The sequence below is a fragment of the Mesoplodon mirus genome (genome assembly GCF_964341445.2).
Source record: "Mesoplodon mirus genome assembly, chromosome: X".
Taxonomy (NCBI): domain Eukaryota; kingdom Metazoa; phylum Chordata; class Mammalia; order Artiodactyla; family Ziphiidae; genus Mesoplodon; species Mesoplodon mirus.
Window position 1 is genome coordinate 14,516,145 of NC_138981.1, and position 72,089 is coordinate 14,588,233.

The 72,089-nt window shown below is 42.4% G+C and overlaps 3 protein-coding genes across 3 annotated transcripts in view; 1 reads left to right on the forward strand and 2 right to left on the reverse strand.

Annotated features, from left to right (window-relative positions):
* Window positions 1–2,546, reverse strand: part of PIR (pirin) — a 104,567-nt gene extending 102,021 nt beyond the window's left edge. The window contains 2 exon segments of the mRNA XM_082610378.1: window positions 757–885; window positions 2,223–2,546. Of these exon segments, the coding sequence (XP_082466504.1) occupies window positions 757–852 (96 nt within the window). The 5' untranslated portion in view covers window positions 853–885; window positions 2,223–2,546.
* A 6,321-nt stretch (window positions 2,547–8,867) lies between these two features.
* BMX (BMX non-receptor tyrosine kinase) lies at window positions 8,868–56,977 on the forward strand. Its single transcript, XM_082610127.1, has 19 exons — window positions 8,868–8,987; window positions 16,967–17,113; window positions 18,175–18,279; window positions 20,235–20,316; window positions 22,886–23,005; window positions 26,015–26,079; window positions 28,609–28,784; window positions 30,257–30,328; window positions 30,982–31,035; window positions 32,720–32,774; window positions 34,081–34,160; window positions 36,940–37,067; window positions 40,769–40,843; window positions 41,431–41,602; window positions 46,258–46,474; window positions 47,361–47,425; window positions 50,205–50,323; window positions 52,976–53,133; window positions 56,791–56,977. The coding sequence occupies exons 1-19, from the start codon at window positions 8,985–8,987 to the stop codon at window positions 56,863–56,865; spliced, it is 1,968 nt and encodes a 655-aa protein (XP_082466253.1). The 5' UTR covers window positions 8,868–8,984; the 3' UTR covers window positions 56,866–56,977.
* Window positions 56,978–60,950: 3,973 nt separating this feature from the next.
* The window catches only part of ACE2 (angiotensin converting enzyme 2), a 46,037-nt gene continuing 34,898 nt past the window's right edge, over window positions 60,951–72,089 (reverse strand). The window contains exons 12-18 of the mRNA XM_082609382.1: window positions 72,065–72,089; window positions 71,481–71,653; window positions 70,212–70,270; window positions 67,042–67,142; window positions 65,506–65,622; window positions 63,439–63,633; window positions 60,951–61,128 (exon numbers count right to left, since the gene is read on the reverse strand). The exon at window positions 72,065–72,089 is cut by the window's right edge and continues 98 nt beyond it. Coding sequence (XP_082465508.1) covers window positions 61,020–61,128; window positions 63,439–63,633; window positions 65,506–65,622; window positions 67,042–67,142; window positions 70,212–70,270; window positions 71,481–71,653; window positions 72,065–72,089 — 779 coding nt within the window. The 3' untranslated portion in view covers window positions 60,951–61,019. The remainder of the gene's footprint in view (window positions 61,129–63,438; window positions 63,634–65,505; window positions 65,623–67,041; window positions 67,143–70,211; window positions 70,271–71,480; window positions 71,654–72,064) is intronic.

Sequence of the window (72,089 nt, forward strand, 5' to 3'; positions counted from 1 at the left end):
CATTGTGTTGTACACCTGAAACTAATGCTATATGTCGATTATACCTCAATAAAAAGAAATCTGTTTTTGGAATCTGGTGCTGGGCACTGTATTCCTTGGACTATAACCACCATTTGATGACCTTTCTACACGTATAAGATTTTCTTTCCCACCAAGTCCCATGTCTCCCATAATTTTCAAATAAAACTGCTCTCTAATGTGGAAAGATGTCTGCCTCACCTACAATCACCTTCTCTGAGGGAAGCCCCCACTTACCTCCCACCAAGAGGTCCATAAAGTTGGGTCTCAGGGGTCTCTCTAAGAATTCAGAGCCCTGGCAATGGCTGACTGGTCCAGGGTAGAGACCTGACCCAAGCCGAGCCAGTCGGATTCTCTCTTTTGGGAATTTGGGATGGGGCCCCAGTGTCTCTCCTTGGTGCTTTGACCTGTGGGCATGTAAACCCGGGGGTATCAGGTGGGTGTGTCTGGTGATGTGCACACAGAGGCTGACAGATAAACCCAGGATGGGACATGGGTGTGCAGAGAGGGGCACAGATGTTTCAGCTCAGGACCACTGGATCCATATTACAGAAACACCCTTGGGACTGGGGCTGCTCCGGGGAGGACCCCAATTGCTAAGTTTAGAGTTGGTTCCTAAGGCACCCCACAGGGCTGCTCGTGATTGTCTCATGCCCTCTCTTCCCAAGTTTATCCTCAGGATCCCACCAGTCCTTTCTGCAAAAAAGCAGGAAACAGCCACCCAACCAGCCAGCGTACCTCAGGTCTGCCGATGCTTCTGCGGACCCGCGCTCCAACCCCTTCCGACAGCTCGTGGCTGAGCAGTGAGAGGGTAACCTTTTTGGACCACGCCATGCCCAAGGCTAAAAAGAGTGTTCTGAGGCTGAGCTGTAGACGACGGAGGGCAAGAGGAGGAACAACAAAACACAGAAATCATCAAGGAGGGACCACTCAAGGACTATAAAATATAGGATACGAAATTCACACCTGCCCCAAGTATTAACAGCTACAATTTTTAAATTGCTTACTCTGCACAAGACCTGGGCTAGGTGCTTTAAAACAACCATAATGATGGTGAACGCGTGGGAGTACTAACTAGGTTCCCAGCACCCTACTAATGATTTACAATGTTTATCGGGTGTAGTCCTACGACCACCTTTGACGAGGGTTAGTGATAACAGCTCCCTTGGGCATTTACTAAGGACCTCTAATGCGCATTTTATCTGCTTTACATGATTGAAATCCCTCGACCTCCCCCCTACCCCGCGCTGCCCCATGACGGAGGTGCCACCTTGAGCTGAGAGAGATCTGTGTGGCGACACAGGGAACACGGAGAAAAACCAAGAGGTCTGGGACTCTCACCTGAACATGCCAAAGACCCTGACATTGAAAGGGATCTTTGAGGGTCATCAAATTCAAAGACCCATCTATCCCTGAAGCTCAGGGTCAACTTAAGTAGCAAGAAATCTTGGAGCTTTCATGTGAAGGAGAGCACAGGAAACTCATGGAGGAGGTACCCTTGACAGTGCTATCGGTATTTCGGCACCCAACCACAGCCCCAATCCAAAAGTGTTTCCTCTTTGTGGGTCGAAAGCCTACTCAACGGGCATATCACAAAACAAGTATAATCAATCCCCTTTCCACTTCAAATGCTTGCATACAATACCCGCAATTCCTAACGCTCTTCTTCAAACTACGTATACTCCTTTCCTTCAAAGATTCCCACTCAAACCAAGAGAGATGCTTCAGCAAGAAGCGTACTCTGGAGCCACACAGCCTGGGTCTGCATCCCAAGTTCACCAACGTACCAGCTGTGTGACCTGAGGCCAACTGCTAAGCCTCTCTGTTCCTCAGTTTTTCCACCTGCGAAATAGGAGTAATAAGACTGCCTACCGCAAAGGAGTGTAGTCAGCGCTCTAAGAACGTGAGCTGCTGCTACTCAGAGCACTGTGCGGGGCAAAGCCCTCCAGGCAGTCAAGCAAGGCTCACCCTAAATGTGCCCTCTCCGAGGCAGGCAATCAATAAATATTTATTGGGTGCTGGGCTGTGGGGCACCTAAAATGAGCTCAATCTTCCACGCCGTACAGAACTGTCATCATCTACCTACAAGCATCTTTAAAGTATTCATATTTTACGCCCCGCCCCCTCAATTTGGACTATTTCTGGGTCTTTCCAGACTCCTACAATTAAATTCTATGCACGTGAACCACTGATGAGGTACTTACCAGATCGCGGTGGTCTGTAGAAAGAAAAGTTGTCTGCCACTTGCACCCAATTGCAGAGGACTATTTAAGCATCTCTGGCCGTCTCCCTAGGAGATTCCCCTGGGAGTCTGAGACGGGCCGGAGAAGGCGGGGTCCTGCTAACTGATAGCCGGCACCCGCCCGGCCCCGCGGGCGCTCTGTAGTCCCGCCCGGTGAGGGCGGCTGCTGCAGCCCGTGCGGCGGGAGAGGCGTGGGGAAGGTGGGCTCTGAGGGCGCCGCGCAGCTGCCGCACCGTGACTCACCACTTCGCGGCCGGCGGCCACAGGGAGGCGGCAGGCGGCAGGCGGGAGGCGGGAGGCGGGAGGCGGGAAGCGGGAAGCGGGAAGCGGGAGTGTGTGGGTCTCTGGGGCCCAGGGCCGGGGAGGCGTGGGGAAGGTGGGCTCTGAGGGCGCCGCGCAGCTGCCTCACCGTGACTCAGCACTTCTCTGCCGGCGGCCGCAGGGAGGCGGCAGGCGGGAGGCGGGAAGCGGGAGCGTGTGGGTCTCTGGGGTCCTGGGCGGGGGCGATACTCCTTGATTGACAGTCCGCCGCCGCGCGGATCCTCTCGCTCCGCCCCCCGCCGCTCCCCCGCCCACGCCTGACCTCAACGCCCCTCCCGCCCCCGCCTGACCTCGACGTCTCTCCCGCCCCCGCCTGACCTCGACGCCCCTCCCGCCCCCTAGGGAGCGGGGGTTGGACCTGGCAGGTGTTCTGTTCAGGGCGAAGGTCCCAAATGGACCTTCTAGGACACCTGTCTCTACCTGGAGTCCGCTGGTCACGCAATCCGAGGAGCTCGGCGGCATGGGTTTCAATCCTGCCTCCACCACTTCTAGCTGTGTGACCCTGGGCAGGTGGCTCAGCCTCTCTGTGCCTCCGGTTCCTCCACTGTAAAATGGACATGGTGATAATACAACCTGATGGGGTTGTGATGAGAATGAAATAAGCTGGGCAGGTGCTAAGCATTGCACAACTGTTGGCTACATAAATAAGTTGCTTGCTGCTCTCTCCTTGCAAGGGGGTGAGGGAATTGGAGGGTGCCCAGGGGAGTGCGGAGTTGCAGAAGCCTCCGCGGGTTTCTGTTCTGTAAACACCAGAAAGCTCACTGCCTGGTTTTGAAAAAGGAAAGAAAGTGCTGGATAGTAAATGTTTTCGATTTTGCACGTGTTCTCTGTGGCTACCAAGCCAGTTGGCCTTTGTAGCAACAAAACAGCCAGAGACAACAGGTAAATGGGCATGGCTGTGTTTCAATAAAACTTTAATTATGGCTACTGACATTTGAATTTCATGTAATTTTCATTTGTCATGAAGTGTTATTCTCCTTTCGGTTCTTTAGTTCAAGTACTTACAAGTGTAAAAACCACTGTTAGCTCGCAGGCTCTAAAAAAACGGGGTAGTGGGCCAGACTTGGCTGCAGGCCTAGTTTGCAGACCCCTGCTTTAAGACAACAGTCCATAGAGGAAGAAGGACTTTCCCCCTGATGCCTTATATGTCAGTGGGGCTCAAGTCCCCCCTTCCCACTTTACTCCGATGAGTGAAAGCTAAATGAGAGGGGCCCCCGGGGCCCCCTGGTGGTGCAGTGGTTAAGAATCCGCCCGCCAATGCAGGGGACATGGGTTCGAGCCCTGGTCCAGGAAAATCCCACATGCCGCGGAGCAGCTAAGCCCGTGCACCACAACTGCTGAGCCTGCGCTCTAGGGCCCGCGAGCCACAACTACTGAAGCCCACGCACCTAGAGCCTGAGCTCCGCAACAAGGGAAGCCACCGCAATGAGAAGCCTGTGCACCACAGTGAAGAGTAGCCCCCACTCGCCGCAACTAGAGAAAGCCCACGCGCAGCAATAAAGACCCAATGCAGCCAAAAATAAATAAATAGTTTTTAAAAAGCTAATGAGATAATAATACACGTGAACATTAAAAGTGCCATGAAATAATATTGTTGCTCATCATCATTCTACTTAACGTCTGCAGCTGTCTCCAAAGAAAATAGAAGCATGGGCTCTCTGTCTGGCACTTGGCAGACCTTGGTAAATACTTCTGCCTTCCCTACCAAAAAGTTCAATGTTTAGCCAATTGCCTGAGCCTGAAACTCAAGCTATTACTCTTCCACCTTGAAATCTTGTAGATTCTGCTCCTATTTCTCTTAAGTAGCAATATATCCAGTGCTTCCCATTTTGACTGCCACCATCCATCTTCTCTGATAGCCAAGCCATTCTCCACGTCGCAGGGAAATGGAATAACTGCCTAAAACCTTCATTGCCCTCAAGAGAAAGTCCTGTGATGTCTTTAACCCAGCCTCACCCTCAGCATGCTGACACTTGCTCAAGGATGGACACATACACACACACAGCAGCAGCCCCTCTTTCCATTATGCTCAACTTTTTTAGGTTCTCAAATGTGCATTCACTCTCGTCAGCTTGCTGTGCCTCTGCCTGGAAATTTCTTTCTCCTTGATCTGGCCTATTGCCATTCATCTTTCAGCTCTCAGTTTCCACATCACTCCCTCTAGGAAGTGTTGCCTGTCTGTCCCCTCAAGTCTGGGTGAGAAGTTTGACTTGGCAGTCATCATGACTGCACAATGTTGACCAGAGTCATCGTTTCTCCCCCTTTGGAAGATTCTATTTTCCTAAGATGGCTCCAACAGTATCTCCCATATACACTTGTCTTCTTCTTCAATGTGACCTTGACACTCCCCCCATCACAAGTGGAGTTTACTTCTCTTCCTCTTACGTCTAGGCAGGGCCTTTGGCTGCTCTGACCAATGGAATATGGTGGAAGGGGCAGTGTGCCACTTCTGGGCATGGCTCTGAAATGGCCTGCCAGCTTCTGCTTCCTGCCTTTGGGAAGCCAGCTGCCATGTAGGAAGAGTGAGGACTCTGAGACCAGCTTTCTGGGAGAAGCCCACGCCATGTGGAGGAGAGGTCCTGGAGGAAGAAATGCCATGTGAGGAAGGAGACAGAGGCCAAGGACACTGTGGCGCCAGACATATAGACAAACAAGCCATCTGGAAAGTGGCTCCTCCAGGCCCAGCTGCCCCAGCTGATGCCACGTGGCTAAGACATAAACACCCAACTGTGTGCTTCCCAACTTCCAGACCCACAGACTTGTGAGCAGATAAACATGGTTGTCTCAAGCCACTCAGTTTCCAGGTCATTTGTTTCATGATAACTGGAAAATATGCTTTTATGCAAGATAACAGATGAGGTGGATTTTCAAAGCTCTCTGGGCTAAAAAAAAAAAAAAAAAAAAACCTCTTACAAATATTTACTCTTTCACTTTGAGAAGATAAACAGAATTGATAAACCATTAGCCAGACTCATCAAGAAAAAAAGGGAGAAGACTCAAATCAATAGAATTAGAAATGAAAAAGGAGAAGTAACAACTGACACTGCAGAAATACAAAGGATTATGAGAGATTACTACAAGCAACTATATGCCAATAAAATGGACAACCTGGAAGAAATGGACAAATTCTTAGAAAACCACAATCTTCCGAGACTGAACCAGGAAGAAATAGAAAATATAAACAGACCAATCACAAGCACTGAAATTGAGACTGTGATTAGAACTCTTCCAACAAACAAAAGCCCAGGACCAGATGGCTTCACAGGCGAATTCTATCAAACATTTAGAGAAGAGCTAACACCTATCCTTCTCAAACTCTTCCAAAATATAGCAGAGGGAGGAACACTCCCAAACTCATTCTAGGAGGCCACCATCACCCTGATACCAATACCAGACAGAGATACTACAAAAAAAGAGAAAATTACAGACCAATATCACTGATGAACATAGATGCAAAAATCATGAAGAAAATACTAGCAAACAGAATCCAACAACACATTAAAAGGATGTTTAAAAGGAACTGTGCTAAAATCTCTAAATATATTATTAATCCTCTAAGCCTATTCAGTGTATTTAACACACAGCCAGTTATGCATGAATCTCCTATGAATGGCTGATTTTGTTTTATTAAAGGGAAAAGTCATTTTTTGATTAAGAAGCAGTTCCTTTTTTTTAATGAAAATTCTTTTGGTTCTGCTATACAGAAATAAATCACCAAAGCTTTCTCAGTAACGGCCGCAAATATTTTGTACTTGTGCACTTCAATAAAAGTTGAAGTCATTTTTTTTTATTTTGTTTTTTTGCGGTACGCGGGCCTCTCACTGTTGTGGCCTCTCCCGTTGCTGAGCACAGTCTCCGGACGCGCAGCTCAGCGGCCATGGCTCACGGGCCCAGCCGCTCCGTGGCATGTGGGATCTTCCCGGACCGGGGCACGAACCCGCGTCCCCTGCATCGGCAGGCGGACTCTCAACCACTGCGCCACCAGGGAAGCCCTGAATTTTTTAAAGTAAGAGAAAAATAGACGTCACTCGAAGCCAGAAGAAACACGGACACATTCTCCCTCCCTCTCCCTCTCCTTCTGTCTCTCTCCCTCTCCTTCTCTCTCTCTCTCTCTCTCTCTCTCTCTCACACACACACACACACAATGGATCCTATCAGGTTCTTTCTTGTTCTAAAAATGTAAGCACTACTGCTCCCAACTGAACAAGCTTGTTTACACTGTGAAGCCAAATCACCCCATGCTGCAGCCCTACACAAACTTGTTGTGTGCTAAAAGCTCACGCAGAGAAGCTCAGAGAAAATTCCTATGGGTCTCCCTGGGTAGAGGTGACAACGCAGACTATAATTCGAGCAAATTAAATCACATAATGGAAACAGTAGGTTGCCACAACAAGTTAGAATTGGACTGAAGACATGGAAAATACAAAGCCCAAGAAAAGTTCTGGAGAAGTGGCAGAGGAAGTGAATGAATAGAATACATACATAAATCTGGGAAATTTTGACTCAGAGGAAACCACTCCTCCCAGCCGCCCTTGAGTGTTTCAAGCCCCAAGAAGGGATGAGAATCCCCGGAGATCGTGCCGAGGTGTTTTCAGCGTCCTGCCACATCCTCCTCTCCTCCCCTCAACTGACTTTTGATTCTAGAATTGATCTTCAGCCATGCTACCATGTCTAAACAGCAGAGTAAATACAAATCGCCATGTGGGAAAGGTAGTGAATTAGCAGAGTGTAGAACTAATTTATTTGGCCAAGTTGTTTTGCCACTGTCACTCCGCTTCACCATCAATTTCTCGAATGACTGCCTACTTGATTCCTAGAGGATGGAGACCTATGTGGAATCCATCAGTGACTTGTTTGCTATCAGGGTGTAATTTCTCCTCTTTTGAAATGTTCTGAAGGACTCTGTCGTTCCCCAAATTCCAGTTTCAAATAGAAGTATTTATTTTTCAGACGCTCTACTGTAATTAAATCTTTACTTGTAGTCCTTCCTCCACTGGACATGAGCCTCCTGAAGATGTGCGCTGCCGCTGTTCTGTTTACTGCTGTGTCTCTAGACCTAACAGAATGCTTGGTAGATGGTAGGTTCTCAATAAGACTGAATGAATGAATAGAAATGATGCTCACCCTGTGTCCACTCAAAAGAATACCTCTTTGAAAGTCAGTGGCTTCACCATCCTCTGCCCACCCAAGATTTCATCACAACACAGACGTTTACAAATAAGTTAAAGTAGCCAACAATTTATAAGCTAATATAGTGTGTCAATGCATGCCAAAAGGATGATTAATTTTCTCAGCCATCCATAGCTGAGCCTAAAATAAGTCATTAGACTTATTACAGATTACACACAGTCAGTGTGCACTGGAGAAGATGGTAGAATGAATAAAGCCATGAGATTGTGACTCACAGACATAGAAAACAAACTTATGGTTACCCTAGGGGAAAGGGGGGAGGGATAAATTAGGAGTTTGGGATGAACAGATACACACGACTATATATAAAATAGATAAACAACAAGGACCTACTGTAGAGCACAGGGAACTATATTCAATATCCTGTAATAAACCATAATGGGAAAGAATTGGAAAAAGTATATATATATATGTATGTATAACTGAATCACTTTGTTGTACACCTGAAACTAACACATTGTAAATCAAGTATACTTCAATAAAAAAATTTTTAATAAAAAATAAAATTTAAAAGTTGTGATGTCATAAATCATTAGAGTGATCATCATAAATCAGTCAAGGGATAATCACCTTCTTTCCCTGCACGCTCGGTGCACAGTACGTGAGCCAGAGCCATCTCTCTTCCATTTCTGGATTCCCTAAGTTAAGCTGTGGAAATGTGCTCCTTTCCCATCATTTGATCGTCCTTCCCTCTCATATCCTCTCTGACCTCCCTGCGTCCAGTGTTGCGTTGAAGTTTTCATTGCTTATTCTCTGCACACTTTGGCGTTACCTCATGGTTTCCTGACTCGCATGAGAGAAGTCAGCATCACAAGCGGGCTTTTGCCGAGATGTTTTCTCATCCTTTCCAGCGCAGAACTCTCCAAACAAAGACAGGTTATCACATGTACCCGAGAGCTGCCTGGGAAAAGCAGGAGCTGTAGTTATCAAAGTTGGAAGCTTTATGAAATATGCTTTTGTCTCCGTTTTTGTTGCGCTCAATCAGGTCAACAAGTATTGGCTAAGTGTTGAGCGCGGTTTCCTGTGGGATTGTGTAAGACCTTGCAGGACAATAAGTGTTTGGGGGGCACTGAGTAATGCAACCATTTCTGACCCAGCAGCCGGGAAAATGTGAGGCAATTTGCGGCTGCTGGAAGGAGGACAGCTGCGGCTGTGTCCCTACAAGAGCAGAGCGACCTCACCGCCGTGGACCCGGGCAGCAGAGCCAGGCAAAATGGTGCGTGGAAGGGCAGGTGGCTCTACAGTGTCATGTCCTACAGGAAAATAGGTTCTGATCTGGGTGTTGTAGAGCCTGAAGTTCACAGACTTGGGGGGAGGGGGCTGCTTTAAGAAAAATACTGCAAAATTATGAAGGTGAAATTGCTGGGGCTCCTCTGGGGGCTTTGGATGGGACCATGTCATTCGGGGGCCTGCTATAGAAGAGTCGCTGGAAATTCCCTCCTAGCTCAAGATCTCGTTCAGGGAACCTGTCAGGTTGTGTGTCCATCACCATCAGCTTGATCTAGCTTTGTGTCTATTCCTCTGCTGATTTTCTCCATACTATTCTTAAGCCATTGCCCTTCGAGGACTTTTATTTCCCCTTTATTTACTTTTTAAATTGAAGTGTAGTCGATTTAGAGTGTTGTGTTAGTTTCAGGTGTACAGTAAAGTGATTCAGTCATACATATATATATACACATATTTATAAAAATCTATCTTTTTTCAGATTATTTTCCATTATAGGTCCTTCTGTGACTTTTCATATTGGCTTTGTAATTGCTCCCAAAAAGACAAAAAAAATGTTAGTCATGCCTTCTTTCATTTATCTGTGCTTTATGGTGGGGTTTTTTTTGCTACGAATATTTATTCTTAGCTTCCTGAAGTCTCCCTAAGTCAGGGGCCTGCGGGTATTCTAGATGGAGGTAGAAAGATGGGAGGGAGGTGAACCACACAGTTGCAGCCACATACATGGAATTTTGAAAGTTCTCGCAGACCGTGATGGTTTCATTGGATTTAAAAAGTAGTACAACTGTAATGTGGTCTAGGTCATTGCTTTTCAAACTCTCATGTGCACATAAGTCACCTGGGTATCTCACTAAAATGCAGATCCTGCTGCACTAGGGCTGGGGTGAGATCTGAGAGTATGAATTTCAAACAAGCTCCCAGGGTATGCTGATACCGCCTGTCCATGGGCCACACTTGGAGTAACATCCACGTACTTATTTGTTAGAAATCGGTGGCACAAATACACAGTCAAACTGATTTTAAGGTAACCAGTCCCAGGATTGAAAGGCTGTTAACAGAGCCACGGAGCAGGTACTTGTTGACTGGAGAAGGCGTGAGGAGTCTTCCCCTCCCAATATCTCCTATCCCCAGGGGGCTGGGGGAAGGAGGGTGAGGACTAAACTTTTATGTTGAGGTCATCTCGTTGTCTCCAGTTTTTAAACTTTGCTATGGTCTTTTTAAAAACTTTGCCTACAGAGTGATGGGGGGAAGGGGTACAGGTTTCTGGAACATCTACTAGGGTGCTAGGCCATAGCACAGAGACAGGGAAGGGATGTGAACCCACCAAAGCTTGGCGCTTTTGTCCACACCAACCTGTATCCTTAGCAGTGTTACATGTTAAACTAATTCAGCATGATGTATTAGGACGTGAATTGATCACTTTTTGCTTTTCTTCTAAGGAAGGTGCCCAGAGGGGAGCGCTGGGCAGAGGGGAGGAAGCAGAAGGAACGAGGGTGCTGAAAAGAAGGAAAGGGCTTAGCAAAGCTCTGTGAGGCACTGAAGATGAGTTTCACACCAAAAGCAAATTTTAGCTCTAACAGGAAAGGCATTGGTATTCTCTGTGCAAAAATGGCTTCCTAAAGTGTGTGCTTTCCACAAATTCATTTTGGAGCAACCAAGGTATGGTGTTTCAAAATGCTGGATTCAAGTGTCAATGTTAAAGGATTTCTATCCGAATCATGCCGAGATCAACGGTACCTTTCTCTCGCCTGCAAAATGTCCTATGAAACGGGGATTTGTCAGGTTCTGTGCAGCTGGTATTTGTCTTTGGCCAGCATCTTAAGAGTTATATTTTTGAACCACTTTACCTGATTCTGAGTTAAGCCTTCTATTCCTGTTTATCTTACCATCATATTTTGTTCCGTTATTTAGCAGGAAGATAAGCAGGCCTGGCCTTGGGCAAGTATCTGAAGGTCAAGTTTGCCACAGGTCCACCATTTTGGCTTTCGGAGCCCCCCATCCCAGTCCGCACTTGGAGCGTCTTCCCTTTCCTTCCCGCCCTCCACCCTCCACTGCCCTCCCACCACATGTATTATTTTAATATCTTGACACCTATCAAAATCTTAGGTAAATGATATGTAAAGTAAGGGAGGATAACCAAATCAAATAAAGGGATAAGGAATTGCTACCCTCATCTCTCAATTCTAAAAAATAAAGCTTTAGGGCTTCCCTGGTGGCGCAGTGGTTGAGAGTCCGCCTGCCGATGCAGGGGACACGGGTTCGTGCCCCGGTCCGGGAGGATCCCACATGCCGCAGAGCGGCTGGGCCCGTGAGCCATGGCCGCTGAGCCTGCGCGTCCGGAGCCTGTGCTCCGCAACGGGAGAGGCCATAACAGTGAGAGGCCCGCGTACCGCAAAAAATAAAAATAAAAATAAAATAAAATAAAGCTTTAAAGGCACCATCCTGAGCCAGCCAGGGAATATACATTTTAATTGAGGGAGCTATCCAGTGGCCCCAATTAACTATACATACCTTTCTCCCTTCCTTTCCTGACTCCTGCGCCCCTTCTGCACCACTTAGAATTTATTCCAACTTCTGAGGTTGTATGTTCTTACCGACTTTCAAAACGTGGGCTAGGATTTTGCTATTTAACACTGCCTTAGAGGTTCCTGCTGAAAGGTTATTTATAGGTCACGTCTTTCTGATATTTCCAATAAAAGCTCCCTTGCGTGTATCTGGTAAGGCTCAAATTTATGCCTAGTTCTACCAGACCACAGGCTTTAGCAAGGCTATCATACATTTAGCTGAACACATAGATCTCTTTTAGTGTATTTACTGCCATGATGGTGTGGGCAAGTGTCCCAGGCAGGACACCAGTAATCTGGCTCCCTGGGCTGTGTCTCTCTAGTCACAGTGTCGCGATTCTGGCTAAGTCACCTAGGCTGCCAGGGCTCAGTGTTGCATCTATAAAATGACTTCTAGGGTTCCTACCACCTTTGGTACCCTGTGGCTGCCTTGCTACATTTAGGTTAGAGCCTCCTCTGACTAGGAGCGTTACACAGCTGGCATATCCTTCTCTAACATCTGCGTTGTGGTCAAGAATATGGGCTGGGCACAGACATAGGAAACAAACTGATGGTTACCAAAGGGGAAAGGGCAGGGAGGGATACACTAGGAGTTTGGGATTAACATATACACACTACTCTATATAAAATAGATAAACAACGAGGACCTACTGTATAGCACAGGGAACTCTACTCAATATTCTGTAATAACCTATATGGGAAAAGAATCTGAAAAAGAATATATATATATATATATATATATATATATATATATCTGAATCACTGTGCTCTACATCTGAAACTAACACAATATTGTAAATCAACTATACTTCAATAAAAAAGAATGGATAAGCAACAAGGATATATTGTACAGCACAGGGAAACAGAGCCATCGTTTTGTAGTAACTTTAAAAGGAATATAATCTAAAAATATTGAATCAGTATGTACACCTGAAACTAATATAATATTGTAAATCAACTATACTTCAATTAAAAATTTTTTTAAATTTCTCCAACATAAACTAAAATGAATATGGGCTATGGAGGTAGACTGCCTGGATTCAGACCCCAGCTCCTGCGCACTTGCAGTACGGCCTGGGCGGTTTACTTTTCTGTGACAGCGTCATCAGCTATAAGCAGGGAATGATGTTGCAACCTACCCCGTAGGGGGGCTTTGTTACAACTTACCCCACAGGATGGGGCTGTTTATGGCCTACCCCATAGGGCGGTTGTGACCAGTAAACAGATGCATCTTTTTAAGGTTCTTTAAAGAGCACCTGGCACTTCGTGAGCCCTCCTTAAATGTTAGCCAGGATTATCATCACCGCGATCACTCACGTCCTTCAAGGTCCAATTTGAATGCCCTCCCTTCCATAATATCTTTCTCAATTATCTTAAGAAAAGTAATAATTTTTCCTTCTTCGGGCCTTTTGTAGCAAAGAGTAAGGACTTCTCTCTAACTTGAGTTGTTTCTCTCCACCTCTTTCTCTTTTAATCATAAATAACTTATGGGTACCCACAGCGTGCCCAGTATTTTCACATAAAGTTCCTCATTTAAGTCACATAAAGTGAAAGAGCTGTTACCCGTTTCATTTTACAGGTGAGAAAACTAACATTTACAGCATGGAAGGGGCTTGGTCAGGGTGACACAGTGCACGAGTGACAGTCCTGTCACCTCTTCGAAGGCTTCTGAGTCTACCAGCCCACAGCAAGCTTGCATATCCCTGAGCTACTGAAACTATCTCTCAAACCCGTTCATTGTCACTCAAGCACAGTGTAGGCTCAACATCAAGTGTGCTGCATAGATGTGCAGGCTTGAACTCCTTACTCTCATGACATCATTTCCTTATAAATGTTAAGTAACCATAGTGATTCCAAGTCTGGTTAATTCAGCATGCACCTTTTATGTTTAAAACTTACACAATGGTTGCTGACTTCCTTATAGAAAATACTGTACTGATTTCTGACAGGTTTTTTTTTTTTTTGGCCTCCCCTGCACTTTAATCTTTCTAGTTTCATGTATTTATGGAAATAGGCAGCCTGAGCTATTTGGTAAGCAAATTGATGCGTCTATTCTATGTAGGTAGTGATATATGAGTGTCCAGGCAAATCGCACCAGCTTCTCTAAGGAAATAGATTTCTGGTTTCTAGCTTTAGGATCAAATTTTATTTTGTTTAGTTTTTTTTTTTTTTTTTTAAAAAAAAAAACCTTCCCAACTGAATTTCCCTTAAATGTGGGTAGGCAGAGCCAAGTTTGCTAGTCGCTGGACAGGCGGTTGAGTGAACAGCGGCCCTGGAGCCCTGTTGACTTATTGTCCTAATACAAGGCGAGAGACGTTCCATTTCTAAAACTTAGTCCTCACCATAGAAATGCCTTCAGTTTAGAATCTAGGCTGCTCTAGGAGAAGAGGGAAGTACAAGGAAGGAACAGAATCAAATAGCAGGAGAAAGGCAGGTCCACACTGGATCAGGAACCAAGTATTGTCCCAGAAGAAACTGATCGGGAGGTGACAAAAGTGTGAGTCATCAAAACAGGGTTCTTTAACTTTGTTGAGATGCTCTGGAATCCAGCTTAGGGAGTGGAACTTTGAAGGACTTCAGAGGCAGGTGGCTCCAGGTGTTTGTGACATGAGAACCATAGATTACAGACACGCATGCACAGCATGTGAACTCATTTTTGTGAAAATAAACACCTACATGTGTAATTTGAAAAAAATCTAAAGGGATGTTCACCAAAAAGTTAACAGTTTTCTTTTGCTTGTCTGTAGTTCTTGCTTTTGTCGAATAAACATGTATCACGTATGATTTTAAAAATGAAAGCCAAAAAATTCACAAAGGGCGGGATTTGGAATAAACATTTTTGTTAAAATTTGACAAATTATATTTCATTAGATGCAAGGACGTGTATATACTCTTGGAGATTTATTAGAAAATGTTCTTGAGGACTCGGTACCTTCCTTTCTACTCAATGTCCTCCTTCCCTTCAATATACAGAAGCGACTTTGTGAATTTCATTTGTCAGTGGTTTCTGTGGCTCATCATATTCATTTTTTAGATAAAATTCCCCAAGAAACCATTCTTCATGTGATGAATGTGCAAGTTCTATAAACAGAGAAGCATGTGTATCATCATGTAGTACAGAGAAGGGCTGTGCTCTACCTTGGACATTGGGATTTGCATTTTTAAAACAGTGCTCTTAATGTTACAAATTGATTCAGCGTCTGAAGATAAATGTTGAAAAGTTAACTTTGTATTCAACTAACCAGGTCTATTTAACTACCACTCTGCTTTGAGGAGGAATGTTTTAGCTGTGGATGTAAAAGACATTTGACAAGAGTTTTCACAGTGTTCTCTTTCTGCTTTGTTAGTTAATTTTTTTCATGGAGAAATTTAAAAGGCAAAAAGTTCCCTACACCTCTGCCCAGTGTGATATGGCTCCTCCAAAGGGGACTTTAACTCACAAAAAGTAGACCTTCCAGAGTTTCAATAAGTCTTCAAGCAAATTCTCTTCTGGCCATAGACTATGGGTGTAGAAAATAATCTTATCTGAACAGGCTTGTGCGTAGGGGTCACCACGGAGGCAAAGGTGAAGGGAGGCGTGCTCCCTGCCTTCCCAGGCCCGGCTGGGTTGACTGTGCCCTGATCTCTGCCTCATCTCTGAGTCCAGGACAAAGAAACCAGTGGCCACGGAGAATAGCATTCATTGGGCTCAAAAGGAAACCCATTCTACTTTCACAAAAGAATTATACTTTTTCTTCCAGATAAAACAATATTCAAAGCAAAAAGTGGCCAAGACTTTATTATATTTAATGGCTAAGATTTCTACTACTTCTGCCTAGGAAACGAACAATGCCCTTGGAGAACATGTGAGGTTTTAATAAATAATTGCCTGATCTATGTAGATAAATAATAAAAGCTGATTTGCTTGATTCCCGTTTTTAGAGTGGTGTGGCCTATGTCAGGAGGGAAGCTGGCTGGGCCTGACCATGGTTTATTCAATGCCAAGCAGAGTTTCTTAGTCTCCCTTTCTTCCACTCCTACCATAGTGGGCCCATCATACTCTGGGGCCAAGCCTGTTAGTGCCTGTGTGGCTGCTTCCTGATCAAGTGATAGATAGGATGCAAATATCTTCTTTTTAATGCGTGACCCTGGCATAGCCAGAGGGAAACTGAGTGGGGTGTCTCAGAGCAGTGACTTTTTGCCTAGAGCTTGAGAGTTAAAGATGTACAAGCACACTTCTTCAGCTCTGTCGAAATTAAGGTGAGTAAAGTTAATTACTTTCAGATTATCAATAAACAAAGAAAGATAGTAATGATTGGGCATCTGACTGCTAATAAGCATGTGATTTCACAAAGCAAAGAAGAACATAAGGAACTTGGTCTCCTGTGGCCGACTGCTTAGCATTCCTTTTTATTACTAGACCTGATATCAGACAGACGGTTGAAGCAACAGTCTTAGTAGAACCAGAAAATGAATGCATTTATTTTCCAGAAATATCTTAACTTTTAATGTTTTATGCAGTTTTGGAAGAAAAAGCAAGAGTGTTTTTAGTTTATGAAGCACCAATTCTTTCAGTTCTTTTAAATCTCTTTTGATAGCTTTTGAAAATATTTTATGCTCAGAAATAGTGAAAATTATACCCAAGTCCTTTATGCTAAAGATCTGATCATGTTCAGGGACCGTGGTGTCATTTACAACAATATCAGAGTCTCACAGTGGTTTGGATAATTTGGTCCAACAATTGGCCACATTAGTGGAGAGAAATTTCAGTTGATCAGTTACTTCAGACATGATGAACTGTCTGGAGTTCAGATTGTTTAAAGTTGGATGATATTCAATTCAATTCAACAAATGTCCATAGAATGTTTAAGGAAAAAGGAGAATTCTGACATGGTGGTCTGGAAGGTAGTGTGAATATGGTGAATTTATGATCCAAAGTGGGAGATGAGTACAATGCATAAAATGCTATAAAAATATCAACGTATTTAAACATGTCAAAGCCAAGGCAGTAGGAAAAAAGTGCAGGAATGTGTGTGTTTAAGAGCCTGCTTCAGGGGCTTCCCTGGTGGCGCAAGTGGTTGAGAGTCCACCTGCCGATGCAGGGAACGCAGGTTCGTGCCCCGGTCCGGGAGGATCCCACATGCCGCGGAGCGGCTAGGCCCGTGAGCCATGGCCGCTGAGCCTGTGTGTCCGGAGCCTGTGCTCCCCAACGGGAGAGGCCACAACAGTGAGAAGCCCGCGTACTGCAAAAAAAAAAAAAAAAAAAGAGCCTGCTTCATTGCATTTTCCTCTATACTGTTAAATCTAATGTTAAAAAACTATTTATATTATCCGTTAATGAGAAATAGTTGAATAAAAATTATGAAAGCTAAAAGACAACTTAGCTAGATGCTGCCAACATTCATTCTAATCATTTTATTTTATTTAGGACGACAATATGGACACAGAATCCATTCTAGAAGAACTTCTTCTCAAAAGGTCACAGCAAAAGAAGAAAATGTCACCCAATAATTATAAAGAGCGGCTTTTTGTTTTGACCAAAACAAACCTCTCCTACTATGAATATGACAAAATGGTGAGACCCTATTTATTTCATTGTGGTTTTTTTTTTTTGGTTTTTTTGTGGTACGCGGGCCTCTCACTGCTGTGGCCTCTCCCGTTGCGGAGCACAGACTCCGGACGCGCAGGCCCAGCAGCCATGGCTCACAGGACCAGCCGCCCCGTGGCATGTGGGATCTTCCCGGACCGGGGCACAAACCCGCGTCCCCTGCATCGGCAGGCGGACTCTCAACCACTGCGCCACCAGGGAAGCCCATATTTCATTGTTTTTAATGCTACTTATTTTTCTCGAGTCCCCACAAAGTGCTTAATATAAGGAAACATCAGGTTTCTTGGCGAACACAGTAAAAATCAACTTGCACTCACTTATCACATTGTCTTTTCTTAGCCAAGTTATAATTAATTCAAGATAAAGCATTTTCAAACACTGCTTAACTTTACTAAGGCAAATTGTAACTTTAGAACAGTGGTTCTCAACTGAGGGTGATTTTGCCCTCCAAAGGATACCTGGCAATGGCTGGGGACATTTTTGGTTGTCATCACTGGGGGAGGGGGGCAGTTTGCTACTGGCATCGAGTGGGTGGAGGCCAGGGATGCAGCTCAACATCCTACAGTGCACAGGCTGGCTCCACCACAAAGAATTTATCTGGCCCCGAACAGTGCTGAAGATGAGAAACCCTGTCTTGACAAATGCTGGAAATAAGACTATTTCCGTGCAGCTGAGAATTCTATCACAGTAGAAATACTGAAATACTGTCATAAAATTGAAACAAGATGAAGATGCTTAATTTTCCTGAATAGATTAACCATATGGCAGGTGATCTGAAATGTGTTTCAAGATTATCAAAACAAAATTAAGTGCTGCTTGAAGACTTGCTCTTGGAGGAGTTTATGTCCACACTCGAAAAATATATTCTCTCATCATTGGATTTTGACCGTTACGGAATTAACTGGAATGATTCTCACGTGCCCATCTCACCTCCCAATCTCCCTCCTAAGTGTAACGTTGACTTGATTCTGTTCTTTGTGCACCACTGTATATCACGTGAGGCATCTTATAGTTTCCTTTTAATTCAGAAAAGAGGCAGCAAAAAAGGATCAATTGAGATTAAGAAAATCAGATGTGTGGAGAAAGTAAATCTTGAGGAGCAGACGCCCGTGGAGAGACGGTACCCATTTCAGGTAAGGGGAGGGATAACATTCCATTGGATGGATGGCTCTTCTTTTAATATTTTCTATTATGAACTCAGTATTGGGGGGATAAATAAAGATGTTGCTAAATGATTCATTAAGACCATGGCAGGTGCTTATATTTGTGCAACCACAGAGAGCATGCTCAACCTCTCTGTGAATTTCGAACATCCCCAGATGGGATGGGGGCAGTTTGCTAAAATTCTATCCGCCAAGCTACCTTCCCTAGTGGGAGAGAAAGATAGATGAGTGTGTAGGCCTTAGTGGTCTGACTTGCCTTGGGGTCTGAAGATGTCTTTCATCAAACATTGTGGAGCATTTCCAATATGCTACAAGGTACTAGGCACGCTATCCCTGTCCCCAAGGCATTTACAGAGCATTATAATGCAGAGAGGTGAGTGTTAAGACGAAGGTGGCAGCGTAGCCATGGTGGCCCAGAACGGAGAAGCTGCACTTCTCACTCCAAGAGGTCAGGGAGATTTCCTGTTGGAGGTGACACTCAGGTCGGTAAGGACAATGGGAGTTTAGCTCGGCAAAAACAGGAGGGGCAGCGAAACCAAAGCAACGGGAGATGTCAAGACCCTGGTAGGTGAAACAGTATGGCACGTTTGGAGAAATCCGGGCGGTGCTTAGAATTAAGCAGCCCCATGAAAGAGTGAGAGACGAGCCTGGAGAGGTAGCCAGGGCCATATCACGAATGGTTTTGCATAGCACGCTAAGGAGTTGGAATTTTACCCTGAAGTATTTCAAACACTGGTCTCCTACGGAGAGGGTGCCTACAGTATCCCATGGAAGTGGCTTGATCTAACACCTGCCCTACTTTTATTATATCAAGAACACTTATCTTTCTGCTCTAGAGACAGACAGACTGTTCTTCCAATGGTCAGACTACCCTGTGCTAGTATGAGGGAACAGTGGACAAAAAATGAAATAAAATAAAATAATCCAGTCAGTGAACAGTCCATAGTTCCCACTTTAAAAAAAAAAGAACACTGCCCAATTGGGAAAAACCGGAGGAGTGTGTGCTCATGGAAGATGCTTCAAATGAGTATCACCATGGCAAGGAATACTCAAAAGAACATGAGCTTTGGAACGCCACAGAGCTCCCAGTCCCATTGCTTATATTTGTGTAACCATAGACAACATTCTCAACCTCTCTCTGAGTTTGTTTCTTCATTTGCAAAGTGGGCATAATCATATATTTTTATAGACTTGAAAGGGAATTAAAATGTTAAATTATCTAGGAAAGAGCCCAGAAACTAGTTGGTATTTAATAAATGGTCTGTATTGTTTACCCACAAAAGCTGAATAAACTAGAGAAGGATCTGGGCAAGACACTGGAATGTTCATACATTTCACCAAGTATCATAAGGAATAGAAAATGACTTATACTGGGGATTCCCAGGGTGGGACATGACCCAAGGGAGTAAAGTAACAGGGAGACATATTTTCACTCAATATAAGCATGAACCACATGATGATCAGAATGAATGGAAATTGGCAAGGATGGCATAGCAAAAATAAAGGGCATTCTATCCCTGAACGTATTTTCAAGGATAGAGCAGATAAACATTTTCCAGTGGGCTATAAAGACAGTCATGCACTGGGTTGGTGGATAGACCAGAACACTTCTAAGACACCTGTAATGTCTAACATTTTATACTTTTATAATTCTCCATGGTCCAGGGCACTCCTGCTGAGGCCTCAATGTTCACTGCTGTCAGATGCATCACTGCTGTGATTTTCCAAAGTGTAGAGGTGTCTGGGATAAAATAAATTGAGGGGTGGAGGATAAAAATAACTAGATTTAAAAAATCTAATTCCAGAGCTAATGTGTATTATATAGGCAAACTCAGTGTTTCTCTTGGATAACAAAAATTTGTAGTTGTACCAGACTGAACTATAACACAATTATATCTAAATGCACCAAATCTTTTCCTTGCCAGATTGTCTATAAAGATGGGCTTCTCTATGTGTATGCATCAAATGAAGAGAGCCGAAGTCAGTGGTTGAAAGCATTACAAAAAGGTAATTTTTAAAAAATGTCATCAAAGGGAGTCTCTGACTGAGCTCTTTTGAGGCTTAGTGGAGGAAAGATATGGCAATAAAAGGGCCTAACACCAATAGAGAAATCTGTTGATTTTCCTACCAACCTCAGAGAATGTGCTGCACTCATCCTTGTTTTGCATTCTCTTTGTTACCTAGAGGAAGCCTGGGGATCGGATTCCCTTTCCTGCCCAGCACACAGCTGGCTATTGTGGCTTCCCCACAGCTAGGAGGAAGCCAGACCACCTGCTCTCCACCCACTGTGCTTGCCTTTATCAGAGCAAAGTCTAGATCCTCATGGGGCTCTCTCTTGGGTCCTGTAGCTACTGTACTTTGGGTATTTACAGAAAATTATGTCTAATACTTACTAATACTTATCATTTGCCAGCTACTGTGTCAAGTAGTTGTAAAACATTTTCTTAGGTAATCCTCTTGACAACTCTGTGGCAAGGGGTAATAATACTATTCTCCATTTTTCAGATAAGTGAAGTTAAACAGACATGGCAAACGTCACATACCTAATTATGGAGAACACATAATTCAATTACCCAAACCCAACTTTTTAAACAGTACAGTATAAATGCCAGGCAAAACTGGGAATTTCATGAAACATTTATTTAGTGATTCTTAGGCTGCCCTGGCAACAACCTTTGACAGAAGAGAGAAAATTATTACTAATTTGGCACCATGATGTTTCTCCCTATGATATTTTTATTTTAAAGGTGGGTAATAGTGTGAGGACAATATTTAACTCAAACGAGTGACTCTGTTGGTGGAATTTCAGATATTAAGCTCCCAGATGGGGGGAAAATTTTACTTCATTTAAGTTTTAGATTTGGGCTCTTCTCGCTACCCCTCAAATTACACCACTTAGACAACCACCTACTCTACTTCAGTGCAAATACATCCTTTTTCACTCATAGGGCTTAATTTTCCCTTTGTATGAAGGGGTTTAGCAACCTATTCTGTAGGAGAATCAAGTGGTCCAGGTAAGAGAAAAGCCTCCCTCTACCTGCCGCCAGCTTGTTGAAGTAAGAAGGGCATCCTTCTTAGAGTCAGACAAATCTGCGAACAAGTGCTGCTTTGCTGTGTCATCTATAAAACCATCTAACGTCTCTGGGTCTCAGTTTCCTGACCTGTAAAATGGGAGATCAGATTTCTTTTTTCCTAGAGCATTCAGGAGCCAGAAATGAATGACTCATAAATACATTAAAGAGTCCGACACACAAACATGAGCCACTGTGTTATAGCGGGGCCTCCGGGAGGAGCTCTAAGATGCTGCTTCCCATTCAGTCTCCTTTGGGGGGATGTGCCAGACTATCAACTCTTTGGAATATTCCTGATTCCAGCCCAGAGCCGGGCCACAGGAGTTTGATCCCAGGAGTTTTCCTGGGATCAAAATAAGGAATCCTCAAGATGAATATAAAATCAAGAAGGAAAGAGTTTAAGTCACACGTAGAACTAGCCCTCCCTACCTGGAGAATCTTCTTGAACTGTTCTCTACTAAGACCTTGTAGGTTTCTATGCTGTATTTCGAGAGAGGTGAATTTGTTGTGGACACAGTATTATACTCCAATATTAGAATTTCGTTTCTTTGGATTCAACATTGCCCTATTCCCATGGTTTTTTAAAATATGCACATATTCCTAGAAAAGTAGCCCCATAAACCGTTTATTCCTTAGTGGAAACAGGTCAAAAGTCACGGAAGACCAAGAAGGGATGAGGAACTGTTCTAGCTCAGGAAAAACTAGATAACTAAATGCCATGTGTGTTTCTAGACTGGATCCTCGATCAGAAAAAGAGAATGATTACAAAGGGTATTATGGGAATAACTGGAAAATTTTTGAATACAAAATATATATTAAGTAATAGTATGGTATCAGTGTTAAATTTCTTGAATTTGATAATTGTATTATGGTTATGTAAGGAAATGTCCTTGTTAACAGAAGTTACATGCTCAAGTAGTGATGGATGACATTATTTAGGTCATGATATCTGTGACTTACTCTCAAATGGTTAAGCAAAATATAATAATGATAAAAATTTTAATAATAATGTGTATGTACAGAGAGAAAATGAGATGAAACACATGTGGCAAACGGTTAAAAGTTGGTGAGTCTGTGTGAAGGGTATATGGACATTCACTGCACTATTTTTGCAACTTTTCTGCACATTTGAAATGTTTCAAAATAAAAAGCAGAAGCGGGGGGGAGTATATGTTTATTGGAAACTTCTTTTCTTCTTGCTAAGATCTAGTCCTACTCTAAAATCCTAACACCAAGCTGATGCATATATGTAGTTTCTAGCAGTTTTTTTTTTAAGACTGATATAAGTTATTGTGTTGTTCTTACTAAAACATGATTAGACTTTTCTTTTTGGCTTTTTAACTTCTGAGTGAAAGACTTACATCCTTTGGGAACCGTTTGCTCTTAGCCTGGTTGCTAGCAAAATGAGGTTTTCATTGTTTTATGATAACAGCACTTACTGAATGTGTTTCTTCTCTTGGGCCAACGTTTACTCATGCTGTGCTTTCTTCCTGCCTGCTCCCCAGAGATAAGGGGCAACCCCCATCTGCTGATCAAGTACCACAGTGGGTTCTTCGTGTACGGGAAGTTCCTGTGCTGCCGGCAGAGTTGCAAAGCGGCCCCAGGATGTACTCTCTGGGAAGCATGTAATGTGACCCCTCTGTCGGGCTGGACCCTGGGTGGACGATGCCCTTTAGGCAAACCTGGCAAATGCCAGAACAGCTCGCCAGTTCAGGAAAACAAGATGTGCCAGATTGCTCAGCATCATGAATATCCAGCTTCGAACATGATATCTAGCAAATGAAATCTAAATCCAGGGTCAACTGAGTCAAATAATAACAATATGAACATCTGCCATTCATTCATGTCATGAGAAATATTTTTAAATGGAAATCATAAATCAAGCAAGGAGCTGTTTATTTCCTCCCAAAATTCTTCCTGGTTGAAGATAAACTCCAGATGGGTAGAACGTGGGGAACATATCACCATGGTTCACAAACTAACATCATAAACTTAAAAAACCAACATTCTTTTCAAAAATATGTCCAAGGATAAAATTTAAGTAACACTTTTTTTTTTTGTGGTACGCGGGCCTCTCACTATTGTGGCCTCTCCCGCTGCGGAGCACAGGCTCCGGACGCACAGGCTCAGAGGCCATGGCTCACAGGCCCAGCCGCTCCACAGCACGTGGGATCTTCCCGGACCGGGGCACGAACCCGCGTCCCCTGCATCGGCAGGCGCACTCTCAACCACTGCGCCGCCAGGGAAGCCCTAAGTAACACTTTCAATCACCATATATACCAAAATGATGGATGGCCAAGTTTTCAAACATATAAAGTGGTTTGCCATTCTGTACATGTTTGTTGATTTCTTAATAACATCACAGAAAGTAGTGTAGGGTTTGCTTTACGTGCAATCGGATTCTATCCAGAGTTATATTCCCAGGGAAATCTGCCTGAGACTTTATCCAGGGACAGAAAGCCTACTGAGTGGCTCTGAAGGGCTAATGGAGGGAAAGAATTATGTTGTTTTCTGCTTGTGCCCTACGGGGTCCTATTCTATCACCAGGATACTTACATGAAGCAGTCATATATTTTAGAAGTTTATCACTGTTTAACAACATGAAGTTGTTGATAAATAAGAAGGAGAGCTTATTTTGATAACAGTTTTACCAGCCTGGACAAACTATGCTTGGACTCTAATGACTTTAAAGAATTAAATGAGATCAGCTGCATGGTAACAACTTCAAGAACTGTAAAACAAGGACGTGAAATATTATTCAAATTCACCCCACAATAGTATTGACCCCTGACAATTGTGTTAATGTTACTATAGGTAATTTTACAACAAAATCAGTGACTAGGGCTTCCTTGGTGGCGCAGTGGTTGAGAGTCCGCCTGCCGATGCAGGGGACGCGGGTTCGTGCCCCGGTCCGGGAGGATCCCACATGCCGCGGAGTGGCTGGGCCCGTGAGCCATGGCTGCTGAGCCTGCGCGTCCGGAGCCTGTGCTCCGCAACGGGAGAGGCCACAGCAGTGAGAGGCCCGCGTACCGCAAAAAAACCAAAAAAAAATCGGTGACTAAATATTCATTGTATTTCCCATCTCAATTAAACTATACAATGAATATTTATTCATCTTAATTAGATCACATTGCCCTTTATACTCATGAATTGTAATGATTTAATGAACTATACAGAATGGACCGTGCATGGATCTTCCCTCCAGTGTGAAGGGCCAGAGAGTAATGTCTCCTTACAGCATTAATCATTTACCCCAATGATTCTGTCTATGGTCAGCATTATTACTCAGCAGGCCAGATTCCAGCTCTGACTTTGCCCTAACTCCCTGGGAAAGAGCAGGAAAACAGGCCAGAGAGAGCACTGCCTTGGGATTATCTTCCTGGGCTCTGTTTGGATGGCACCTGCCATGTGTCCTGGGTGGCTCTCTGCCGGCCTCTGAAGAAAACTACAGAATATAGTAGAGATGTCATGGCTTGCAGACAGCTGTGATATTGTCTGTCTGCCTAAGTGTAACTTCTTCCCTCGGCCTCCTCCTCTGCTGAGCTACAAGGCAGCCCGCAGGCACATCTACTAGGAAGGGAACAGTTGGGCATCTTTGCTTCCTTCTGTTTCCAAAATGTCATGGACCATCCTCTGTCCAAGGTATATATGGCCTATAAATAAGTTGACCATACACCCCAATTTGTTTGGGACAATCTCATCCTGCAGCTTGGGACCTGGCATAATTTTTTTTTAATTTTTTTTTTTTTTTAAACCCACATTTTGTTTATTTATTTATTTTTGGCTATGTTGGTTCTTCTGTGCGAGGGCTTTCTCTAGTTGTGGCAAGCGGGGGGTCACTCTTCATCGCGGTGCGCGGGCCTCTCACTATCGAGGCCTCTTTTGTTGCTGGAGCACAGGCTCCAGATGCGCAGGCTCAGTAGCCGTGGCTCACGGGCCCAGCCGCTCCGCGGCATGTGGGATCTTCCCAGACCAGGGCTCGAACCCGTGTCCCCTGCATTAGCAGGCAGACTCTCAACCACTGCGCCACCAGGGAAGCCCTGGCATAATTATTAAAAGCCTACCCATCACTGTCAGAAATGTTCCAGCTGAGTCAATAAACCATATGGCGACCCCACTTATAAGGCATACAAAGGCTTCACCCTCACAACCTGGATGTCTATCTACATGTGTGAGTAGAAAGAAAAACCAACAAGTATCCTAACAATGGGGGGGGGGAAGCATAGGATAAGTTTGTTCACTTATAAATCAGCTATTTCTATGCATCTTGTATGAGCTGATCAAAGAAGAATCAGACATGGATTCTGAATCCTAGGGTCGTAGATACTACCCAATGAGATTAGATATCTGTTACTCAGATACGAGGTGGAAATGTGGTATAAATTAACAGTTTATAGAATTTAGAGGACCTTGAATTTCTTATCCACTTGGGAAGATACTGATAACCAGTGGTGAAGTGGTATCTGAGTTGGGTATTATACAGGAAAGCAACAGAATCACTCCAGATGTTCTAAGTTAATGTAATCTGGAGTATTGCTCACACAATCTAGTTCACTCTTTTGATTCATAACATTGGGTGTTCTGCTTTGTTTTATTTAAAGTTTTTTCTGCTATTACTTGGTTTTACTCTTCAGATGCTGATCTGCACATTGAACCCAAAGAAGAAAAACACAGAGTTCCCATCTTCCCAGACAGAGTGGTAAGTCAACATTTCAATTTTTTTCATAGTCAGGATATATTAAATAAACCAAGAGTTGCCAAATTCAAGACTAGAATACATGGGCTTCATTCAGAATTCCCAGCAAAGAGAGAGAGGACATAGCCTATCGCCAATAGCCATGGCAGTAGCAAATAATAAATTCAAACATGGAACCATTTTACCATTTTATGTTTTTTGCATTTAACGACTGGGTCTTTTTCTAACCTGTAAACACAAAAAATGGTGTATGTGGGAGAAGCCCTTAAGATGGCATCACATATAACAGGCAGCTATTATTGGCTGACATTCCTCCCCCCCCCACCAGCATGGCTAAGTCTGCCTCATGTACGTATCCTGGCAAAGGAATGGGACCCCATAGGGCACAAGCAGAATATAATTCTTTCCCTCCATTATCCCTTCAGAGCCACTTGGTGGGCTTTCTTCTCTGTCCCTGAGGTATGTCATTACCTCAGATGACATAAAATTTCCCAACTACTAGTAGTCATGAGAACAGCCTCTAAAGTGGTCCATCCAATTTTATAATCCCATGACTTGAAACGTCATTTCAAGTTAAAACATCCCCCCCTTCCCTTAGCTCAAGTCTGCATCAGAGGGCAGCCTGCTTTGGGGGAGAGGTCATGGAGAGGCTGAGATTTCTGACGCTTTCAGGATTGAGGCCCGGGAAGAGAGGGTATAATGAAAAAGAGACAGTCATACGTGGCCACTCCCATCATGATTTGGTAGTGGTGGCTTCTGGGTGAGACAGTTTTCCAATGCTGATTCTTTATCATACAGGAGACTCCACCCCTGGGGTGGAGTTTTATGACAGAGCAAATGTCTTGACCCTTAGCTCTTCGGTTTCTAGCCCTCAAACTTTCTACTGGGTCCATTCATTCATCTAGGGCAGAGTTCCTTTCAAGATGGCTCCCAGCCAACCCTCACTCAAGGGTGGAGTTGGCCTACAGGAAAACAAACAAAACCTTGATTGCTCTGCTTAGTAAAACTGTATGTGGCTCGCGCTCACAGTACAGGCTATCCTCGTGCCCTGCTCTCTTGGGTTCAAAGCCATAACTTCCTGCTTTTAGGCTTCCCAGGTAGGTGTCAGCCTCCTCAAATGCCAGGAGACACATAAAATGGCCTCCCTGTGGTTTTCTGGAAGCTCACCTGAAAGTAAGGGAGCATCTCCATCCACCCATCAGCTCTGTGGTGTCTTGGGTACTTATTTTCACCTACACACATTCACACATACTTATTTCTCTCTTTCTATCTAAGTAAAAACCATATAACTTTTGTAAACCAACATGAAGGACAAAAAGAAATCCATTATTGTCATAGGTTGAATTTTTGTCTGCCCAGATTCATGTCCACCCAAAACCTCAGAATGTGACCTCATTTGGAAAGAGGGTCTTTGCAGATACAATTAGTTAAGGATCAAGATGAGATCATACTGGATTAGGATAGATCATAAATTCAATGACTGATGTCCTTATAAGAAGATGAGGGCACACAGAGAGATACACAGAGAAGGAGGCCATTTAAAGACCTAAGCAGAGATTGGACTTATGATGCCACAAGTCAAGAATGCCTAGAACCACCAGAAGCTGGAAGAGGCCAGCAAAGATTCTCCCCCACAGCTTTTAAGTGAAAGCTTGATTTTGGACTTTTGACCTCCAGAGCTGTGAGAGAATAAATTTCTGTTGTTTTCAACCACCAGATGTGTAGTAATTTGTTATGGCAGCCCTAGGAAACTGATGGAATTTTTAAGGTTTGGGGGTTTTAGTTTGTTATCAGTGATATTGGTTTTTTTTGGTTTGGATACATGCTCCAGCCCTGAAGCTTGAAAATTATGGCTCTGTAAAACACCTAAGAGCAATGTCCAGAATAAGCAAAGGTCAATTAGAGGTTACCTAGGGGCAGGATGGGAACGGGGACTAACTAGAAATGGGCCCGAGAGATCTCACAGGAGTGATGGAAAGATGCTAAGACTGGATTGTGGTGATGACTGCTCAACCTGATAAGTTTACCAAAAATCACTGAATTCTACAATTACAAAGGGTGAATTTTATAGTATGTGGTATGTAAACTATACTCTAATAAAGTTTATTTTAAACAAATCTAAGAGCAGAGGATAATTTAGGAGCCCAAAACCATGGCATCTAGTCTCTGGCAAGTAATTCCCTCCCCCTCCCTCCCCCCTTTCTCCCTTCCCCATTCCTCCTTCCCCCTCCCTTCCTCCCTCCCCTCCTTCCTCCCTCCCCTCCCTTCCTCCCTCCCTGCTCCCTTCCTTCCCTCCTCCCTCCCTCCCCTTCCCTCCTTCTCCTTCCCTCCCTCCCCCTCCCCTTCCTTCCTCCCTCCCCCCCCCCGTCTCCCCTCCCTTCCTCCCTCCCCTCCTTCCTCCCTCCCCCCCCCTTCCCTCCTCCCTTCCTTCCGATTTTTTAAAATTTAAGAGCTAATATACTTTGGTTGTTAGTCCCCAGTTCATGCATCTGTGCCCCACCGTGATGTACTAAAATCTCTTATCCTCCAAAGCTAAAGATTCCTCGAGCAGTTCCTATTCTCAAGATGGATGAACCATCTTCAAGTACCGCTCTAGCTCAGTATGACAGTGACTCCAAGAAAAACTGTGGCTCCCAGTCAAACGTCAACATGTGGTTTATGCCAAGAGAAGACTGCCCTGACTGGTGGCAAGTAAGAAGACTGAAAAGGTAAACCCCAGCTTTCAGTCTGGCTGTGCGGCCCACAGAGTAGACAATGCCCCACTGCCTTGGAGCTGAGCCTCAACCCGGTCCACACAGGCCTCAGCTGAGATAGAGATGCCCTCTGAGAAAATGTTCAGTGCCTGAGCCGGAAGCCTGGATAGCGGTGGCCCTGCTGAGACTCAGCAGCACAGACTTTCCATTTAGATGATCATATCTAATGATCTAAGTAATACTTGAGCATTTTATTCCTTTCCTTTCTCTCCCCTCTTCCTCCAAATAACCCCGTGTTCCAGAACACCAAATCTTTAAACTATATCCTCTATCTGAGAGAGTTTAGAGTGGGTTACTTTTTAATGTACTTCGGCATCACTGGCCACATGACTAGTAAATCAAGTGAGGCCATGGCCGCCTTCTCAGGATGTACACCTGCGCCCACACAGTCTTCTTTGCCACTTCCTCTTTTCACTTAACATCTGGGACATTTTTCCCATTTGAATACATGAGGACATACTACATTTTTAATTTTTTAAAGTTTTAATTGTGGTAAAACGTAATGTAAACTTTACCACCCTAGTCATTTTGCAGTGGAGAGTTCAGTAGTGCTCATTACAGTCCCAGTGTCGTGCAACCTGCCTGATTACTTTGAACGTCTGTATAGTATTCCCTCATGCGGATAAACCTAAGCGATGCACAATTGATGGATACTCTCCACATGCTCTTAAAAACCACAAAAAGGCTAAATAAATTGCTTAGCATTTTTAAATAAGAGTTTTCTTATGAAGAACTGAAGGGAAAAAGCTATGTTAGTGAGCAAGGCTGTTTGGGAAGCTGGGGAAGGAGGCATTGCTGTGCTGGGGCTTCTCCAGGCATTCACTGAAGTGTGGTTTTGAAAAAGACCCTGGGCTGTGAAGGCAAACAGGAAGTAGGTCCTACATTCCAAATAACACAGCCTTTGGACTTGGAGAAGTCAGTACTTCCTCAGGCTCCGCTTCGCAGCCCAAATGAGAGAGATAAAATGATGGGTGGCAGAGGATGAAGAGAATCCTGCAGATCCATCTGTGTCCACATGGAGTTAAAACGGTTTGGTATTTTCAGGACTTTCCTTTGCAATCATAACAGCAAAGAGGAAAATAACTTATTTTAAAATATATCAGCAACAGAATGCTTGCATACAGACAAGAAAATCAGGGCAAACCCAGTCAAGATGATTTATTAATCCAAGTTTTCTATTGTTTGGGGTTATTATGAGCCATTATTAAAAATTCTCTTTTGCTTAGGCATCCTGTCAAACTACTGCTTCTTAGTGGAGTCGCTGCAAGGATGAAAATGTGAAAATGACTCATTAGCTTCCATTTCCAAACCAAGTGACATATATGGGTCAAACTGCTAAAGCTGAAACATATCTAACAAAATTACTTTTGTCATTTAACATTTATAAATAAACATCCATTTATGAAATGTATCCCTCTTTTTTGTAGCAGTGAAGATTTAGCATGCAGTAACCAAACGGAAAGAAATGTTGTAGATCACAGCACCTTAAAGATATCATGGTAAATCAAATTCAGATATTCTTTTACACCCAGGATTTCTTCCTTTTGCAGGAAAACTAACCACATTTGTAATAATTTTGCAACTAGCCTTTACTTTTTAAGGTAAATATAAAACAAATCCAGGTAGTTTGCTTCTCTGAAACCTGAAGGTGGTCTGAGTTGATGGCTTCTGGGTCACGCTGGTATTTCCTACCCATCGTTCACGATATACACTGGTGTTCTCGTGAACACGGACATACCGGGCTCAGGCATCTCTAGCAGGAGGGAAAACAACGTAGAGTTGAGCAACTCTTCTCTGAGAATAGCTCTATACACAACCAAGATTTGCTCTAGCTTTGTATCAGGGCTCTCCCGGAAGCGTCCTCATTTATTTCATGAGCCCGCTCTTCTGACAGAGTCAAAGAAATCTACATTCCTGGGGGCCTTCTGTATCAAGGAGCCAATTTCTCATGAAACTGGGCATGAGCTCAGCTTTTAAGCAATTCTCTCTTCACTTTGCTGACACCTTCCCAAGTGCAAAAAAGGGAAAGCTAACAGTCCAGATTCTATTCACATGGATGAAAGCAGGGTGGGATTCGATATGGCATTGTGAGGCGCCTGGATTATTTCTTGGTGTTTTTTTTTGTATTCATGTCATTCCCTCTCTTCTTAAGGGGATCCCCTGAGTCAAGTTCATCTGAAGAAGAGGAAAACCTTGATGACTATGAGTGAGTTTTGAAAGTCCTCTGTGTTTCTCTAAAACTAGACATAGACGTTTCTATTGTTTTCTTCCCCTAAGGTTATAAGCAGATGGCCCAAACTTGCTCAGGAGGCTGTATTTACATGGAGACACTCATGTGAGGTTCTGGGCCATTTATCTGGAGGATGGGTGACAATGAACTGGGCTGTTACTAATGAAAGTATTTTTCCGCAGTCTGGATGATCTAAACCAGCTGCACATATTCCTGGGATTTTTCACATACCTGGCCTCCTCTTCATTTCGCTTTGACTTCATAGATACAGCCCATGACATTTCTGCTGATTATTTCTTCCCTGGAGGCCCCTTGCCAGGATGAAGTTTGAAGGCTCTTATTAGCGTTGAGTCCAATTGTGAAGTTAGTTATGATGCAGTAATTTTACAAGGTAGCACAACCGAGCCTTGAACATCACAGCCTTTATGTTGAGAGATTCCTATTCCTAGAGTGACCTTATCATTGAACATCCAAACTAGGACACTTCAGGAAGAGAAAGAGTGCACTGCTCAGTGTTACATCTGGACATCAGGCATAAACTGGACTCCTCTGGGCAAATAAGAATGTGTGATCACCCCAATTATACTGAGACAGGGTGGCCTTAAGTGGCTGTTAAGGTCCTTTCCAAAATCTAAGACTATCATTCGACAACAAATAGGGACAAAATAATCGTCTCCTGGACTTAAAGTCTGGCATTAAGGAGAGGTGGGAGTAAGAAGGCACAGTGCATCTCTCAGACACCTGCTACCCAACAGCGACCAATTCAGTTGGACACTAGGATAACGCATATTGCTAGTTCTGGTTTTGTATGAGTGCTGTTACTGATTCATTGGCTACGAATGCAGTGAGAGCATTTACAAAATACATGTCACTCTTCACCACCTTCTAGTTCCCCTTTAACCGTAGCTTCTTCCCCAACATCTACCCTCTGGAAAGCAACTACTGGAATCATTCAAACTAAGATAAAAATGACTGAGATACAAAATGTAAAACCGATAGCTAGTGGGAAGCAGCCGCATAGCACAGGGAGATCAGTTCGGTGCTTTGTGACCACCTAGAGGGGTGGGATAGGGAGGAAGGGAGGGAGACCAAGAGGGAAGAGATATGGGGATATATGTATACGTATAGCTGATTCACTTTGTTATAAAGCAGAAACTAACACACCATTGTAAAGCAACTATACTCCAATAAAGATGTTAAAAAGAAAAATGACTGAGAAATGCTAGCACAAAAATTACCCAAAGATATTTATACTTTAACAGGTGACAAAGACTTAAACCAAAGGGAGAGAACCTCTAATCATGGATTTTAGTCTTTTGCATTTAGATGAATTGGAAGGCTTTCTTTGACTGGGAAAGCCCAGATCTGACCATATAGACAGTCTCTATCTCCATCATTTCTAGGTTCCAATGGGGTGTGAGAGGCATGCATTGGGGAAATGATCAGGAAAGATATGCAGACCCCACCCCAGAATCATAATTGGGGGGCGGAGACTTAGGAATCTGAGTTTTTAACAGCTCCTCAAGTGATCCTCTTGAACAGCCAGGTATGGAAAACCCTGATCTGGGTCAATGCCTCATTTTACAGGTGAGAAAGTTAAGTGACAAGTTATGCAATTAAACACTATTAATTCTCAAAATGGAATTCCTTTCTATTGCAGCTGGTTTGCAGGTAACATCTCCAGGTCACAATCTGAGCAGTTACTGAGACAAAAGGTAAGTAGTCTAGTCTTTAAAATAGCCTCTAAGAATGTCTTTCTATTGTTGGGCGTGGAGGGTAATGCACTGCTCATAGAAACCTTACTGCTAATTATACAGTCAAGACATCACAGTGTTAATTGTCCACCCTGTGGGTCACCAGGCCCTTCACATCTAGCCACTTCCTCTAACCCCAGTGCTCTATAATAAACCAGTCCAAAATTGAGTGGCTTGAAACAACAAGCTTTATGATTCTTCACCGTTCTATGAGTCAGCTGGGCCAGCAGTTCTGCAGGTTTTGCTTAGGGTCACTCATGTGGCTGCATTTAGCTGGTGGACTGACTAAGGGTGGGGTTAGCTGGGGTAGTCAACCAGGGTGCCATATTCCATCTGCAAGTGGCTAACTTGGGCTTCCTCACAGCACGGTCATCTCAAGGCAGTGGTTGAAGAGGCCAAGCCCCACAGTTCAGTGCAAGCAATTACAGAGTCTCAGCTTTTGTCATGATTGCTAATGTCCCACTGGCCAAAGCAAATCACCTGGGCCAGCCCAAAGTCGATGTGGGAGGGGACTACACAGGGCAGGAATATACAGAGAGATGATTTACTGGGGGCCATCTGTACCTCATACTTCAAGCCTGTCACTAAAACCATTAGCACCTAAACCAGAGTACAGCAGATGTAATGGGGAATAAATCTATCAGATTTTGTTACTAATTGGTAATGGACTTACCAACTGCAAACTCTTTTGACTTACAAAAGTGACACTGCTATAGTTCAACCTAATACAACACACCAATTATTTCTTGGAGGGGTACTAGTGAGAATGTGGTGACCACTACCTAACTCGCTATTTCGTCACGTGCACAGTTTAATATCCACTTTGTCTAAGTCTAAATCTGCTTAGAATCAGCACATTACAAAAGACAAGTTGAGCATAAATTTAATAAATGATTTGTTCTGCGTCTTTGGTTTTCTAAAACCTTCCAAGGGCATGATATGGTGATATGTGATTTTAAATTTTATTTCTGAAAGATTAAAACGTTAGGCTTGCACAAACACAAAACAGGGAAAATTATCAGAGAAGGTTAAAAATTAACTGGAGAGGAAGAGTTGAAGCACACAGGGTAGATCTATAAAGACACTGAGTGAGAGAAGGAGGAAAGCTAAACCAGGGGTCCCTTCTGTGCCAAGTGGTGAGTAATCTGTGCCGTCTATGTTTAAAGTGGATCTAAAAGATCTACTTTCCTACCACCTACCAGGGCAAATCGTTTTCAAGAATAATGAAAGTGTTTTCTGTCCCTTCCACACTCTCCTTCCTATTTAGGGAAAAGAAGGAGCATTTATGGTTAGAAATTCCAGCCAGGCGGGAATGTACACAGTGTCCTTGTTTAGTAAGGCTATGAAGTAAGTATGATGCGGACTTCTTTCATCTTCTTGTGTATGTTCTTTGAATATGCTGGTCATTCAGTCACATTTTGGGATAAGATCCCATCTTTAAGCTCTGGAGTTTGGGATCAGAGTATTTCTGTGGAATGTGACCGTTCGTAGTTGCCTTCCCCCGCCCCACCACGTACTATCAAGAAGCCGTTTTCTGGGCGATTCTCTCCTGCCCATCCCAGACAGCAGCAGAGCGCCCAGTGCATGGTGAGCCTTTAACATTTGTTAAAGGAATCCTGCGTTATTCCCCCTTGAGTCCTCCTAAGCCTAGAAACAGAAAAATAATAGCAATGCTGCCTCTACACTCTTGGCCCTAGCCAACTGCTGAGCTGAGAAACCTACCCCAGTGTCTGGTTTTTAGTAAGTCTTTCCAGTGGGAGCAGGAGGTTGAATCAGTGTAGCTGTATTCCCTGGATGGCTTCTTTCTAGGGTGCTGTCCTGTTGGTGTGGTTAAGAGTTCTGGTGTTAAGCTGCACCTCTGAGTCCAAATCCTGACTCTGCCATTTCAAAACGTTATGACATTAAGCAAGTTTCTTAACTTCTGTGCCTCAACTTCCTCATCTGAAAAGTGGACATAATAACAATGATTATGTTCTATGGATGAAGTGGGTTAATTCACATATTGGATCAGAACAGTGCCTGGCACATAGCACATACTTAATAAAGTAATAGTAATGACTAGCATTGCTGTTGCTGGGAAACAGTAATTCTACCTGCCCCCCCCATGCTTAGGTATATAAGGCCCCACGGTTACCTCAGGCAAGTCACCCTCACCACCATTAGGGTCCCCCTCCAGAGTTTTACAAGCCACTTTCCCATTGGTTGTTAGCCTTTTTGTTCCTTCTAAACATCCTGTGAAGCAAACAGGAAAGCTGTTTTTATTTGCACCATTTTACAAATGAGAGGACTGAGGTTCAAAGAGAGCTTTTTTTTTTTAACAATTGGAGTAAAATTGCTTTACAATGGTGTGTTAGTTTCTGCTGTATAACAAAGTGAATCAGCTATACATATGCATATATCCCCATATCTCCTCCCTCTTGCGTCTCCCTCCCTCCCACCCTCCTTATCCCACCCCTGTAGGTGGTCACAAAGCACCGAGCTGATCTCCCTGTGCTATGCGGCTGCTTCCTACTAGCTATCTATTTTACATTTGGTAGTGTCTATATGTCCATGCCACTCTCAAAGAGAGCTTATAAAGACCATCGTCAAAGATAATAAATGACAGACTTGAAGCCAAGTCTTCAACAGCCAAGTTCATGTTCCCTCAATCATATCCCTGTGTCTATGCTGAAACCACCCAATGTTTTGGAATGAGAATCTGGTCAAATCTCTATTAGGGCCATTTGAAAAAAAACGTCTATGTGTGCGACCCTTTTTTAATGCTTGGATTGACCGACACTGAATGACTGAAGGGCCTTGGTGGTTTCCCCATGTGCCCTGCCTTGTGGTGCATATATGTATTTTTTAAATAATTAAGTGATGAAAAAGTTATTTTGTCGGGGGCATTTGTTTTACAGAGTGCCCACCTCCAACTTGAGATAACAGCAGGTACTGTAAGCATTCGCATGGCATTTTCCAGTGTCAGAAGCCACATTCCCGGTGCACCTCGTGTACTAGCTTGCAAACTTGGATGCTGACTAAAGCCAACCCAGTAAGAAGGGGGAGGAGGCTTGGTTCACTGAATATCAAAAGCTCTGTGGCCCTCAGGGCCTCCAGTTTCAGCCAAACCTGATGTCAGAAGTCCTCTTAGTTAAGCTTCCTGACACCAGATTCATTTTTGAAGGTGGCTAGGTAGAAAAAAAAATCAGCAAATAGATGAGGAATCAAATGAAAAGAATCCCAATGAATGACTACAGAAGCCTTCTTTAATGAAACACCATCATTCGGCTGGAGTGAATGTGATGCTCAGACCAAGAGCCAATGAGCCATATGCAACAAGAAAGCATCCTTTCTCCTTTTTATAACTGTAATTCTAACGAGGCCGACATTACAGCAACAAGAATATATTAACAGCTTCTTATGTGCCAAGCACAGTGCAACTGATATGTACATACTCTCATCTGAACTTTACAACAACTGGATGAGGTAGCTAGCCAGCAACAGAAATGTACTCAAAGCCCAGTTCTTGACCGCTATGCTAGACTCTAAAATCTAAGACAGGCATATCATTCCTGGTTAGCCTAAATCAACGTGCATCAATTCACCACTATTTTCTACACGTAGAGCAACAGAAAAAAAAAAAAAGTTGTATGGGGAAAAGGCACAAGTTCGCATGAGGAATTTAAGGCTATTCCCACCTGCTCTAACCTGTACACTCCACTCCCAAAAGAGCTTCCCATCCACAGCCTAGTGACCTTTGCCTCCCACCTTTTAATCTCCATTACTATCCTAAAAGAGAATTAATGTTCAGAATAATGATCCTGAAAACTGCAGGGCTCTCAATCACCAAAGGAAGATGCCGGCTTTATACTTACTAAAGGAAGAACAGTACAGAAAGGGGGAATTTTATTATAGATGAATTCTGTATGAGCACAAAGGATCCACTGAGCTCAGAGAGGAGCCCTCTTCCATAATTACGGATTATCGTGGACACCTCCAGAAAAACACCAGATGTCAAGACTCAGAAGCCACCTCTGACTTCCCTTTCTAAACTTTGCAAATGCACATAAAATAATGATTTAACCATTATGTAATCAAGCTTCGCTTATTTATTAAAAACATTCTAACATTCTTTCTTCCTTACTAGTGATAAAAAAGGAACCGTCAAACATTACCATGTGCATACAAATGCCGAGAACAAATTGTACCTGGCAGAAAACTACTGTTTTGATTCCATTCCAAAGCTTATTCACTATCATCAACACAATTCAGCAGGTAACTTGGTTCAGTTTTTCTTTTATGGGTCCTTGTTGATAAATATAAATTTTCTTGGATATTACTGACCCTCCTAATACTCTTTTTTTTAAAACTGAAGTATAGTTGATTTACAATGTTTTAGGTGTACAGCACAGTGATTCAGATATATATAATATATATATATTCTTTTCCAGATTCTTTTCCATTATAGGTTATTACAAGATATTGAGTGTAGTTCCCTGTGCTGTACAGTAGGTCCTTTTTGTTTATCTATTTTATATAGAGTCGTGTGTATCTGTTCATCCCAAACTCCTGATTTATCCCTCCCCCCGCTCCTAATACTCTTAATTATATAAGGAATCATGAAAGTAGGGGAAAAATGCTCTCAAGCCCTATGACTGTTGTGATTTTTAACCTACATTTCCTGGAATATAACATTATACACTCTATAATGCCAGGAAAAATGAAGTTGAGTGAGTTCAGTGACTTAGAAGTAGAGATTCTTTTTATAAAAATACTTGCAGGTTTTTTTCTGCCTACAGAAGTAAGATGACTGCAAAATTCAAGCAATATAGAAATGTGCATCATCGGAGAGATAACCTTCATGGACAAGCTGGTGTCTATTTTGACAGAATTTTTTTCTATGCTGACACTAACATTTATTATTCATTATATATATGCATATATATAATATATATGTATGTACACACATTATATGTTTACAGATATGAGATCATTCTATACATACTACTTTTCAGCCTGCTTTCTTTACTCTGCATGTCGTAGAAGTCCTTCCATGCACATGTGTATAGCTCACTCTGATCTGTTTAATGGAAATCTATTGTAGAATTACTCCATAATTCATTCCCCAAAGCGTATACTGATTAGCAGTTGGGTCATATACAATGTTTTCACATAACAATGGCTGCTTCATGCAAACATAGCTCTGTGTACCTGTATGAGTGTCTCTGTAGCCAAATTCCCTAAAAGTGGAATTTGAGATCATGGTTAAGAATGTTTAAAATGCAGACACTGTCAAATGCTATTCAGAAACGCATGCTCCCGCTAACAGCAACACTTCATCCTCACTGGCCCTGGGTGCTGTTACCCTTTTTAAATTTTGCCTAATTGACTGATACAAATAGTATAAAAAATAATACAAAAAATATATAGAAATCCCTTGTAATGGAAGTATTAACTAACCTTATTGTGGCAATCAGTTTGCACTATATACATGTATCAAATCATCACAGTTGTACACCTTACAGTTACCTTATGTTATAAGTCAATAAAATCTCAATAAACCTAAAAAAAAGAAATTAAAATTTAAAAATCCACTCTAAGTGTCTTATCTAGACTAGTTCCACTTACAGGCAGTGACTGGATGCAATTCCAACAGTGAGAAAAAATAAGCTGTGGGATCAGCATCAAACTTGTGCAACTCTACCTGACCTGATCACAGGCATGTAGATGAATCGGTCTTACTCCTGCTGTTGATTTTGGTTTTGATTTGTATTTTTCCATGGTCCCCATTTCTTCAATTGTTTATTTTAACATGTAGCACCTGAAAAATACACTTTGGAAAAGGTATTGTATAAATAGACGTCTCCAGAGGATACACAAGAAATTCCCCAGGGGATTGGAAGAAAATACTAAAATGTTTATTTAGATTTGTTTCTAAAATCTCATTCTCTTAAGTTTTCTATTTGTGAGTATATTTTATGATTCATATATTGTATCAACACAGCAGCAATTATATATACACACATTTTGGAGGAGTGTGTTAATTTTTTTTTTTTTTGCTAATTAAAGGTGCAGGATTTACAAGGGACCACTCATGTAAAAACTAGATAAGTAATAGAGAAAAAAGGAAGGAGAGAAACAAAACATGTGTGATAGCTCCCAGGACCTGGGAAACATCACACATTTAAAGCAAGAAACATACATTTTTTTTAATGAGTTCTTTTGAGCCACTATAAATACTTTGATTATTTTAACCCAGCTTTACCATAACTCCATGTAAACAATTAAAATGACTTGACCGTTAAATGCAATTTAGGAATAAGCTCATTTTTTAAAAAAAAAATTCAAGTAGTTTACTTATCTTGTACCCTTGTGTACTGTTTGGATTTGTTTTTTTTAACCAAATGTATGTGCTGTGTGTATAATACTTAAATATGGGACTATAAAAAGATAGCAAAATACCTGAATAGCCATTTTTCCAAAGAAGATATACAGATGGCCAAAAGACACATGAAAAGATGCTCAAGATCGGTACTCATCAAAGAAATGCAAATCCAAACCACAGTGAGCTATCACCTCACACCTGTCAGAATAGCTACCATCAAAAAGTCCACAAATGGGGCCTCCCTGGTGGCGCAGTGATTGAGAGTCCGCCTGCCGATGCAGGGGATACGGGTTCGTGCCCCGGTCTGGGAGGATCCCATATGCCGCGGAGCGGCTGGGCCCGTGAGCCATGGCCGCTGGGCCTGCGCATCCGGAGCCTGTGCTCCGCAACGGGAGAGGCCACAACAGTGAGAGGCCCGCATACCGCAAAAAAAAAAAAAAAAAAAAAAAAAAAAAAGTCCACAAATAACAAACGTTAATAAGGATGTGCAGAAAAGGGAACCCTAGTACGCTATTGGTGGGAATGTAAATTGGTGCAGCCACTATGGAAAACAGCATGGAGGTTCCTCAAAAAACTAAACATAGCACTGCCGTATGACCCAGCAATCCCACTCCTGGGTATGTATCTGAAGAAAATGAAAACACTAATTTGAAAAGATATATGCACCCCATGTTCATAGCAGCATTATCTACAATAGCCAAGATATGGAAACAACCTAAGTGTCCATCAACAAATGAATGGATAAAGAAGATGTGGTATATGTATATACAATGGCATATTACTCAGCAATAAAAAATAATGAAATTCTGCCATTTGCAACAAGTGGGTAGACCTAGAGGGTTTATGTTTAGTGAAATAAGTCAGACAAAGAAACACAAATACTCTATGTTATCACTTATATGTGGAATATAAAAAGTAAAACGAATGAATATAACTAAACAGAAACATACTTGCAGATAAAGAGAACAAATTAGTGGCTACCAGTGGGGAGAGGGAAGGGGGGAGGGACAAGATAGAGATAGGGGATTAAGAGATACAAACTACTATGTCTAAAATAAATAAGCAACAAGTATATATTGTACAGCACAGGGGAAAAGAGCCATTATTTTGTGATAACTTTAAGTGGAGTATAATCTATAAAAATATTGAATCACTCTGCTGTACACCTGAAACTAATATAATATTGTAAATCAACTATACTTCAATTTAAAAAAAGTTGATAGCTAGCTACAAATGAAATAAAATAATTAAAACCAGAAAAGCTAGCAAAATAAAAATGAGACATTTTTTAAAATAAAAGATTCTATCAAGCAACTAACTTTGATGAGATTTTTTAAAAATCACATAAAGTATTGATAGTTTTACTCTTTGAATTTTTGCTTTACATAGAACTAGTTAGTCAAGTCAAGCAAATTAATATAACTACAGGATGAATAATGTTAGAATGGATTCTCTCTCTGCATGACAACATCATGAACTCTGCTTTTTCAGCTGCTCTAGAGAGAGCATAAGCAGAGGTGTGAACCAATGTAAGGTAATGTGATGTGATATAATGTGATCATGTGATGATCTGAAGCTGATTCCATTGCAGGCATGATCACACGACTCCGCCACCCTGTGTCAACCAAGGCCAACAAGGTTCCCATCTCCGTGTCCTTGGGAAGTGGTATGGACATGCCCTTGGGTTCTTAAACTCCATTTCCTACCATTTTTCATTTTAAATATATATATATGGTTAATTTACTGAAAAAAAAAAAGATGGAAGACAGGGAGGAGATTCCTATTTAGCTTGTGCCACGGAGGGCTTCAGCTCTAATATATTCATTCGTTTTCTTAAACAAACTGAAACCTTTTGTGTCCTCCCAACCTAACTCTGTAATCTCCCCAGCATTACCAAAAAGACTGACCCAGTCATCAGCCTCTAGAACCCCACTGCCTGTCCTTTCTTCTTCTGGGATTCTCTGCCTGCTCAGGGGAGCCAGTTTGCAACCTGGATCACAGTTAAATTTATTTTATAAGAAAATGTAATGATATTTTACTAAGCTAAGGGCACTGAGCACATCTTGACACCGAGTCTTTCCAAGACGCCTCTGGTTGGCAAAGGATTTTAAGTGATCAACTTAAAATTAAAAGGTCTTGCTGTTCTTCATATTGTCAGTGTTAAACTCTCATTGGAGAGGGAATCACTTGGGAAGCTGTTAGCCCCAAAGCCTTCTATTCTCATCCTAAAGAGTGTCTGTCTTGCCTTATTAGGAATGTGGGAACTGAAAAGAGAAGAGATTACCCTGTTGAAGGAGCTGGGAAGTGGCCAGTTTGGAGTGGTCCATCTGGGCAAGTGGAAGGGGCAGTATGATGTTGCTGTTAAGATGATCAAGGAGGGCTCCATGTCAGAAGATGAATTCTTCCAGGAGGCCCAGACCATGATGTAAGTTTCTTCTGAGGAATGGTGGTTTACCCTCACCATGAGGGGACATTCATGCTAACAGATCTGTCTCTAACATTTGCAAGGCCTGAACCAAGAGTCCACATAGCATAGAATATATAATGGAATATTACTCAGTCATAAAAAGGAATGAAATAATATGATTTGCAGCAACATGGATGGACCTAGAGATGATCATACTAAGTGAAGTAAGTCAGAAAGACAAATATCATATGATATCACTTATATGTGGAATCTAAAATATGATGCAAATGAACTTATTTACAAAACAGAAATAGACTCACAGACTTAGAGAACAAACTTATGGTTACCAAAGGGGAGACGTCGGGGGAGGGATAGATTAGGACTTCGGGATTAACATCTACACACCACTATATATACGATAGATAACCAACAAGGACCTACTGTACAGCACAGGGAACTGTATTCAATATCTTGTAATAACCTATAATGGAAAAGACTGTGAAAAAGAGTGTGTGTGTTTCTGTGTGTGTATCTGAATCACTTTGCTGTGCACCTGAAACTAACACAACATCGTAAATCAACTATACTTTAAAAATGCACCATTTTTCAACAGGAAAAAAAGAATCCACAGATCATAGATACAAATATTTAGAAGTTATAAATCAATTTAACACACCATTACTCAAAATTGATTCTATGCGTCTCCTTTGACAAGTATACCTTCACAACAACCTGAAAGGTCGTATTCACATTTAGAATTCTCAAGGCTCTTTAGAGAACTCAGCCTCTGGACCATGTTCCCCCCAACAAAAACTCCACCCCTCCCCTTTCTCTTCCCACCCCCAGCCCCATCCTGTACTCAGTGCCTATGTGCAGACATAGCATTCAGTACATCCGAGCTCCCTCTGTGTCTCCCACAAGCAACTATCTCAGCTAGGGGTAGGCACACCAATAGCATGGTTCACTCTTGGGGAGATAGACCAGGAAGAGTCTGCAAAGGTCCTGGAAGAGGCCTCAGTACTATGTGGGCAGGGGATTCCAGAGTCCTGGTACCCCAAGAGTGATAAAGAGATACACTGCTTCTGAGTGGACATGTCTCCTTAGCCCTCTGGCCTCTTTGTCCTGTGGGGAGGTATGCAGTGGAATGAGGAACAGAGTGGGGCCCTGTAAAGCACATGCCCAAGGGCACGAGCTCCTAGTGGCCAGGACTAAGGCACTACTGAAAACTAACGCCCTACAGACAATATCCCAACACAGTGTGGTAAAAATCCTTTTCTCACCCTACTTCTTTCCTCATCTGATAAATGAAGATACGCTTCCTAACGGGCCTCAGCTCCAAGCGCAGCTCTCAACTCTTGGCAATTCATATGTGTTCTCTCTGTCTCTCTCTCTGTCTCTCTCTGTCTCTCTGTCTCTGTCTCTCTGTCTCTCTGTCTCTGTCTCTGTCTCTGTCTCTCTGTCTCTCTGTCTCTCTCTCTCTCGCTCTCTCTCTCTCATGTATGTAAGTACAAAGAACTCTTTTAATGGTTATACCTCTTGTCAACATGGTGAATCAGACTTTGAAGGGTGACCAACCATCCATTTTTGCCTGGGACTTTCCTGGTTTCAGCACTGAAAGTCCCACATCCTGGGAAACCCCTCAGTCCCGGGCAAACTGGTCATCCTGATGACCAGTGAGCTGGTCATCCTACTCTAAGGAACCAATCAGCATGGTATGAGAAACAATGCTATAGCAGGCCTTTGGTCAAAGACACTTGAAACCATAAAGCCTAGCCTGCTACAGAGGAATAACATTTTTAAAAAATTTACTTAAACACTTATATACAGTGTTTACAGGCATCTCTCTGAGTGCTTTATAAACATTAATGCATTCAATCTTCATAAGAAGGCTATGAGGGATGTACCATTGTTGTCTTTGGTAGGAAAACACTGTTGTGTTTGGCAGGAAACTAAAGCACAGAAATGTTAAATAACTAGCCCAAGGTCATCGAGCTAGTAAAAGTAGCAGAGCAGAAATGCAAACCCGGCAGACCTTCCACTGTCCATTTCCTTAGTCATTCTTTTATGAAGGCCAAAGGTACCCGGAGAGTCAGAATAACCACTTTTACTGCAATTGCCGAATTGTTTGGAAGCAGAGGTACTATGCAAACAGAAGCCTTTGGCTGGGGCTGGCTTCACAGGCACACAACCTGCACAGTGTCGAGGGCTCCTGCACTTAGAAGGGCTCCGCGCTTGGTTTAATGCTGTGCTGTCACCATTGAAATTCTTAATAATTCTTACACAAGGATCCCTGCATTTTCACTTTGCACTGATCCCTGCAAATTATGTAGTTCATCCTGTCTCTGGCAATTGTACTGTCATAAAACTGGGGAAGGGGTCCTTGATGTCAGAACAGAAAAATCCGACAGAAACTCCCTTAGGGTCATGGTGTAACCCCTGTGTCATGGTGTAACTTTAAAAGATACTTTTTGCTATTAGAGAGCTGGTAATCCTACAGAATCCTAAAAAGTCATTAACAAATCACCTAGTCATAGAGAAAGAGTCCAAACTGTATCATCAGAGGAAACTGTTAAATCTCAAATGTAATGGTCAAACGGAGGCCTGAAATGTGGGAGGTGTCAATTGACATGGTATTCCTCCTACCATGTGCCCGCTGGGCAGTGACTGAATTTGCTCAAGTAACACCTTTTATTGGGTGATAGACCTTGGTCCCACCACAAGCCTTCCCTTTGAAGGGAGCAATGCAGGTCCCTAAAACTGCTCAAATATGCATAACCCAGCCTTGAGTAACATGATAACGCATGTCCCTATAGTTAAACTAAGGAGGAAGAAAATAACTAAATATTTAATGAATCCTCATCTGTTAAAAAAATTGTCAAGTTGACATGTTAAATTTACTTTACACATCTGAGCATTAAAGAATCATCCTGTAATGCTCATCATCATTAATTTTTAGAGAAATGCAAATTAAAACTATGAAGTACCACCCCACACGAGTCAGAATGGCCATTACCAAAAAAATCTACAAATAACAAATGCTGGAGAGGGTGTGGAGAAAAGGGAACCCTCCTACACTGTTGGTGGGAATGTAAATTGGTGCAGCCACTATGGAAAACAGTAGGCAGGTTCCTCAAAAAACTAAAATTAGAGCTACCGTATGACGCTGCAATCCCACTCCTGGGCGTATACCCAGACAAAACTATAATTTGAAAAGATACATGCACCTCTATGTTCATAGCAGTACTATTTTTTTATTGGAGTATAGTTGCTTTACAATGTTGTCTTAGTTTCTGCTGTACAGCAAAGTGTATCAGTTATACATATACATATATTCCCTCCTTTTTAGATTTCCTTCCAACTTAGGTCACCACAAAGCACTGAGTAGGAGTTCCCTGTGCTATACAGTAGGTTCTCATTAGTTACCTATTTTATATACAGTAGTGTATATATGTCAGTCCCAATCTCCCAATTCATCCCACCCCCCCCTTCCCCCCTTGGAAACCATAAGTTTGTTTTCTACATCTGTGACTCTATTTCTGCTTTGCAAATAAGTTCATCTATAGCAGCACTATTCACAGTAGCCAAGACATGGAAGCAACCTAAGTGTCCATTGACTGATGAATGGATAAAGAAGAAGTGGCACATATATACAACGGAATACTACTCAGCCATAAAAAAAGAATGAAATAATGCCATTTGCAGCAACATGGATGGCCCTAGAGATTATCATACTAAGTGAAGTCAGACAAAGAAAGACAAATACCATGTGATATCACTTATACGTGGAATCTAAACTATGACACAAATGAACTTATCTACAAGACAGAAACAGACTCACAGACATAGAGAAAAGACTTGTGGTTGCTAAGGGGAAGTGGGGTGGGAGAGGGATGGATTGGGAGTTTGGGGTTAGCAGATGCACATTATTCTATATAGGATGGATAAACCACAAGGACCTACTGTAGAGCACAGGGAATTATATTCAATATCCTGTGATAAACCATAATGGGAAAGAAAACACAGAAGCACCCTGTAACTGGATACGAATAGATCAATTACATAAGGACTAGTTGGGGAACGTCATAATAGCTGTCATGACCTACTAGAAGTGCTATGTCATGTGGTTAGTATTTTCTAAGTTCATCATCAAAAAAATAATGTCACGATAATGCAAAATGAAATTCGTTTAAAAAGAAAGGAAAATCAGAACTAATCTCACTTCTCTAACATGGAAACTACTTTCATTTTACCTACGCCCTTCATATTCTAGTTTTTTTTCATGAAATGTTTAGACATGAAAGTTGGATGCTTTAACATGGAAGTGACTTCTCCTAGGGTATAGCTTCCTCCAAATCAGCCACGGAAGTTCTCAAGATGCCACAGACTAAGCAGGATTTCTGAGGCAACAGACCACTGCTTCCCTGATTCTCTGTAGGAAAGTTGGACAAGCACCCAGAGCAGCTTAACGGCTGCTGGGGCTGTCAATATCCAAAAGGAGGCAGCATTGTTCTGCTTCCAAAGGCTAATGCTCCCAGAATCAGACTCTTCCTCCGTTCCAGTAGAAGGGGGGGAAATTAAAACACACAAAAATCTGACAGTGATTCTTTTTCAGGACACCTGGAAAATGGAGTATGGAAATTCAGTACTGAACTTTGAACATCTGTTGTTTCCAGGAAACTCAACCATCCCAAGCTGGTGAAATTCTACGGAGTGTGTTCAAAGAGATACCCTATATACATAGTGACTGAATATATAACCAATGGCTGCTTGCTGAGTTACCTGAAGAGTCATGGGAAAAGACTTGAGCCCTCCCAGCTCTTAGAAATGTGCTATGATGTTTGTGAAGGCATGGCCTTCTTAGAGAGCCAGCAGTTCATACACCGGGACTTGGTAAGGAAAGAAAGCGATCCCCAGCTCCCTCCTGCAGCGACGGGGCCATTGGGAGGGACGGCAAGGAGGGCATCTTCACTTATACTTTGCTCACTTGTGACGTGCTTAAGCGCATGACATTTTCGTAATCAAAATCACAATTTCACAATAAAATACTTGAAGTATAGAAAGAGTAGAAGTGGTCATCAAGATCTATGTAGTTAGGTTGTGGTATAAAGGAAAACAGATGGAAAGGAAAGACTTTGGTCGCTTTAGTGTTTCCCAGAACCATTTAACCCAAGGTTACCTTTACTCCAGGAAGGGTTTAGTGCTAAAGGAGCTGTTCAGTACGATAACCAAAAATGCAAGAAATGAAATTTGTGTGTGTCTTTGGGTCAGGGTGGGCATGGAGAGTGTTCTGCTTGGTTTGCACTGGTATTGATTGATCTTTAAGATTTTCTTGTGCTGAACAGCAAACCTGCCATGCACACTGGGCCAGTGTATTTGGGGTCCTCAGTGCGGCAGTTATGCCTTCAAAGAGCCTGTTAATGCACAGTGCCCTAGCAGTGTGGAGAGGGAACCCCTAGACATGATTTTTCCCTTCTCATTGATGAGCTCATGTTCTATGTTTAATGTCTAATACCTTTCATGCTGTTTGACAAGGATGGATGCTTGAGGCAAAATACTTATGGGAGCACATTTTCATTCTGAAAAATTGAAAATTGCGAAGGAAAAAAGACAACTCCTATACTCTAGATATTTCCTTTGAAATATAGCATTCGGGGTTGTGATAGGCAATCTTAGATTTTGCTGAGAATTCTGCCAAAGAAAAGGAAAATGTCTGATTTTGATGTCAGGGGGTTCTTGGTCATCTTTACTACTTGGTAATTTTGTTTTCCCTCTAAAGGCTGCTCGGAACTGCTTGGTGGACAGTGATCTCTCTGTGAAGGTTTCTGACTTTGGGATGACAAGGTAAGCCAATTCCAAAAGGGCAACCAATGCAAGAGGGATTTCCATTCACATCAAAATGGGGATATAGAACCTGCTCTGAATCAGGGGCTTAGAAACCGGAATCCCCTCCCCCACTCTACCTCTGCCCACCTCATTTCTCCACCTATAAGATGGGACTGTTCTTCAGAAACTGCCCCAAGTCCTTTTTAGTTCTTTCAACACCTTGATAAATATTTTCTAAACTTAAGAATTCCATGAAAATCTTAAATATTCAAATATAACATGTTACAGCCAGAAAAAAAACCCCAGAAAAGTTTTAAAAGCCTTGATTGAGTGAGTGTGTGTGTGTATTATGGCTCCTTTACCCCTTCTGGTTGTTTCCTCTTAATACTATATGTTCAAATGGACAGAGCATTAACACTAGGAAAATTTTTCTTGTCATTTTATTAGATTTCCTGTATCATCAGGTAAGGCAGTAGACTGAGATTCTCTTGGTGAGCATTCTAGCAACACTTCAGGATTTGAGAAATTAGTTTGAGTATGATAGCAGTTTAATAAGAGTCTTCCATTTCCTGAATTCTGAATCCTTACACTATGTAAGCCTCAGAGTCAATTTTCATGGTTTTACATAGGAAATGAAGACATACATGGTAGCCTTTCCATTCAACAAACATTTATTGAGTGCCTACTAAATGCCTAGGCCTTATGAGAGATACTGAAATGTATGGGATAGTCCCTGCCCTCAAACTGCCCATGGTTTAGTCTACAGGGTAAGTAGATGTCCCTGCCATTGAGACAAAATACAGCTATAAAGTTGTGCCCACTCAACATAAACTCATGTCATTCTGAGGAGAGATAACGCAGTTTCAAAGTGATCTGAAGAAGTGACAAAAGCCAGCTCTATGTTTAGCCAGCACGACCCTAAAACACCATAGGAAGATCTATTTTTTTTTTTTAAGTCTTCTCCAAATTTCATTACGAGAAGCTGCTCCTCTTCTGGGACCCCTCAGTATTGGCAGGGTGTCCCTTTAGCTGTGTGCTCCCTGCCACCCTCCTCCGACCATGCACTTGCTCTCCTACGCCCACACTCTGAATGTGTAGCTTGCTCTAAATAAGGGATCCTGAAGGCCATGCAACAGGCCCTGTTGGTCATGAAGCTCTGGGGTCACATTTGTCAGATGCCTGTGATTGAACTTGGTCCTGATGATTTGAAGGAAGGTTTAGGTCGTTAGCAGAGCCCAGTCAGGGGTGTCAGGGTTGTTTCTGAGTGTCTGGTGGTGTCTGAGGAGCTGAGGGGGCTTGGGAGGGAAGTATGGAAGGTGCTATATGTAATCTTATGGAAGCATTATTTATTATTACTATTATTACTATTTCCCAGAATGATCTGCCACACCAGCTTTTTCAGCTATTTTAAAGTATAATGAACATCTCTAACACATTTTTGTGTGTGAAGTTTTCCTATAAATTATATCCAAAGTTTCAGTCTCCACCATTTTCATTTTTCTATTTTCTTGAGTTAGTAGTCATTATTTATGTGTTTTTTTTGTGGGCTTCTCCTTGATTAATTGTACAAATAATATATGCGTATTGTAAGAAATATAGCAATAGTGTATAAAGCAAAAAGTAGAATCTACCCCCCCACACCCATTCCCCTTATTTTCAGCACTAGGGGTAACTATGGCTGCTGACACATTTGGTGGATGTCCTTTCAAACCTGATTCCTAAGTGTACCCAATCATATACACAAATATGGACATTTACTGTTTGTCCCCACAAAAATGGAATCACATTACCTATACATGCTTTTGCACTAACCATAAACCATAGCCATCTTTTGATTTTGGTCAGTGTAGAGTGATCTCTTTTTTCATGGCTGCATACTATTCTATTAATGTGCCATATTATATTTAATCACTCCTCAGCCTGGGGACATTGAGGTTGATTGCATTTTTATCATTATTATAAACAAAAGTGTACTGCATATCTTGAGCATATATTTTTATGGTCTTGATAACTTCATAGGATATTACTGCTGTCCATCATTGTTTACAATAGCAAAAGATTAGAAGTAACTTACACGGTTAAACAAATTACGTTAATCCGTAAGAAGGAAGACTAATCAGCCATTAAACATGATGCTGTAGAAGAGAATGTAACCATGGGGAAAATGTTCTTGATATGCCCTTAAAGGAAAAATAAAAGCAAACCTCAATACAACAGAAACCCAATTTTGTTCAAAGTATATATAGAAAAAAAGATTGGAAAGTACAAGCAAAAATGTATCTTGAGGGGCTTCCCTGGCGGTGCAGTGGTTAGAGTCCACCTGCCGATGCAGGGGACACGGGTTCGTGCCCCGGTCCGGGAGGATCCCACATGCCGCGGAGCGCCTGGGCCCGTGAGCCATGGCCGCTGAGCCTGCGCGTCCGGAGCCTGTGCTCCGCAACGGGAGAGGCCACAACAGTGAGAGGCCTGCGTACCGCAAAAAAAAAAAAAAAAAAAAAAAAAAAAGTATCTTGAGTGGTAGCATGACAGGGTATCTTTGGGGTGGGATTCGCAGTGATTTTACTTTTACTTGTTTGTGTTTCTTTCTATTCACCAAATATTTTGCATTCAGATTTTGGTATTTTCAAAGTTAGAGATCATTTTTTTAAAATGCTTACAAATCATAAGCAGCCTCTAGCTAAGCTCACACACTGAAAGGAAGCAAAAGATCCGGAAAACCAAGGCCCTCAGCTGAGACCGGACGGCTGCATGTCCTGCATACTTGGCTGAAGGGCTGTGATGTTGTTTCCCTCTGCAGGTATGTTCTTGATGACCAGTATGTCAGTTCGGTAGGAACAAAGTTTCCCGTCAAGTGGTCAGCCCCAGAGGTGTTTCACTACTTCAAATACAGCAGCAAGTCAGACGTATGGGCGTTCGGTAAGAATGTGGCCACGTGGGACCCAGCCCCATTGCATAAGCTGGCTTCCACAACAGGAAACCACAAGAGCAGCAACATCCATTTTCAGCAAAAGCTCTGAGCACTTACAAAATTATATGGCCAGAGACAAGCAAGGGATTGAAGAAGATGATGGTGACCCTTTCTTGTGTTGGTGTTAGGATGTCTGCCACGTATTGTATAATTGGCATCCTGCTAGCACCTTCTCATAAAATCAAAAGGGATAAAAGCTTTCCCACTGAAGACTGCAGTTTTCAAAAAGGAGTCACCGAAAACTAAAACCCAGTTTGCATGAGGTACAAAACGTTGAAGGGCTTAAAAAGAAGTCATCGACCTTCTGCACGGAAGCGGAGTGATAATCATTCCCTTCTGAATTGACCAATTTGGGGGACATGCCTGGTGTAAATACCAAACATGACTCAGCACTTTCTTTGGCCCATCCCAACTTCAACTAGTGTCCTTGTTAAAATTCATCATTTAGGTCAGGGGTCAGCAGACAATGGCACAGGACCAATTCCAGTGGCCTGTTTCTGTAAGGAAAGTTTGGAGCACAGCCATGTCCTTTGTACATATGGTTTATGTATTGTCTGTGGTTGCTTTTGTGCTTGCAACAGCAGCTGCCGCAGAGGCTGCATGACCCTCAAAGCCTAGAAAACGTACTTTGTGGCCCTTTATAGAAAGAGGATGGTGACCCCTATTTTATTGAAAGATCTATATTGAAATTTAGTAAATGTAATTAGAAAACAGAGACAATTCTTAAATTGTGATTCTGTAGATTTTCTGGTATTTTTCTACATTGGGAGGGATGTCAGGCTTGTTTAAAATCACTGTCAGATGAGCCCAGGATATTCCAAATTATCATAAGGCTATGGAATCTATTAAATACAACTGAGAACTATTTCATGCCTGTCTTAGTCCATAAGCACAATTTGACTTTCTACATGACTGCCTGAAGAAAGGAAAATGTAGTTAGCTGTTTATTTTTCTATGTGACAATTGTTAAAAATAATTATTCCTTTTGTAAAATTGGTATTGTTCATTGTAAAAAAAAATAATAATCCAATGTATACAGAAAAAGGAAAAACCACAGAGAGCATTTTGGTGAATACTTGATGTCATTTTGTGCTGATGAACTTGTCAGAATTAGTTTCAATCTCTTTGTGTCAATTGATATCTCTCTTATGAGAGATATTTTTAAAAATCGGTATCCTTACTCAATAGTCACAGCTGGGTTTTGACCAAAAAATTGCATTACCCAGGTCGACTGCTTACCTTATGTGCCAGAATTTGGCTCCAAATATTTTCTGGCTGTTTCCAAGAACTAAATTCATTCTCAAATAATTTGTCCCCAGTGAAGATACTCAAAATAAACCAGGACCTCTGAAAGCAATTCTCAAAGAGGAGTCCCACAGATATTTTAAGCAATGATATTATCCTTGAGCTAAGTGGTTAGCCTTCCAAAGAGACAATTGTGAAAGGGGCAACACGTTTTTGGATGGTTGTTTTAGAATATTTGTTTAAAAAAAACACACAGCCACCATAACTTGTAACACTGCCTTACTGTAAATACTTTACTAAAAATCTGTAGCCCTAAAAGTCAAAGAAGTTTTGAAGTTAGTACTTCAGTTATGGTTCTAGAACAATTTTCTCCCTTCTTACATATTTCTAGTTTTCCAAGCTTTTGAAGCTGGCTGAGTGCTGGAATTCTCTGGCTTGGCCAGTACAACATCACAATGGCCACCATTTAGAGAGCATTTAAAATGTCTCCAGGGCCCTTCTAAATGCTCCGCGCGTTTTATCCTATTCAATCCTCACGACAACTCTGTGATGTGCAGATATCCGCATATTACAGAAGGCAAGCAGAGCTGAGAAGGGCTAAGAAAGTTGCCCAGCCTGTAAGTGGCAAACCTGGGCCTCAGAAGGCACGTCTGACTGGCCCCAAATGCAACCCTCTTGACCACCATGACCAGAACTCGGTTTCTTAACCCGGTGTCCACCATACTCTGGATACTTCCAGAAAATACCCTGTGAACTTCCAGAAAAGGAGCCCGAAAATGCTGTGCGTTCACTTCCCCGAGGAAAAGCTAATGATTTTAATCAGATCCTTGAAAGGACACCTGACCCACAAAGTATTCTAGAACACTGTGGCAATAGAAAAGGAGGAACGTTGCCCATGATTTTATCTTAAATTTCCACCAAAAGGTAATTTGATGGTGCAATGAAATTGTTGCCAAGGCAGAGAGAAAGGGCGAGGGCTCGCATCCATTACTCCTAAGGGCTGGAGCTGGGGGTTGTCACTGTGGGTTGGACCAGGCCTCAGCCGCCTCTCTGAAGCAGCCCAAGGGCCTTGACCCCAGGGAGCTCCCCCTGCAGCTGCCCTGGCCGGTTCCCCGGTTCCCGGCAAGAATGGGCATCCGGGTCTCAGGGAACAGGGAGAAGAGAGCCTGGGCTCCGGAAGCTATGGTCCAGGCCCGCTCTCCCTACCCCGTCCTCCATGCTTGGACTCATCCCCCAGGGATCCCGGCTCTGACCCAGAGCCTTCCTGACCTGGCGTGTGAAGCTCGTTCGACAAACTGTACCTTTTGACGCTGGCTCTCTCTCCTCTGTCCGCCGCCGCCCTCCCCGTGGTGCAGGGATCCTGATGTGGGAAGTGTTCAGCCTGGGGAAGCAGCCCTATGACTTGTACGACAACTCGCAGGTGGTCGTGAAGGTCTCCCAGGGCCACCGGCTCTACCGGCCCCAGCTGGCGGGGGACACCGTCTACGAGGTCATGCACAGCTGCTGGCATGAGGCGAGTGCTCCACTGGGGGGAGCGGGCAGGGCGCCGGGCGCATCCGGGCCGTGGCTACGTCACAGCCGGAAGAAGCGTTTTTGAGGCGGGGACGGGGGGTGGGGGCTGGGGGGGCTGCCGGGGGGGGGGCGGGGGGCTGCCTTCAGGTGTTTGTGATCTGAAACAGCACTGTAGGCGCCAACAACTTAACAAACAACTTATATCAGCAGTGTTCTAAGGACTTTACGAATATTAACTCATTTATTCAACAGGAAACACACTATGAGTAGGTACTCTTATCATGGCTAAACGAACAGAAGTGGAAACAGAGACCCAGAGAGGTTAAGTGACTCGCCCAAGCTCACACAGCTAGTAAGAGGCAGGCTGGCTAGTGTCAGAGGCCCTGTTCTCAACCACAACACTTGAGGGTCTCTCCTCAAGGAGAAAACGTGTAACAGAGAACAAATAACACGTGTAGAGAGCACAGAATGGACACCAGTCTGTTCTCCCTTCCCCTGTCTCCCAAGTGCTGAATAAAAGCCTTCCATGCAGGGAGAGAATAAGAGTATCTTTTTTTGTGGGACTGAAAACAGCAAGTAGCTTATAATTATATGTGCAAATTAGAAACATAGACAAGTAAGTACAGGAAGAGCTCAGAGGACAGGGAGCCCAGCTTCCCGAACGCATCGTTATCTGAGCCAGGTCTGGAAAGTTCTACAGAGCTTCCCCAACTATGTGGGTGGAGACACAGTTCAAGGGTGTCCAGGTGAGAGCGACCAGCACAAGCACAGGTGGGGAGGCAGGAATGAGCACTGCGTGCTTGGCTGGAGCTGTGGTTGGAAGGGCTGGAAATGAGTTTGGAAGAGTACGTCTGGTCCGGATTCTGTAGCCTGAATGACAAGGAGAGGAGAGTGAGTTTGGCTTTCTATAGGCAACACGGACCCCTGAAGACATTTGCGAGTGATGTGAGAATAGGAGACTTCTAAGAACATTTATCTAAGAGCCTGCAGCCCATAGCCATTATACGGCGTGGCCTCATTGACAAACGGGCCTAATGCTGCCGTCATGCGTTCACGCATTCATTCATTCACTCGTAAAAGACAGATCAGTGTCGTGGTTAAGCATGTGGACTCTGGAGCCAGAATGCTAGCTCTGGGTTGAATGCTAGCTGTGGGACCTTGCATAAGCCTCCTAACATCTCTGTGCTTCACTATAAAACAGTACTTAACTGATAGGATTATTGTGTGGATTGAATGAGTTAATATTATAAAGTCCTTAGGACAGTACCTGGTGTAAGTGCTCTAAGTGGTTGTCGTTGTTGTTACATATTAATAGACCAGCTGGTGCACCAGGCACTATGCGGGTGCTAGGAATAAATGACTGCACAGGATTTAAAGAGTTCCTCAGAGATCTTGTGTTGGAACCTAGAATTCCACTTTGGAAGAGTTACTGACTGCATCATGTAACATTTTATCTTTTAGCTTAAATTCTTCTTGGAATATGGGCACTTGGTGGCTTCCCACCCAATGTCACTTGAAATACTATCTAAGGCTCCCCCACTATTTTTTACCCCAAATGTAAAGGGGCTGAGAGCCTTAGGCGGCACTAGAGGGTCAGACTGGGTCAGAGGAGGGTTAGAGACCTGGCACTGCCCACAACCAGGCATACTCACTGCTGTCACCTGGCCGATGGAGAAGGGGAGCAGACAAGGGTGTTTGAGGTGAAGCTGGGACCCTTCCTGGCCCTCCCCACTCCAGCTCCTGGGAATGTGCCTGCACCATCAGAGGGACAGGGGGCCCTGAACAGGAAGGAACCGCCTTCTTCCTACAGTTGGTCCGTAAAAGTGTGAGAATTGGGGCAGAATCCATTGAGGGGGGTTTGCACGGGGGCAGTCCCCAGCTGAAGGTTCTGCTTATAGTGAGTGTTTTGTACAGTTTAGTCTCCCTTCTTTTTGATATTTTATTTCACAATTTTGGGGAGAAAATTCACAATTTTCATTAGATTCCAGTTTAGCTTTCCCGTATTTCTTTGTACAAAAGTGAACATGTATGCATAGGTGTGTGGTTTTGTTTCCCTTTCTTTCTTACCAAAAAAAAAAAAAAAAAAGAGTATACAAATTCCTCTCCACAGGCATTGGCCCTCTAGCAACACAGACCATTGCTAAGCTTCTGAATTCCTGCCACTCTGATAGATGAGAAATGGCATTTTAGTGCAGCTTTCCTAGGTACATCTTTCATTATGAGTGAGGCATATTTTGAAGAGCATTTGTATATCTTTCTGAGAATTATATGTCATGTCTTTTCCCTTTTTCTATAAGGTTTTTGTTCCTCCCACCTCAATTTTAAAGATCCCTTTATAAATTCAGGAGATTAATACTGTATCTCTGACATAAATTGTAATTATTTTCTCCCAGTTTGTCACTTATCTTTGATTTAATTTATGATGGTTTTTTGCCATGCAAAACTTTCTTTAAAAAAATACAGTTGACTACATCATTATTTGCTTTTTTTGCTTCTGGAAACTGAGTTATAGTTAGATAGGCTTTCCCACACCCAGATTGCAAAGGTGTTCAGTCAGATTTTCCTCTAGTACTTTCATGGTTTCATTCTTTTACACTTAAGTGTCTGATCTAATCTGTTTTGGTATATGGAATAAAAAGTATGGATCCAAAGATTTTGTTTTCTAAATGACTACTCAGTTTTTGAGGCACCATTTATTAAAAGACTATGTTATCCCCAGCAATAAGATTCTATCGAATGGTGTCAAAATACCCAGTAACAGGATAGTAAATTTCCATATGTATTTGGCTTCATTTTGGGACTTTCTCTTCTGTTCTCTGGTCTCTATTTATGTGTTAGCACTGCATTGTTTCAATTACAGAGACTTTATAACACTTTTTTTAATGTCTAATTTTTTTGATTAATTTTTATTGGAGTATAGTGATTTACAATGTTGTATTAGTTTCTGCTGTATTTAACATGTTTTAATACTAGGTAGGCTAGCACCCCCTCATTGCTCATCTTTCTTTATAGTTTTCTTAGCTATTTTACATATTTAAAAATCCACAAACTAGATAATCAATTTGTTCAGCTTGAAACCAGCTTGTTCATATTTTAGAGGAGACTATATTTGGTTTGTATTTTAACTCAGGAAATTGACCATCTTTATGGTATTGGTGTGTCCTATTCAAGGACAAGCAATGTTTTCTTCTATGTGTTCAAGTCTACGTTTGTATTTTTCAGCAGCATTTTAAAGTTTTCCTCATTTGTGGGGGGGACATTTTTGTTTGTATTTTATTGAGGTGTCATTGCTATTGTAAATGGGGTTTTCTCTTCCAGTACATCTTCTAACTGGTTATTGTACACGTATAGGAAGGCTATTGGTTTTGTAAGTTAATTTTATATACTGCTCTCCTGGTGAATTCCTTTATTATTTGGGTTGGTTCTATCATTAATTCTCTTGGTTTTCCAAGGTCTGCAGTCGTATCTTATGCAGATAAAGATACTTTTTCTTCCCCAATTCTTAGGGCTCTAATTGTTTTCTCTTTAGAAGAAATGTCTATAGTGTTTCCACATTGTAAAAGTTGCTAGTTTTAGGACTGAGGTATAAATATTTTACATAGTTTATTTTTAATCATAACCCTCATAAACTAAACCATTGGGTTTTTCTTTTATTTAGCTTCCAGAAAAGCGGCCCACATTTCAGCAACTCCTATCTTCCATTGAACCACTTCGGGAAAAAGACAAACCTTGAAGAAGAAATGAGAAGTTCTGATGAGAATGAGTGTAAATGTTGGCCAACATTTTCATTCTTTTTAGGGGATGTAGCAAAGCACAGACATTGTAATTTAGCTAGTTCTTCTTAATGGTATTTTGTGTGCTGCTTGTTCTATTATCTAGAAATGAACAAGGTAGGAAACAAAAGATTTCCTTGAAATTTAGGTCAAATTAGTAATTTTGTTTATGCTGCTCTTAATATTATACTTCCCAGCCTATAGCAGAGGCACATCTTCTGATTGATTGCAAAATAGAGAGGGTGTGTACCATATGTAAAGATTGAACAGAATTGAAAAATTGTTGGATATTTGTTCTTTTCTTAATATCACCACTATCATGATAATTAAATATGCTATTAGCAAGTATGGAAATTGTGACACTTGCCTTCATTTTCACTGTTCTCAATCTTTAGCATGTATGAGAATCAAATGGAGAGTTTATTAAAACACAGGTTCCTTAGGAACTACCCCAGAGATTCTGGTACAGCAGGTCTGAGTGCAGCCTAAGAATTTGTATTTTTAACAAGCTCCCAGATGTTTCTGTGCAGTCAGTCCGAACTGCCCTAGGGGACCTCATTATGTAGTGGGCACCATTAGGTGGTCCATAATTCAATCCAAATGATACAATTCTCATTTGATATCCAAATCAGAAAAAAGAATTTATGTCATTATGTACAAATATAAAACTAAAGTTAAATAACATAATTCAGTAATATTCTGTCACATAGACATAATTTTTAACGATGCTAAGGTATAACTTGATGCCTTTTTCCTTACACTTAACTATTTTCAATTTCAACTCAAGTATAACCATGATCTTGTATTAGATTGTTGCTTTGTACAGTACTCCCCCCTTATCTGCAGGGGATACATTCCAAGACTCCCAGTGGATGTCTGAAAGTGAGGATAATACCAAACCCCATATATACTATGTTTTTCCTATACATACATACCTATGATCAAGTTTAATTTATAAATTAGGCACAGTAAGAGATTAACAACAATAACTAATAATAAAATAGAACAATTATAACAGAATACTGTAATAAAAGTTATGTGAATGTGGTCTGTCAGAGTATCTTACTGTACAAATTGAATGCCTTTTCCATTTTAAGTAAGCATTTACACACTGCGGCCATAACTTTTGCAGTTTGAGGTGTGACAGCAAAACTAGTATGAATTTCTTTTTCTTTCTTCACAACGTCACCGATAAAAGATTTAGTCTTACCGTAGGTTTCAGCCCCCTCAGCATCTGATTTTTTTCTTTCCTTGTTGAGACCTCTCACCTTTTTACTTAAAGGAAGCACTTTAGGTCTCTCTGGCATTTCCGAATCACCAGTATCACTCCTCTGGCGCTTTGGAGCCAGGACTAAGTAAAATTAGGGCCACTTGAACACAGCAGTGCGGCACTGCAACAGCAGATCTTATAAATGCAGCCACTAATTGACTAACGGGTGGAACATGCTGGCCAAAGGGGAGATTCAGGTCCCGGGGAAGCAGAGCTGAAATCGCGAGATTTCATCACGCTACTGAGAGCGGCACGCACTTTAAAACTTATGAATTCTTTATTTCTGAAATTTTCCATTTAATATTTTCATATAGTGGTTGACCGCGGGTAACTGAAACCGTCAAAAGTGAAACCGCGGATGGGGGGGTGGGGGAGGGTGGGCGCTACTGTAATCATTTAAAATCCTTGAGTTTGGGGCCCTGGGGCTTCTGGCTAGTTTGATAACTGAACTTTCTCTTTCGGTCTTCTATCTTGACACAAAGGTACAGGAGTCCTATTTTACCTTCTTATGGCTATTACTAGAAGGTGCCTTAGCCTTCAAGCTTCCTGGGAATGCCCACCTTCACGGTCTGCTACTGAACCCATAGGTTTTCATCATTTTCGAGTACATCATTGTCATGTCTGTAATGTCAAGAAGGGAAAGAGAAAGGTTATGTGAAGGGCATTATTACAGTGAAAAGACACTAATGAAACCCTGCTACTATTTTCCAGATATAAGTTAACAATCTCCCTTAAGAGACGTTCACACCCTTCCTCATCCCACTCACCCCTCACCCCCCAGCTATTGTGAATGATCCCTCTTGGTTATTTGTCTCTTGACATTTAAATAACGATGCCTTTATTTTCAGCAGAATCGACTTAGGATAATAGTCTTCTATTTTTTTTTTTTTTTACCGTGGTACGAAAATCTCAATAGATTTGCACCACAGACTGTTAAAGCCCCCCGAGAAAGATTTCTCACGCCCAAACTAGGTCTTCCTGGTCCCCCCACCACACCAAAAGGTGTTTTCCTTTCTTCTCCTTATTTTTACATATTTGATCTTCTAAAAATGAAGCTCAGCAGGACTCTATGGGACCTTCCCGGGGACATGACCCCTCCCCCTGCCTCTTGTTTGTAGAAAACCTTTAGCTCCCTAGGCCTTCCCCAAGTTCCAAAGAGCAAATTTAATAAGAGAAATGAGAAAATGCAGGAACAAAGAAAAACAGTCAATCAAGACAGTAATAGTTTAGCCATAAAGCAAAGTCAAGGACCTTTAGTTCCTCCTCAAGGGCTACAGATAATATCCTGAGCAGTATCCTTGAGTTGTTTCGCAGATACTAAAACCCCCACCAGGTGGAAGAACTTAACTGCATGCTGACCACAAGTAGACCCCAGACTGGTTAGAACCAGAGGGGTGATGATGCTGACTCCAGAAATACCACCCAATTACCTCACCACCAATCAATCAGAAGAATGTCCACAAGCTGACCAGGCCCCCTACGACGCTCACCCCTAATGTTGCCTTTAAACGCCCTTCCCTAAAAGCCATCCGGAAATTCGGGTCTTTTGAGCAGGAGCTGCTACTTCTCCTTACTTGACAAAGTTACTCTAACAGTATGGTCACCACGTAAAGTGAACTGATGGGTACAGTTTGAATATTTTCACCTATTTAATCCATTTTAAATCAGTTTTCAGGTCTGTATTGGATGCTGTGCTCAGAACTGGGCTGGGGGCTCTGAGATACATAAAAGCATTACCAGGTTTGGTTCCTAACCTGATGGTGGAGACGCTCTTAACACAACTCTTTTTCGACTGATTTTATAATTGATTTATACAATAAATATAAAGCAACTGAAGGCATTGGGATACATTCCCAGACATATGGGAGGTCAAGAGTCCTGGACAGTCAGATGGCAACTTTGTCCCTGGAAGTGAAAAGCAGACTGAAGCCACAGAAACCCGAGCACAGAAGTACACATAAGACCACATGAGTGTGTAAATCGAGTGTTTACTGAGTGTCTGCTTCGTGCTCAGCACTACTCAGACATTGTGGGCAAATACAAAAGATTTAAGAGATTGGGAGCCCACTTCAGAGGGTGACATTCAGTTGGGATCTCCACGCACTCCACAGTTAGAGAGCAACGGAAGCGAGTTTCTATCACGGGTGCTCTGGAGGGGGGTTCACAGAGGCCCCTGGGGCTAGTTTGATGTTGTCAGGAAGATGGTGAGGTCAAGCAGCTTGGAAGTGAGAAGGCAATGTCCTCCAATGGCTCTCTGGATTCTTCTCTCTTCTGTAGCCCTGTCACCCTGAAGAAGGCATGTTCCAGTCCAATCACCACTGGGGGAAATCACTAGAGTACTTAGATCAAGTTAATGTGAAGAGAGCATGACATCCTTTACACTTGAATTCAATCCAAGTGAACAGTGCATGCTGTTCTCCATCCCTGCAGCTCCGTCTGTTCACAGGCACCGTCTTTAAGAGTGATCCACCCAGGTTCCACACCAGAGCCCAACACCTGCTCCTGCCATGTCTCCTTTCTTTTCAACTCCAGCAACACAACGGACATTTCCATTTCTATTACCCCTGAACAGCGTGTGAGGCCAAAGACAAACTTTCTCTATTCTCAAATAGAAACACCTCTTTCAGGAAACAGAAAAGTCAAATCCTGAGGCAGAAATAAATACTAAAGGCGATGCAAGTGAAGATGCCCTCTCCTCAGGCATGTCTTCTTTGGACAACTTTTCCTGAACAGAGACATAGCTTTGACATTTAATGACATCCTTATAATCTCCTATGTTCTGTACTGTGAAATTAACATTTACATACAATAAGATCACCTCAAGAGGAAATAAAAGAGATTTTTCTAAAACGAAGTCTGAACATCATCACTGTTTTGGAATCCTGAATTCTTTTCTCCATTACTCAAGTCCACGGAGCCATAACGATTTTCTTCACTGCTTGCTAGATTTTTCCTGTTAAATAAAGTGAAGTCACCTTAATATTGTGATCTTAGAATGACACGGCCTCCCTTGGACTCCACTGGGCCCAGGCATCTTTTTTGTCTCAGCATCTAATCACCTGTACTCATTTGCATACCAGTCCCCTCTCAATGGACTATAGGCACCCAGAGTGCACCGGATTCACTTCTTTAGGCCCATGATTGGTCGGCACGATGGCTGGCAGAGCACAGGAGATTGGTTAGGGTATAAGCTCTGGACTCAGAGAGCAGGGGCCTCTGTGGCTCAGTTTGCCTATTTGGCAAATGATGGCAATCATGTGAAGTCAATGAAATAACGCTGGCAGAGTACTCACGGTACTTGGCATGTAATCCTCAATAAATATTGACCATTATTATTATTTTTAGGAACTCAGTGGTCATTCAGCCAATCACTTCATTTTAAAAAGCTTCCTGGGGCTTCCCTGGTGGCGCAGTGGTTGAGAGTCCGCCTGCCGATGCAGGGGACATGGGTTCGTGCCCTGGTCCTGGAAGATCCCACATGCCGCGGAGCGGCTGGGCCCGTGAGCCATGGCCACTGAGCCTGTGCGTCCGGAGCCTGTGCTCCGCAACAGGAGAGGCCACAGCAGTGAGAGGCCTGCGTACCGCGAAGAAAAAAAAGCTTCCCCACTAAATTGTCAACTTCCAAAGTATAAAGATCAGGGTAGGCCTGCTTTGTAGTACAATAACCAGCTTTAGAAACCAAGCGTATATCCTCATGTGTTACTGACTAGCCGTGCAAACTTGAGAAAGTTTCTTGGCCTCTCTGAATCTCAGTTTTATATATACATGAAGATAGTCACATATTTACATCATACAATCACTGAGAACACTAATATAAGAAATACATGAGCAGGGTTGACAGTCTTATTTTTGTATGTACCTTCTATTAATATAGTGTGTAGCATGAAGGAGGGGCTTCCAAATAATTTCTTTAATGAATTAACTTTGGAATAGCATCTCATGTGCAAGTTTTTAGTATGTAGAGGAGCACTTGTTAAACTGTAACGTGTGTCCAAGTCTGCAGGTCTTACTAAAACACAGATTCTGATTCATTGGGTCTCCAAAAAACTGATCGTTTTTCAGAAAGACTCACAGACTTAGAAAACAAACTTATGATTACCAAAGAGGAAAGGGCAGGGAGGGATAAATTAGGAGATTGTGATTAACATATATACACTACTGTATATAAAACAGATAATCAACTACTGTATAACACAGGGAACTCTATACTCTGTAATAACCTATATGGGAAAAGAATGTGAAAAAGAAGAGATATATGTATAACTAAATCACTTTGCTGTACACCTAAAACTAACACAACATTGTAAATCAACTATAATATAAAATAAAAATTTAAAAAAAAACGATCGTTTTTGTTGGCTTTGGGAAGGGAACTTGGAAGCAAAGAGTGACAGAAGACTCTGTGTATCCTTTTGTACTTAAAATTTTTTAACTATTTGAATGTATTCTAGTAAATGCCTATTTTTAAAAATGAAGTTACTTGGGAGAACAAATAATATAGTGAAGAAAATTAAGCAAAATAGACTAGTGCATGTAAAAATTAAAGAACATGTTTAAATAACCGAAAGTGTGCAAAGCGTTTTTGTTAGGTGCTATAAAATATGATTAACTTCAATTATATAAGCCCAACAAACGTAAATGATGTCTCAAGGTCAGAAAACAAATCTAGTGGCAGGGCAAGACTATACATCAGGCCTCTGGTGATTGAAATCCTCCACGAACTTGGATCTTCAACTCAAGAACAAATTAGAGGGTGCCTGACCCATGAACTGAGGGGATAGTACGGCGTCTGTGCTATCAGAGGAGGGATGAAGAGGACTCGAGTGTAGCAGTTTGGAGCAAATCTCAGAGCTCATTCTCGAATGATTTCACAGTTCAAATCCATCACTAATCCCGCCTCTAAGGTCAGTTCTAGACCACGGAGGACTCATCAGTAAGGATAATGCCCTGAGCCCACTCACTCCTGCTGGGCTTGGAGTGCCTCATAGCAGTGGGTTAATGATGCTGTGGGCCAGGCTGGAGTTGACCAGGGCACACCAGCCAACTCCAGGCTGGACATGTCCTGTATGGTGGGGCTTTGCTAGGGAGGCAAAGAGCTGATGAAATCTGGTAAATTTCTAGGGGACGCATAAGAATATTTAGCTGCGAAATTGTCCAAATAAGTAATTGGCTTGTACAACCTACCACTTACTGCAAAATTTCCAGTTAGTTTTCCCTAAGCCCTTCTGTTTTAGGATAGATAAGTCTAAGAAAGGTCACTTACTTTCTTCGATCTCTGATCCCAGTGAAGATGAGCACAACAATACCAATCACTACCACTCCCATCACGACCCCAAAGATAATCAGCCATATGGTGACAGGTGGCTCATAAGGGGGTCCCAGCGTCGGCTGAATCCCCAGAAACTCCAGGCTGTTGTCATCCAGGCGGAAAGCATCATTGATACGGCCCCGGGACATCCTATTCCCAAAAGCAAAACACTTAGGCAAAAGAAAACTGTGTGCAATTATTTACTCCTTATATCATTGTTCCCAAACGGATTTGATAAGGCTTATCCTAAAAATGTATACCTAAAAAAGCAATGAAGTCAAATAACCAGGTTCAGTGAAAGATTTGAGTTTTGACAATTATACATCCTTCCTATCTTGTAACCTAGATTAGGTTTGGAGACAGCTCCATTGGAAAATTAGGCTGCAAGTGTGGAAACGTGCAAATGGTTGGCATTTGTTCATTTGTGACTACCGTGTTGTAAAGGCAAAGTTAGCATGTTTGGTAAGAATTTCCCTTCTGTCAGGGTATGTCTACAATGATGTTGTATCAAATAATGGAAAAGGACAATTGCATCCACCGCTTCTACAAATGAAACCGTCCCTCTACACAAGTCTCGACAGTTGTATTTTCCAAATGAAAGGTGTTGACATCCAAAATTATCACTAAAAGGCAGCACTGGGGAGGAATACAGGGAAGGAGCCTTTGCCAAAAAAAGGTGAGGATTATTTTTAAAACAAAGAACAGTGAAATGTTCAATATTCTAGATTGAAAACCAAAGTATCTGGCATCACATCCACCTGCCCTTGGGTATAGGGCAGGTCAGGAGGAGGTCAAAGTCCACCCAGACAGAGAGAGAGAGAGAGAGAGAGAGAGAGAGAGAGAGAGAGAGTTCAAAGCAGCATTAGGCATGTCACCCCTGGCAACCTCTGCCTGAAAGAGTCTAGGCATTCTGGAAACAGGAAGTTTGAGGACCCCTGTAGCTTGCAGGAGGGCGGGGCTCCTTCATGATGATCTCAGCTGGCGCTTTTCCCCAGGACAAGTCATGTGGAGACAGCCAGTGAGTCTCTGGGCGTGCTCCGGTTGTAAACCCCACTAAACCAGATTTTCTAGGCCCACTCTGCCCAGCAAGTCTTGTTTCTGCTTCCGAAGAGTGCCACCTAGTGAGCACTTCCTGTAGCAGTGAGTGGCTTAAGCCTTTTTTTTTTTTTTAATGACAAGGGGAAACACCTACGTCTCTCCATTCTTCACTATTCCCGTTTTGGGAAACAGCTGAGGCAAATTGGGAAACTGTCCCTTCTGAACACTCACCACCAATAGCAAGTCCCTCTTTTGGTATGGAGGCTAACCAGTGTCTAAGGAATCCTATCCTTGCCTACCTTGTTTCAGACTTTGGTTAGTTAAATGGATCGTACATCCAAGTCCCTACAGCAAATGATGGCGACACCTGCCCATGTGCCCTCTGCTCTTACCATTTTCCGGGTGTGCTGGCCAGACTTCCTTCAGCCAGTATCTGCTGCCTTTTCCCAAGAGCATTCTCAGGCCACAAGATTCGGCCCTGCCTGCAGGCCGGCAATGCTGGGAAGTTAGTCTCCCCTGTAAGCAGTTCTCAACCAGTGACTGATGGGAGGTGGTGAATAAATACCCCAGCTCTGATGGGACAATTGAGGTGCATATTCTACGCCGTCTCCCAGAATTCCCAGCAGAATGGCGCTCTAGCTGCCCACAGTGGTAACCTGCTCATAACGTGTCCTTTATTACCTTCCTTCCATTCTGTCTCCTGTCCACATTCCTCCATCCGTGTTTCTTGAGGTCACCTCCCAAATAAGCTACTTACACTCAAATCCTTGCCTAAGGACCTGCATCTGGATAAACCCAATTAAGACAATCCCCTTGCTATGAGATTCTGGAAGTAAAACCCAAGTCTTTCAGATGAGGAAAAGCATGTAAGTGACTGAGAAGAGTGCCTGGCACGGTGAAAGCACACCAAATATTTGTTACTGTTGTTGCTGCGTTGGGGAACCCCCTTGCCCTGCTATCATGCATTAGAAAGTAAAATATCACCTGATGGCCTCTTCAACTTCAGTTCTAGGAATGATGTCAGACACATTTTTAGGTGAAGTGACAAAGAAGTTGAAGGAGATTCTTGGTTTCAAGTCACTCACCCACACGTCCTTCTCCCTGTGGAGAAACAAAAGAAACATCTTCCCTGGTGGCACAGAGGACACTGTAAAGAGAATGAAAACTTCTCCTGCTGGTGAAAAGGAGATGGGGGGAGGATCACAGGGTAAAGTAGGGAGACATGGGGCAGGGCCCGTCATGGAAGGATGTAATTGTCCCAGCAAGCTTAACAGTGCCCAAAGCACACGAACTCAACGACATAAGGTGTGACAGCAAGTCTTGGCGCTGTTAGTTCTGCCACCGTATAAGAACAACAGTTTGGGTTTTTCTTTTCCAATCATAGAAAAATTTCAAACTGAAAGCAGTAGCAGAATCAGCAAGGAATCGTTGGTGACCCAGACTCGTGCTAAACAACATGGCAGGCAGCAATGGCTCTGTTCCATGGACAGAGGTGGTGCGTTGATATCTTCGAACCTTGCCCCTCCCAGCAAAAACCGTCATGCTACCCCCACGGTGAGGGTGATGAGTGGGGTTTACAGTACGACGTGACAAGACTCTGCTCTCACAGCTGCCAGACTGATCCTAATAAAACCCAAGGCAGATCACAGGGCTCAGAGCCTTTCTCACCCGGAAGGAAAGCCAATGGCCTTAGAACGGCTTGGGAGGCACACATGAACTTTCTTCTCGCCTCCCCACCCACTCTGGCCCAGTCCCACCATGACCACATCTCCCACTGGTCTTCTATTAGCTCACTGTGCTCCAGCCACACTAGCCTCCTTGCTGCTCCTTCAACAGGTGAAGGATATTTGTCCCTCAGGATCTTTCCACTTGCTATTTTCCCAGCTGAAACATTTCCCCACACAGTCTGCACCTCTGACTCTCTTTCCTGTTGCAGCTATTTGCTCAAATATTAACAAGGCTTTCTCTGACCATTTTAATTAAAATTGAACCCTACACACACACACACACACACACACACACCCCAGCACTCCCTAGCTCCTTTCCTGTTGAATTGTTCTCCCTAGCACTTATCACCATCGAATTCTACTACTTACATATTTACATATTTTGTCGATTGTCTATAACACACACACATACACACGCAAAACAGATACATTAGAATATATGCTCATGAATGAAAGCAGAGATTCCTGCCTTTTTTTTTTTCAGTGCTGAGGGTGGATGAGAGCATTTGGGGAAAAGAAGGGGAGAGGAAAAGAGGAGAGAGGAGGGAAGGGGGTGGAAAGGGAAGAGAGGCGAGGAGAGGGCCATTTAATAATAACCATGCTCTTGTCACCTACGAGCGAAATAAGTCACAATCATCCCTAAATAGACCGGCCCAAATTCCAGGAGATCAAAGAGATTTAAAGTTATTAGGAGGTTTTTCTTAATTTCACTTGAATAAAAGTTGAAGCATAATATTTTCTTAGACCCAAGAGTAAGGGAAATACTGATTGAGAGCACAGCAAATCAACTCACCCAAAAGGAATGGTCTCGTTTCTGACTTTTGAAAAATACTCTCTCATGGCGTATGCAACAGACGACCGGAACAAGTACATTTCATTGTCATTCCATTCATACTGCAAATTCCAAACAATAACACTGCTCAGTAGAGATCATGGGGAACATTAAAACCTGATATTCTAAAAGCTTTTTTTTTTGGTCGCGCCGTGCATCTTGTGGGATCTTGTGGGATCTTGTGGGATCTGAGCTCCCCGACCAGGGAATGAATCCACGCCCTTGGCAGTGAGAGCGCGCAGTCCTAACCACTGGACCGCCATGGATTTCCCCACAAGTGTTATTTTTAAATTGTCTAATATGCCAACGATTCTTGCTCTGCGTGAAGTCAGTGACCTCCAACTTGAGTGTGCATCGGCATCACCTGGAGGGCTTGTTAAACCACTGAATCCTGGGCCTGAGCCTCAGAGTTTCTAATTCAGAAGGTCTGGGAGGAGACCCAAGAAATCGCATCTCTGACAAGCTCCCAGGTGGTGCTAATGCTGCTGGTCCCGCAGCCACGCTTTAAGAACCATGGCGTTCACTGGCCCTTTTAATTTAGTTTGATGTAAGCTGAAATAAACACCCGGAGGGAAGGATTATAGATGGGAGTCATGTGAGCCATTGGTTTTGGTTAAAATGTCCATATACTGTAGACAAACATGCTGAGTTTTCATTATTTTTATAGTAAATTCTTGGATATGTGTAAGTGTAAAAAAAGAAGAAACTTGAGGTTCAAAGGAAAAAATTTTTTTGTAAACAAGGTAATTTATTTTTCAGTGCTAAACCAATGGCTTGTGTATTTGCATAGTCCAGGAAAACCGTGTTGAAAGAGAAAAAAGCGTTCACTCTTTCCTCCAGTAGATGGCAGTAGAGATCATGAATAGCACGAAGTTTGCATCTCTCCCTCTTCCAGGAAAAACAATTATGAGATTATCATACTAAGTGAAGTAAGCCAGACAGAGAAAGACAAATATCATATGATACCGCTTATATGTGGAATCTAAAAGGATGATACAAATGAGCTTATCTACAAAACAAAAACAGACTCACAGACGTAGAAAACAAACTTATGGTTACCAAAGGGGAAGTGGGGGAGGGATAAATTAGGAGATTGGGATTAACGTACACACACTACTATATATAAAATACATAACCAACAAGGACCTACTGTACAGCACAGGGAGCTATACTCAATATTTTGTAATAACCTATATGGGAAAAGAATCTGAAAAAAATATATGTGTATATGTATAACTGATTCACTTTGCTGTTCACCTGAAACTAACACATTATAAATCAACTATACTTCAATTTTAAAAATGTAATTACATTTTCAGAAGTAAATCTAAAATTTTAGCTGTTTAAAGAAAAGATTTCGTTGTAAAGCAACTATACTCCAATAAAAATTAATTTAAAAATAAATAAAAATAAATTTAAAAAAAGATTTCAAAGGATTGCTACATTGACCCCAGCTTGATATCACACAGCTGTTGGAAAAAGTTGCTTTAATAGTAATAATGATATTATTAATATTATTACTAATATATAATAATATAATATATTTCTATATTCAAAAAAAGCAAAGGCCAAGTTCTCAAATTAGTGTCAAAGATCCAGGTGGACTTTGCCGTGAAATAGCTTGAACTGGGCAGTTATTCTGGCTAAAAGTACGGTTCTGGTCTCATCAAAGAAGCATCTCGCTCAGTGAATAGGCCTCAGAATGTTACACCATCAACCCCTCTGAAGACTACTGATCCCTCACTGCATAGAAAGAGAACATGGGGACACATGTCAAGAAAAAAGAAGATAATTGAAAAGGATCCTGACCTACCAGATACTTTAAATTAAAATAAAATAATTAAATTTCATTAGTCCAAGGAAGACTTAATAAAAATATGACAGAAAGAGAAATGATCCCAGAGACACTCAATGATCGTTAAGAAATAGGAACTTGAACTTTTAGAGTTTGGGAAGTGATGCACTTCCATTTTTATTATTTCTTTCTTAAATGTTCCTTTTTTACTCCTACTATGTTATTTATGTTTAAATGTCTTACTTACCTATGAAAATTACACTACAACTACTGTGGAACCTTGGACAATATTTAACTTACCAGGAAAAGTAAGGGGGTAGAAATGCCATCTTTGGGTCTATCCAATGCAAAGAACAATTTTCTGTAGCACCTTGGACTGTTTTATCCAATAGTGCCAGGCTGCCCTCTAATCCTGCAAAGCCTGTAGGATGCCGCAAGCCCACCCACGCCTTTGATCCTCATCTGCCTGGGGCGACCCTTTCCTCTCCTCTTTCCCAATCAAAGCCACTACTGCTTCAAACTGGATAACCTGAGACAGATGTTTAGGAGAAAGGAATATCTGATTAAAGTAATTCACATGAAGATGTAAGTAATCTGATTTTCTGTAAAACATTCTGTTGTCCTAAAATGCATCTCTACATCAGTGGTTCTCAAGCCGTGCCGTGCCGTAATCAGTTACCTGGGGAGCTTTGATGACTTGATGCCACACCACAGAGCAATTAAGTCAGAATCTCTGGGAGTGGGATTCAAGCACTGATATTTTTCAAAAATCCCAAATGACTCCAGTGTGCAGCCACGTTTGAGAAATTCTGTTCTAAATCAGAGCTTCCCAGTCTTTATTGTGTCTACAAACCCACTGGGGGGCTTGTTAAAATGCAGATTCCGATTAAGCAGGTCCAGGGCTGGGGTCTAAGATTAAAACAAGCTTCCAGGATATAGATGATTGACTAAGACAAAACAACGCAAAACTGCCTACAGTGCTTCTAAGAACAAACAATCTCTCAAAATATAACCATGTCCTCTTCCTCAAATACAAGTAATTGTGATTAGAGTGAATTGGGAGGGTGGGTATTTGATACTTAAGATTGGATGTTTTCTCATTGATCTTCATAACACCTTCAAAGTCACAAGGAAAGAGGAGGCATAGCCAATCCAATAAGGAATGAATGTGTTACTAAAAAAAAAAAAAAAACCCAAAAGCCAAAGGGCAGAATCTAGAGCTTTTTAAGAGAACCATGTGTCCTCTCATCTTTTAGACCACACTGGAATGGGCTTGTTGTGCCCTATTTAAGGGAATGCATTGAAAAGTCATAGATGCACTGTGTAGAATACTCACAGCTTTTTCTCCAAGAGCTGATTTTAGGCTTATCCTCACTTTGATGCTTTGGTCAGAATCTGATTAAAGAGAAATAACAGACTGTTGTTACAGATGACAGATTGACCATGTGTTTATTTCCTTCCTCTCCCAAGATCCCACTAAAGTGATAGTAAAGGAATTTTTTAAGGTATAAACACAATTTTGGAAAATGAGAAGTTATGGAGGAGTGGTAAGTGCTTTTGCAAGGGTCAGGAAGCCATGCCCTAATGTGTACACAGAGGCAGCACAGACCCCCAAAGTCCCACAGAGTCCCGGAGAGGCTTGGGATTCAGGTACAGTAGGGGGTGGGAAGAAGATACTGGACTGAAAACAAGGGGAATGAAACTCAAGGTCTGGTTAAAGACACTTTGGGGAAGAGTTGATGTTCCTACCCCATGAGCTCTTGCTTAGAAAGTCACTTGGAGGCTGTGCTGCAGCAAAACAAGAGGTAATTCCCGAAAGAAGACATGGCATCCAGGAAGCAGTGGATTCAACGCAGGACAGCAGCAAAGGGATGACTCAGGATGAAAACTGTGGTCCACATTGAGACAGGAGGACTCTAAGAGGGAGTTCTTTAGGAAAAAATGAGACTGAAAAGAATAGATGTGTTGGAATAGTTGAAAAAGATGAATGTGACGTACATAGCAAATTAGGCATACAAAAAAAATGAGGCAATAGAAACTCCAGGACAAACAAAAAACCACATAAGAAAGGATATAAAATAGTATATTACTTGGTTCTGCAAGCATAATGATGCAAATATTGATAATTTCTCTATGAAAAATTATGTTAAACCTAAATGGGAGAATGAGAAACGGAGGCAGAAGAGTAGGCAGAAGTGCATGCCTAAAAGTGAGCAACAGGGAAATGACAATGTAAACAAATTGTTTAAAAAAGTAACTGCCAGAAAGAAGAGGCAATAGCATTAAAATTGTTCAAAGTATTTGTCTTTGACGAGCAGGATTCAAATACAGTGGGTTGGAGACTGTTAGACTCTTTTATTTTAAATATGGGGCTAGTAAAGCAGACTTGAAAAAGAGAGAGGTAGTTTTCACTGTGCCAGGTACACAGTAGTTGCTCAACAAATGTGTTTCCTCCTAGATAAAATGGCAGCTACCATCATAGTACAGGGGCTAAGTAGAGGGAGAACATATTCAGCTGTGTCACAGTCCCATGAGACTGGGGCCAAAGAGGACTAGGGGAAGCAGAGAGTGGGCAATTAGAAATGTGTCAACTCGATGTACTCACATGGAGTCCAGTCTGTGCTCCATCCCACAAATGAATTCCTGTTCTGGTCTTTCAGCCAGGTCAACAACGGCTCAAAGTAGTTGAGCAGTGGTTTTACGTCCATAGTCTTTACTCCCACAATATTTTCCAATGCTGAGGTCCAGGGTTCTGATTTTCCAAGGCGCAGCATTTGGCTACATGAAAAAAGGGGAGGGTGGGTTCAGGGCCTTTTGAGGGATTCTAGATGTACATCTACTTACATGTATAATCTATGCTTTCTCCTTTTTGGCTTGACTAAGTTTGCTCCTGGCAAATAAGAAAAGAAGCCATGTTAACAGATGTATTCATCCTTCAATCTCTCTTCCCCTCCAGTTACTACAAAAAGAGCTCTGTAGTTATGACATGGAGAGAAGAGGTGGCCTGTCCAGCCATCACACGGTCCAGGTTCCTGTGTGACCACGAAACAAACATTTAATTTGTGGATGAGAACATTTTGAGGCCCCCAATTTTCTTTTTAGAACAAAGAAATCAAATTCAAACCTAGGCATGGAAATGAGTAACATTAAATAGGAATGAGAGGTTCAGTATTTTGAAGCATCTCTTACAGCAGCCTCTGCCCAGCTTCGGTGG

Bases quoted from the DNA above. Each gene is read 5' to 3' on its own strand.
- BMX (XM_082610127.1), top strand. The intron at 37,068-40,768 runs GTAACTTGGTTC...ATTCCATTGCAG, and splicing joins TCATCAACACAATTCAGCAG to GCATGATCACACGACTCCGC. The intron at 53,134-56,790 runs GCGAGTGCTCCA...TCTTTTATTTAG, and splicing joins TGCACAGCTGCTGGCATGAG to CTTCCAGAAAAGCGGCCCAC.